At 35.2% G+C, this 72,089-nt stretch overlaps 3 protein-coding genes and 1 non-coding gene across 4 annotated transcripts; 1 reads left to right on the forward strand and 3 right to left on the reverse strand.

Annotated features, from left to right (window-relative positions):
- Positions 1 to 17,795: 17,795 nt before the first annotated feature.
- On the reverse strand, positions 17,796 to 17,902 carry LOC141681378 (small nucleolar RNA R71). Its single transcript, XR_012558817.1, has one exon. It is a non-coding gene; the product is annotated as a small nucleolar RNA R71 (small nucleolar RNA).
- An 11,287-nt stretch (positions 17,903 to 29,189) lies between these two features.
- Positions 29,190 to 38,808, forward strand: LOC141677108 (acylamino-acid-releasing enzyme-like). Its single transcript, XM_074482862.1, has 18 exons — positions 29,190 to 29,357; positions 30,318 to 30,493; positions 30,654 to 30,957; positions 31,383 to 31,604; positions 31,688 to 31,905; positions 32,070 to 32,145; positions 32,565 to 32,700; positions 33,537 to 33,688; positions 33,786 to 33,868; positions 33,981 to 34,102; positions 34,220 to 34,298; positions 34,485 to 34,662; positions 36,001 to 36,061; positions 36,217 to 36,339; positions 36,755 to 36,952; positions 37,643 to 37,711; positions 38,354 to 38,430; positions 38,548 to 38,808. The coding sequence occupies exons 1-18, from the start codon at positions 29,224 to 29,226 to the stop codon at positions 38,609 to 38,611; spliced, it is 2,472 nt and encodes an 823-aa protein (XP_074338963.1). The 5' UTR covers positions 29,190 to 29,223; the 3' UTR covers positions 38,612 to 38,808.
- A 1,176-nt stretch (positions 38,809 to 39,984) lies between these two features.
- Positions 39,985 to 42,115, reverse strand: LOC141680310 (CBL-interacting serine/threonine-protein kinase 7-like). Its single transcript, XM_074486573.1, has 2 exons — positions 41,971 to 42,115; positions 39,985 to 40,424 (listed from the first exon to the last, which is right to left on the reverse strand). The coding sequence occupies exons 1-2, from the start codon at positions 42,113 to 42,115 to the stop codon at positions 39,985 to 39,987; spliced, it is 585 nt and encodes a 194-aa protein (XP_074342674.1).
- An 11,758-nt stretch (positions 42,116 to 53,873) lies between these two features.
- LOC141680311 (CBL-interacting serine/threonine-protein kinase 4-like) lies at positions 53,874 to 54,843 on the reverse strand. The gene has a single exon (XM_074486574.1). It carries the CDS (start codon positions 54,723 to 54,725, stop codon positions 53,874 to 53,876), a length of 852 nt encoding a protein of 283 aa, XP_074342675.1. The 5' UTR covers positions 54,726 to 54,843.
- Positions 54,844 to 72,089: the final 17,246 nt, after the last annotated feature.

Consider the following 72,089-nt stretch of genomic DNA (forward strand, 5'->3'; position numbering starts at 1 on the left):
AAACACATATACCACTTAACAAATACTTCACAGAATATATACGGAACATGCATATTATTTATTTATTTGTAAAATAATTACACGATATATCCCAGATATTACATCCTCCCCCCTAAAAGGATTCTGTCCTCAGAATCTCCTAAGAAAACAAATGAGGGTTTTTTTCTCTCATATCACTTTCTAACTCCCAGGTTGACTCTTCAACCTTTGGGTTTCTCCACAGTACTCTTACTAATTTTACCACTTTATTTCTTAACACTTTCTCTCTTTCTTCTAGAATCTCTATCGGACTCTCTACATATGATAAATCTGTTTGAAGTTCTACTGGCTCATATTCGATTACATGCCTGGAGTCTGGATTATACTTCTTAAGCATCGATACGTGAAAAACATTGTGAATGTACTCCATGTGCGGAGGTAACGCCAATTCGTAAGCTAATTTGCCAACACGCTTTAGAATCTCAAAAGGTCCGACATATCTAGGGCTCGGTTTTCCTTTCTTCCCGAATCTTGTCAATCCTTTCCACAGCGATACTTTCAGTAATACCAGATTTCCTTCTTCGAATTCCATATCTTTCGTTGATTGATCTGCATACTTCCTTTGACGGTCTTGTGCTGCTCTTCTGGATAACTTCAATAACTTTCTTCGTCTATTGCACTAATTCAGGTCCAAGTATTTTATGTTCTCCTACTTCATCCCAATATACAGGAGATCGACATTTGCGTCCATACAGAGCTTCATAGGGTGGCATCCCAATGCTGGCATGATAACAGTTGTTGTAAGCAAATTCTAGCAAGGGTAAATGCTCGTCCTAACTTCCTTTGAAATGATTAGCACAAACACGTAACATGTCTTCGATTGTCTAGATTGTTCTTTCGCTTTGGCCGTCCGTCTGTGGATGGTAAGTCGTACTCATGTTTAATCTCATTCCTAAACATTCTTGAAATCTCTTCCAAAATCTTGAATTAAATCTCGGATCTCGATCGGATACGATAGACACAGGGACTCCATGATGAACTACGATTTCTTTCAGGTAAATATGGACTAACTTGTCTAGTAAAAATCTTTCATTTATAGGCAGAAAATGAGCTGACTTGGTAAGTCTGTCCACTATAACCCAAATGGCATCATGATTGGCTTTTTTCTTGGTAATCCGACTATGAAATCCATGGCAATATGCTCCCACTTCCACTCTAGAATCTTTAATGGCTGCAACAATCCACTTGGTCTCTGATGCTCTGCTCTAACTTTCTGACATATATAACATCTGCTAACCCATTCTGCAATTTCCCTCTTCATATCGGGCCACCAATAATTTTCCTTTAAATCTCTGTACATCTTGGTACTTCCTGGATGGATTGAATACCTTGAATTATGAGCTTCCTGTAAAATTTCATTCTTCAACTCCGTTACTGGTGGAATCCAAATTATAGAAGAAAACCTAAGAATACCTTGATCATCCTTTTGCGTGCACAATTCCTCTCCTACCAAATGATTAATGTCCTGATCCATTATCTCTGCTTGACACTTTCTTATCTTTTCTAACAACTCCGGCTGGAAAGTCATACTATACGCTTTTGCTTCATCAGGCTTGCATACTCTGATTTCCAATTCCAATTTCTGAAATTCCTTGTATATCTCTTCGGGTACTGGTAACACATTCAACTTTTCTTTCCGACTTAACGCATTCGCTACAATATTTGCTTTACCGGGATGATAGTTAATCGTGCAATCATAATCCTTAATCAACTCTAACCATCTTCTTTGTCTCATATTAAGCTCCTTTTGTGTGAATATGTACTTCAAGCTTTTGTGATCCGTATAAATCTTGCATTTCTCTCCATATAGATAATGTCTCCAAATCTTCAAAGCGAATACAATGGCTGCTAGCTCCAAATCATGAGTATGATACTTCTGTTTGTGTTGTTTCAATTTCCTTGACGTATACGCAATAACCTTATCGTGCTGCATCAGAACGCATCTGAGTCCTTTATGAGAAGCATCGCTATAGATTATGAAATTCCCTTGATCATCTGGAAGTGACAAAACAGGTGCCGTGATTAATCTTCGCTTCAATTCCTGAAAACTTTCTTCACATTTATCATTCCATATAAACTTTTCATTCTTTCATGTAAGCTTCGTCAATGGTGTTGCAATCCTTGAGAAATTTTGAACAAATCGATGATAATATCCCTCTAATCCCAAGAAACTTCTTACCTTTGTTGGTGTTCTCGGTCTTTCCCAATTTGTAATTGCTTCAATCTTCGCTGGGTCCACTTTGATCCCTTCATTGCTGACTATGTGTCCTAAGAACTGGAGTTCCTGTAACCAAAACTCACACTTTGAAAATTTAGCGTATAACTTTTTCTTTCTCAAAATCTCCAAAGTTGTCCTCAAATGTTCAGCATGATCCTCTTCTGTCTGAATAAATCAAAATATCATCTATAAACACAATAACAAACTTGCCAAAGTATTCCCTGAAAATTATGTTCATCGGGTCCATGAATGTTGCCGCGGCATTGGTTAATCCAAAAGACATCACTAAAAATTTATAATGTCCATACCTTGTCCTGAAAGCTGTCTTTGGTATATCCTCTGGTTTAATCTTTAGTTGGTGATATCCCGATCTCAAATCGATCTTGGAGAAGTACTTGGCTCCTTTCAACTGGTCAAACAAATCATCAATTCTGGGTAACGGATACTTGTTCTTGATTGTAAGCTTGTTGAGCTCCCGATAATCGATGCATAGTCTCATGCTTCCATCCTTCTTTTTGACAAATAGCACCGGTGCACCCCACGGGGATACACTGGGTCTGATTACTCCTTTCTCTAACAACTCTTGCAATTGCTTTGCTGATGTTCCTTCATCTCAACGGGCGCCATTCTGTACGGGGCCTTGGATACTGGTTCTGTTCCAGGTGTTAAGTCGATCGTAAACTCAATTTCTCTGTCTGAAGGAAGTTCTGGTAACTCATCGGGAAACACGTCTGGAAATTTATTAACTACTGGAATAACTTCAAGTTTTGTTGGTTCTTGACCTCTATCAATCACATATGCAACGAAATGCTCGCATCCCTGTCGTAGTAACCTTTTGGCTTGGATCATCGTTAAAAACTTCTTTGCTTGCTTCTGGCCCTTAAACGTTAATATCCTCCCGTCTAGCATCTTTACCATTACCTTCTTATTTCGACAATCTATCTGGGCATCGTGCTTAGATAACCAATACATTCCTAAGATAACATCAAACTCTCCTAGCTTGAATGGTATCAAATCCACACAAAACTTATTACCAGAAATTTCAATCTCATAATTCCCACAAACTTGATTAACAGATATGCGTTCTTGATATGTTAATTCCACAATCATTATTTCATTTAAATACTCAACTGGACAATTTAACTTACTAACAAAATCTTGAGAAATAAATGATCGAGTTGCTCCCGAATCTATTAACACTTTGACACATAAAGAATTCACATTAAGCGTACCTGCCACGACATCAGTATCCTGGATAGCGTTCTTCACAGAAATATCAAAAACTCTAGCCCTTGGAGCCTCATTCACTGTTGGAGTAGATCCCATTATCCTCAATGCATTACTAACTGGGGCTGGTGTCTTGCAATCCCTGGCTATATGTCCTGGCTTCCCACATTTAAAGCATGTAAATCCAATAGCTAGAACCTTAACCGCTGGATTCCGGGTAGGCTGTTCCTTGTTTACTGGTTCTCTCGCTGGCTGATTGCGGCATTCCCTCGAATAGTGCCCTTTCTGATTACACTTGAAACAAACCACGTTCAACTTATTACAAACTCCTCCGTGTTTCTTCCCACATACCTGACAATCTGGAAAAGTTAACCTCAATTGATTTGGTTGATTTATATTGACTGGAAGGTTGCTTTGACCTTCGTCGCCTGCATTTTGCTTCTTGAAATTAAAATTTCTCCCTGGCTGAAACTTGCCCTTCTTAAAATTTGGAAACTTCCCTGGTTGTGACTGTCCTTCATTTCCTTCAAACTTCCTCTTCTTACTTTCCTTTTCCTTCTGTGACATCTCGCTTTCTGTCTCTGCAATCATGGCCTTCTGTACAACTACTGCATAGGCATCCAATTCAAATATGGCTACCTTCCCTCTGATCCATGGCTTCAGACCTTGCTGGAATCTCTTGGCCTTCTTTCGGTCAGTATTTACATATGAAGGCACATACCTTGACAATTCTTTAAACTTACTTTCATAATCAGCTATCGACATATTTCCTTGTTTTAGCTCTAAAAACTTCAGCTCCATTTGATCCTGAACAAACTGGGGAAAATACTTTTCTAAAAACAATTCTTTGAACCTCTCCCAAGTAATACCATCTTTACCTTCCAATGTCTTCACAGTCTCCCACCAATAGGTGGCCTCATTCTTCAAATAATAACTTGCAAACTCCACCTTTTGTTCTTCCTTCACTTTAACTAAAGCAAACGACTTCCCTATTTCCTTTAACCAAACATTCGTTTCAATTGAATCTAAGGAACCCTTGAATTCTGGTGGGTTTACCGCCTGAAAAGTTTTGAAAGTTACCTGGGGATTGGTTTGTCTTTGTTGTTGTTATGTCAGGTGAACTGTTTGGTGAGCCAAGATTTGAAAAATCTGGGCTATTGCTGGGTCTATGGGTCCTGGGTTTGCATTATAGTTTGTATCATCTTGGTTGTTATTGTTGTTGTTGGTTTCTTCATTCTGGGTGTTTGTGCGGGTATTTCTTCTGGGAGGCATTTTCTGTAAAGAATCAAACAACTTATCTAGCTTTTAAATCAAATCCTTTGCATAAAAGAAAAGTTTTGTAAAGCAGAAATGTCTTTTTTTTAAAACAGTTGTAACAGTTGAACTAAGTAAATTGCATACTTCTTTACAGAATATAAACAGTTAAGGGAATAAGGTATATGGTATCACAGGGGTATAACTGGTGCAATAAATAAAGTAAAGTAAAACATGTGCAGTAATGTAAATGACAATGCTGGAAAGGAAAAGGCACTGATATATATATATATCAAAAGTTTTAGGTAGTACAAGCGTTAAAACGCTTCGGAAGTAAAAGCAAAAGGGTACAACAAACCTACTCACTAGTCAGCAGATCTAGTCTATAAATACAACCCAAAAGTCTACTGATACATACTAGACACTATTGTACATACTAAACAACCACAACAGCACTGATCAGCATCTCCATCTCCGGGTCTCTGCCTCTCTGGCTCAAGGCAAGTCTGGACCTCCAATTTCTTCAAGCTCCTCTAGAACCCACTTAGCCCACTCCATAAGAAAATCAGGGGTGATATCCTCATGAGTAGCCTCAGCAATTCTCACAGTAGCTGCTCTCCGAAATACCTGGAGCCTCTCTCTGAGTCGCCTCTCACCACTCCCGACATCTCTGGTACGCATGATATGTAATAACTCCTGAATCTGACCCTGTAAAAATTGCTGCTCCATAAGGCAAGCCTCGAACTGATGATATGGGACAGGATAGGAAGAGAACTGAAAAGGTACACATGTAACTGAGTAACCAGTGAGACCTGAATCAGCATGTGGGGGTCATCTGATAGGTGGCCTCATGCTTGGGGGTGGAATAGCCTGCAGTGGTACGGGCTACAACACAGGTGGAGGTAAAATAACCAACACTGGTGGAATAACAGGACGTGGATCTGAAGATGGTCCTCCAACTGAGGGCTCTGAGTGATCAGCTGGTACGGAAATGAAAGAGTCGGCCATCACTGCTATCTGAAATCATATCGCAAAAATAAGAATCTCGAACCACAACGCGAATCATACTAATACCTGTTATACCGTCACACTCAACCTCTCAACGTTCTATCTTTCTACTCCCTACTTCTAATCCTAACCCTCTACCCATTCCCGTTAACCTAAGCTTGTGTTAGTGACTTTTAACCTGTAGCTCTGATACCAAACCTGTGGCGCCCTCCAAACCCGGGTCAGAAGTTTGGGGTACACACACACACACATCTTATTTATAACCTGCTTATAATAATATTAAAGATAAAATAATATGTTGTGACCATACTTACCAACTACCACGGACCGCAACACATGAAACTATGCACACAAGCCACACACACAAACTTTATATTACAAACGTCCAAATCCCAACTATTCAAACTCAGAACTGAATATTAAACATTATTACAAACTTTTACAAACTCAAACTATCTCAAAAGTTGTTAGCTAGCTTAACTCGATCAACCTGGACCCCTAGCTCTCGCACTGGATTGGAGATCCTTGCTACCAACTGGTTCCTTCTTAACTGGAAAAGAACATAAACAATATCGCACATATGAGCTAACTAGCTCAGCAAGTAACAATGACAAGAATGAGAATAATGATCATCAAGTGAAAAGAGTTATGGTATCAAGTGAACATTGAATAATGATTTAGAATTGGATATTATATTTTTATTTTAAAAACCAAGGTTAGGTTGTTGATCAGTCACGCACTAACCCCGAGCAAGGCACACAGCTCTGCTCTAATTACTGGATCCAAGGCAAACATTGGCCTAACTTGACCACCAATCTGGTCTGACCACGAATCTTGGTCCACAATTTTATAAAACAATCCAATTTTAACATAATAAAGAATAAATAATGTAAAGAAGTAAACAAATTCATAAGCAATATTGGATGTCCAATAATGAGATGGTTCCAATCTTCACAAATGAAATATGGCTATCAAATGGTGAAAGAAATGGATAACAAAAGAATCAAAGTTTCAAGGTTATAAGGATTTGGTCTTTCAGAGCGTAAGGTACAATGGTTTAAATATGTAAGCAATATAATTCAGTGTTTAGTATTTAGTTTGCATGTATTTGTGGAGTACTGTCGTATATCTGTGGTTCATATTTGGGGATTTAACAATCAATGGTTCAGAAAGAATAAGGTTTATGGCTCAAAGATCAATAGCTGGAATCAAATTTTAGGATTCAGTGCTTCAAAGCACTTGCAATATAAAACAGGACTATCAATCATCTACAATATATCTCGAGAAAGTTCAGAACATTTTCATGGTACTAGCTTGCTATACTTTACCAATTTCCAATCACAATCTCCTATTCCTCGACTATCTGTTTCCCTTTCCTACGCCTTGCCTCTTCTGCTCATATAACATAAGCATCTATCAATACTCAACTCATACGATTCTATTCGGTATACACTTCAATCTACCCTTCGTTTTACCCAAATCCGACTAACGGATTGAAAGTTACGCTAAAAATAAGTAAACACTGAAAATATAGACCGATAGTCAAACAACAAGTCACATATAACACGTAACACGTCAAACAATCAATGACATTCCATTTATAAAGAAGTCTCGGGTCATAAACAGGCTTTCGAGTATTTAATATGATTTTTAAAATATTTTTCGGAATTAAAACGGGTCGTTGGGTAAATTTTAAAGCAATAAACAAGGTTCGGTTGGCCACATCTGGCTTCAAAATAATTTTCTAATAATTATCGAGCCTTGAAAACAATTTAAAATAATATTTTAAAGCTCAAAACTATTTTTCGGAATTTTTAAATCATTAATAAATAATTAAATTTAATTAAATAATTAATTAAAATCAATTAATAATTAATTAAATCAATTAATCAATTAATTTTCGAATCAATTGACCAATTAACTAATTAATTATTAACTAAAATTAATTAACTAATTAATTCAGATTTATTTTTGAATTAAAAAATAATTTTTGGAATTAAAATAATAATTTTTGGAATTTTCAGAAATTGAAAATTAATTTTTATATTTAAAATAAATAAAAAATATGATTTTTAAATAATTTATAAACAGGAATCCTATTTTTGAAAATTCCGAAACTACAGGGACTAAACTGTTTCTTCTTCAAAAGTTCGGGGGCCTGTTTGCAATTTTGCAAACCCCCGCCGTCGACTCGCTGGGGTGTGGCCGGAGAACACGATTCCGGCCACCTCAGGCCACCAAACTATCCAGAATTAAACTACAGGCTACCAGCAACTTGTACATGCACTCAAAACACACAACCCTTCCCAGAATTGGCCGGAGAATGGCCGGGAAACTCACCGGTTTTCGGTGACAGCGTAAATTTCAAAACACAACTCTGTTCAAACCATGAATCGTCTGTTAACGAGCTATACATCAATCGATTGCAAATTTCATGAGGAACAAAACCCACTATATTTCAACATCTAATAACCCCTAGATCAAAAAGCCCTAAATTTCAATTAAGAACATTCATACGGGGTATAAACCCTAATTTTAAAATTCGAAAATTAAACTCAATTTTGAACATGTTATTGAACTCCAAATCAATCATATGTCATATTAAAATCATCAGGAAAACAAGCTCTACAACATGCTATCATCAAATCATCCAAACAATCATTCGAACAAAAATTCATAATTTTAATCATAATAATTCGAAAATAAAGAAAAATATAAAAATTAAACCTTGATTTCTGCAGTAAAATAAGTTCTAGAATCTGAAAGTACACTCCAAATCCTTCGTTTTGGTTACTCCAACTTTCCCAACCGATTTCAATAACACCTTGAAACTATAGTTTGATTCTCATAAGGTTTTATGAAATTAGGGTTTTTCTCTGGAAAATTCTATAATTACTGTTTGCAAATGATTTTCAGTACGAAATAAAATACGGTAAAGGATATTTATAATTACGGAAAATTAGTATCCCGTTGGATCATTCCGGATATAAAATGGTACGTTTATTTATAAAACAAATCCAAACGGTACCAGTTTTCGGGATAATTATCCATATCAGTACAATTGTACTGCGGTCTTGGTCTCAGCGCCTGGTTACACGTATTACGAGGTGATAATTGTAATAGTTTAATAAAAATATCCCATCCCGTTTATCGAAAATACGAGTTTTATTGATTTACCGAAACGAATAATGTATCGAAAATATTGCGCCGGGACCCGCGCAGGACAAACCGTACGCCGGATCGAAAAAGTCGAAACATGAAAAATGCTCGGAATATTACAATCAGGTTAGGAAGGAGTTCTCGGAAGAGTTTCGGGTTATAAAAACGTAAAAATGGGTGACGTCGGCTAGTTCCCGATTATATAAAATAGTTTATAAATACTCGGAAAAGGAATTTATAAAATCCATATATTTCCTATAAAATCATAAAAATAAATTGGAAGATATGACAATTATCTATATTTTATTTTGGACATATAAAAATTAAAATACTCAATTGATATTATTTTTAAACATCCAAACACATATACCACTTAACAAATGCTTTATAGAATAAATACGGAACATGCATAATATTTATTTATTTGTAAAATAATTACACGATATATCCCATATATTACAGGAAAACTATAAAATTAATGACACACCTCTAGATGAGATCTATAGAATACTGAATACTCATGAACTAGAGATGGAGAAAAGAAGCAAGAGGAAAGGATCTAAATTTAGACTAGTAGCATTCAAAGCTGAAGAGAAGCCAAAGGAGAAAGCTAGGAAAAAAAGCTATGATTGCAAGTCAGATACTGAATCATCAAACTCTGATGATGACTCAAATACTGATAACGAATCAGATACTAATAGTAATCATGACAACAATGAAGACATGGATCAAATGGTTGCACTATTGGTTAAAGGCTTCAAGAAGATGGTCTACAAGAACTTTAAGAAAGGGAGAAGATTTTCTAAAAAATGATCTAGTTCCTCAAACTCTGATAAGAGGAACAACAAAATAAATACTGATTGGAAGGAATCAAGATCTGGAAAAATTGACAAGTCAAAGGAGAGATGTTACAACTGTGATGGAATAGGACACTTCGTAGCTGACTGCAGGAAACCCAGAGCTGAGAAGAAATAAGCCTTGATCTCAAAAAAGAAAATTGGGATGATTCATCAGAATCAGATGATGAGGTCAATTATGCTCTAATGGCAAATGCTAATGCTGAGGCTGATAATGCTGATTTAAAGGTACCTTGAACTGTTCTTGCTTTTGATACTGATGATATGTATGAATTAAGATTATTTCTTAAGACTCTGCATGTTAGTTATAAGGATCAAACCTTAGAGAATAATAGAATCAAGAGTGAAAACTCTGAGTTAAAGAAAAGAATGTTCACCTAGAAATTGAGTTGCTTTGCATGTTAGAAATTCAAAAAGAAAGAGATAATGATGTTTATGTTAAAGAAAAATTGTTAGAAAAACATTCTTATCTAGAAAAGGAGTTAGCCAAAGAAAGAGAGGTTATTGAACTTTGGACTAACTCAGGAAAAACAACTCGGGAAATTTTAGAGAATGGCTATTGGGGATCAAGATTCGGATATTCTGCTAGATCTAATTCTGATAAGAAAATTGAAAAAGAAACTGATAAAACTAAACCAGTAAATACTGATAGCAAGGTTAAAATGAACAAGGTTAAGATAAAGACCATTAAGTTTAATCCAAGTGCTAATACTGTCAAGTCAATCTATGAGGAAGGTTCAACCTCAGCATCTAGATCAAACTTAATTATTGATAAGAGTGAACAGGTTCACACAAAATCAGTAAATAATGGTTCAACGACTCGGAAATAGCTTAAGCAAAAGCTGAAAGATTTACACATGAAAGACAAGAAGAAAAGGCCTAGGAAAAATAGGAATGGCAAGGTAGGTGTTAATAAGAATGGTAATTATGTAACTCCTCCCAATGTACCTAGAAAGGCATGTTTGAACTGTGGTAGTACTAATCATCTTGTTAATTATTTCAGGAAGAATAAAGAGATAAATATTGTTCCTTCCAAATCAGAGTTTAGGAATAGAACAGTTAGATATAAACCACAGAGTCCTTGTTTTCATTGTGGTAGTGTATGGCACTCTATTTATACATGTAAAGAGTATCACAGTTTGTATTATGATTATTATAAACTGAAACCCTTTTTAATTAAAGAAAAATCTGTTTCTGTATGTATAAATACTGATAGTAAGGATGTTAACATAAATTTTGATAAAAAGTCTTCTACTGCATATGTTAACAAGCTTAAAAAGGCCAAAGGATCCAAGCAAGTCTGGGTCCTTAAAAACACTAACTGCTTTTAATTACTGATTACAGGTTAACAAGAGGAATACTCTAGTCTTGGACAGTGGATGCTCAGGACACATGACTGGTTATAAATCCCTGCTATCAGAATTCGAGGAGAAAGCTGGCCAAAGTGTTTCTTCTGGAGATGACAACTTAGGAAAAATCTTGTGATATGGCAAAATCAAAGTTGGAAATGTCATCATTGAAAATGTAGCTCTGGTTGCAGGACTCAAGCATAATTTGATCAGTGTGAGTCAGATATGTGACAGAGGTTATCATGTAAACTTCTATGAGGAGCATTATGAAATTATCAGTAAGTCTGATGACAAAATTGCAATGACTGGTGTGAGACATGGTAGTTTATATGAAGCCAGGGTCTCCAAAAATACTGATAAATCAGAAGTTTTTCTACTCAGTAGAGCATATATGGAAGACAGCTGAAACTGGCATAAAAGACTTTTTCATCTCAACTTTAAGAATATCAATAAACTTATGAGGAAAGATCTTATGAGAGGATTTCCCAATGTAGTGTTTACTCCTGATGGCTTATGTGACTCATGCTAGAAAGCCAAGAAAAGGAAAACATCTTTCAAGAGTAAAATTGAATCCTCCATTCTTGAACCATATCATCTACTTCATATTGATCTCTTTGGTCCAGTAAATGTTATGTCAATTTCCAAGAAGAGGTATGCACTCGTAATTGTTGATGAATATACAAGATAGACATGGGTGTATATTCTGCACACCAAGGATGAATCCAGATCCATTCTTCTTGATCATATAAGAGAGCTGGAAAAAGGATCAACATATAAAGTGAAGATCATTTGTAGTGATAATGGAACTGAGTTCAAGAATAGCTCTATGGAAGAGTTCTGCAAACTCAAGGGGATAAAATAAGATTTTTCTTTTCCCGGAACTCCACAACAAAATGAAGTTGTTGAAAGGAAGAATATAACTCTCATAGAAGTTGCAAGAACCAAGCTAGAAGAAGTAAAATTGCCTACCTACTTCTGGGATGAGGCTGTGCAAACTGCTTGCTTTACAAAAAATGCAACATTAATAAACAGGCATGGAAAACACCATTTGAGATGGTGAAGGGAAAGAAGACAAATTTGAAGTATTTTCACATTTTTGGTTGTAAGTGTTTTGTTCTTAAAACTCATCCAGAGCAGCTGGCCAAGTTTGATCTAAAAGGTGATGAAGAAATTTTGTGGGATATCCATTATCTACAAAATCCTTCAGAGTTTATAATCTGAGAACAAGAACAGTCATGGAATCTATACGTGTATCTTTTGATTACAAGAAGATAACATGTCTAGAAGATGCAGATGACCATGAAAAATTGAGATTTGAAGATGAAGTACCTTATGCTAAACTTTTAAATCCTGATCCTGATATAGTAAATCCTGATATCACTCAAAGCTCTGATGATCCAAATGATAGTGGAAATTCTTCTAACACTGAAGCATATGTTGAGGGGGAGCAACATGATTCAAATCCAGAGACTTCTACAAGTGATTCAACTCAAGAGACAGCAGTAGATAGATCATCAGACTCAAATTCCTCAAACTCTGATGATTCAAATGCTGATAACAATGAAAACACTGATTCAAGGGGAGCATCAGGAAATAATAGTGGTTCTAGTTAAAGAAATAAAAGAGAGTTCATGGATCAAGGGGAGGGTCTTCTTCAAGGAGTCAACTTCCATATCCAAGAAAATGGTCTAAGTCACACACATCTGACTTAATCGTTGGAAACCCTGAAAGTGGTGTATGAACTAGAAAAACCACTCAAAATGAATGTCTCTACCATTCTTTTCTATCTCAAACTGAAACCAAGGTGGAAGAAGCTCTTCAAGATGCTGACTGGGTTACAATAATGCAAGAGGAGTTTAATGAATTTAAAAGGAACAAATCTGGACTCTTGTGTGAAGACCAAATAACAGATCTATAGTTGGCAAAAAGTGGGTGTTCAGAAACAAAACTGACAGTGAGGGCATTGTTATAAGAAATAAAGCAAGACTTGTTGCAAAGGGCTATTCACAACAAGAAGGCATTGATTATGATGAAACGTTTGCTCCAGTTGTAAGGCTTGAGGCAATTAGTATCTTTCTAGCCTATGCTACTCACAAGAAGTTTAAGGTGCTCCAAATGGATATAAAGAGTGCATTTCTAAATGGAGAACTCGAAGAGGAAGTTTATGTTGAACAGCCTCCAGGGTTCATTGATCCAAAGTATCCAGATCATGTCTACTTACTGGATAAAGCACTCTATGGACTGAAGTAAGCTCCAAGGGCCTAGTATGAAACACTTGCTCTATTTTTTCTAGAAAGTGGTTTCACAACAGGTACAATTGACAAAACCATATTCTATAAATACCATGGTAAGGACTTATTATTAGTATAGATATACGTTGATGATATCATTTTTGGATCTACTAATTATAAACTCTGTGAGAGATTTGCAAAGCTAATGCAGTCAAGGTATCAAATGATTATGATGGGAGAATTGAGTTATTTTTTGGGGTTACAAGTTAAACAGACTGATGAAGGGATCTTTATAAATCAATCAAAATACACCAGGAATTTGCTCAAAAGATTTGGAATACAAGACTGCTCAACTGCATCAACTCTTATGGCCACTACAACCAAGTTATATTTAAATACTGTTTTTTCAGTAGATATAACTAACTACATAGGTATGATTGGCTCACTCCTATATTTGACTGCTAGTAGACCTGATATCATGTATACTACCTGTCTCTGTGCAAGGTTCCAAGCTGATCCAAGAGAACCCCATCTATTAGATGTGAAAAGAATTTTTAGTTATCTCAAAGGCACCATAAATTTGGCATTATGGTATCCTAGAGATTCAGATTTTAAACTAATTGGATATTCAGATGCTAATTTTGCAGGATGTAAAATAGACAGGAAAAGCACTTCTGGAAGCTTCCAATTTCTTGGTGGCAGATTAGTTTCTTGGTATAGCAAGAAACAAAAGTCAATTTCCACATCAACTGCAAAAGCAAAATATATTATTGTCGGAAGCTGTTGTGCTCAAATTCTATGGATGAAGAATCGGTTATTGGAGTATGGGTTAGATTATTTTACTATTCCTATATATTGTGATAATCAAGTGCTATTGCAATGACAGGAAATCCAGTGCAACATTCAATGACTAAACACATCAGCATCAGGTACTATTTTATAAGGGAACATGTGGAAGCAGGTACAGTGGAATTGGTCATTGTTCCAACAGATCAGCAAGTAGCAGATATATTCATCAAGCCTATCTATGAAGCTACTTTCACAAGATTGGTGAATGAATTGGAATGATATCAGGACATTTCTCAAACTCTGATAATTAAGACATAATTGCTGATAATTGAAGCATGGTATCTTATTATGTGTTAGTACTTGTTAGATATTGATTATTGTGTTAAAATCTGATGCCATGATAACATGCAAATTAACTTTTGTGAATTCTAGCTGATAGCTGCATGTTAGAACTACTGATTATGCGTATATGCTCTGATATTAGTCAAACTTGCTTTGACTAATAGATCCTGACAGTAGTTGTTAAATTATGATATTGGTCAAACTAGTATTGACTGATAAATCCTAATAGACATAATTAAAATACTGATAATGGTCAAATTTTGATTGACTATTATATTTCATTGATTATTTTGAATTTATTTGAATTAAATGGTTATTTAGTATTTTTAAATAACAGTGAGTTAATGGAATATCTTTTAATTGATTATTTGGGTTTACTTTTGTTGTAAGTGTCTTTTAACTCTTGAGTACTTACATCGGGAATAGGAATTTGAAAAGGGAAATCACTTTTTGTTTACCTAGATACGCGTAATAGTGTATGCATGCAATGCTTAATTATTACATGGTTAATCAAAGAGTCTTTTCAGTTTTTTTCTCCTCTGCTATAAATACAAACCCTCCACTTCCAAAACTTCTCACTGCCTTTTCATACACAACTCCTCATCTTCTCAAATCTTTTGTCCAAAAGTTCAAAAACATTCATAAAGAATGGCTCAACCCAAATTCTTCACTCGCACTGAGGGTGAAGTTTACTATCTAGCTTTCAAGTTGAAGGAGGGTCATGTCTACTATGACCCTTGGGGACTTAGAGTCAAGATCAATCACCAAATCTGTAATCCTCATGACATTCCATCATCAGTTTATGAGGATTCGTCTTTTGATCAACAAATTGATGTCCAGTTCTTTCAACTAGCAACCATTCTCGAAGAGGAACACCGGGCCAAAGAGGCTCTTGAGCTACAAGAGAATATTATTTCTCTTGCAGGCTCTATGTCAAGTATTTATCATCACAGGGCGATGAGGGAAGAGCAGGCTGCAAAGAGGCAAAAGAAGTCCGAGTAGTTAGATTGTTTTAGGGTTTTATATTTAAAATTCTATTAATCTTGTACTCGTCTTCTAAAATATTAATGAAATATCTTTTGCCTTCTTTGACTCTTTAAGTGAATGAATGTTTATTGTCTTGTTTGTGCTTGAATGTTTGTAACTGTTAATATTCAAATTAGTACTGCATGCTTTATTTCAGATATTTTTCAATAGTGCATGTGAGAAACTAATCTCTGTTGAGTTCATATGTTCACTACAGTACAGATTGAGCATATTGTTGAGTGGCATTTATGATACTTTATAACGCTCCATAAAGCTTTGAATTGATGTTTTATACTCGAGTTGTTAGTGTTTTTAACGTGTTTTTGTAGTGTTTTTGCATTTCAGGCATTTATGAGGAATACAGGTACATTGGAATTGTTTAGATGCTAAATTGGTGTTAGGATGGTGTCTAGAATAAAAGCTCGTGGAAAGACCAGCTCAAATTAGCAAGAAAAGAAAGAAGTCAGAATTTTCTCTAGAGAGACGGCGCACCCGCACTGTGAAAGTGCGCGGCCGCGCCAGGATGGCAGAATGTTAGCGCGCCCACGCTGGTCAAGCGCGCGCCTCGCCAGGTCGAGAAAATAAAATCCAGTTTCTTATGGAATTTTGATCCATTGGACTTCTACTTTGCATGGGCTGCTATATATACATAACTTATGTTCGTTTTTCATAACAAGACATACCAGAGCTTAAGAGGAAGGTGTAAGAAGACCGTAGAGCACAATTCAACCAAGGCGAAGAAGATCTAGTTTATTCTTGTGATTCTTTGTTTTAAGTTGTAACTTTGGATGATAGTTTTCTTATTCGTGAACCTTTACTTTTGTTTCCTACTTGGTTTTATTCAGTATAAATACTACATTTATTATACCATCCTTTCATCGGAACCCACGTTAATGATAAATCCGATTATGGGCTAGTCGTTATCGTGGGGTCCTAACAAATTTATTTATGGATTTCTTTAGTTAATTCATTTCGGTGCCTTAGTGTGTGGTGATTGTATGATAACCTGGCATTGGTTTTGCTTATTCATCTGACGAGCGTCGCGAACTTATAAGATAGCTTGTTAATCTTTAATGAAGCAAAAGTGAATTTCAAGGTTTAGAACTTGCCATGCTAGCATAGGTTCATGTATTTGATATGCATGATTCGTAGGTAATTTTAACCATCTTACTTTCCCTATGTAATCACGATAGATAACTTGTGCATTATACCGTTATGTTGTCAAATTCTATAGACATATAGGATCTCAATATAATTGGTATCAATTCAACTTCTATCTCTTTTGTGGATGTCTGGTAGTATGGTATTCGTACAACGAAAGCTGGCGTTTATCAGTTTCGTGTTATCTGATTAGTGTCATCACCATTACATACGAAGGTTAAGAACGGAAAGGCTATTTAATGAAGTTAGAATCCCATGTTTGTGTCATATATTATTCAACTCTCTTTAATATCCTAGTTTATGTTCTTAGTAACAACCTCAAATTGTTATTCATCTTAGCATTCGATAATAACCATACTAGTGTTGCATAAATACATTGATTGAAATTAACCTAAATCTATCCCTGTGGAAGCGAACTAGAATTTATTCTATATTACTTGTGATCGCGTATACTTGCGTGAATATTAGCACGTGTTCTAGCCCTAACAAGTTTTTGGCACCGCTGCTGGGGATATCGATGTTAATTTTTAGTTTATGTGTTTGTCATCATTGGTCGTTAAAGTTCAGTGACTCAGCCATTGTTACTTACTTAATTCCTTGTCGTGTTTCAGGTACTCTAGCGAGCGTGTATGCATACGCGTTCTGGGTCTCGTAAGAGAACACTGAATCAAGCTGAGGAAGAAGTTGTAGTCGAGGAGAAAGTTGAAGAAGAGATCTTAGTTGAGAAAGAAGAAGAAGTTCTTGTTGCAATGGGAGAACCAGAAGCGAATCCAAAGGCTTTAATGGACTACTCCCAACCGAAGATCAATGATATTCAGTCTTGCATTGTTCAACCAGCCATCTCGGCTAATACCTTTGAGATCAAGTCGAGCACGATTCAGATGATAACTCATTTCAGTTTGGGGGTTCTTCGACAGAACACCCAAACATGCACATCAAAGATTTTATCGAGATCTGCGACACTTTCAAGTTCAATGGAGTTTCTGAAGATGCTATTATGTTGAGGCTTTTCCCATTCTCTATGTGGGTCAAAGGTAAGTGTTGGTTACATTCTCTACCATCAGGGTCTATCACCAAGTGGGAGGATCTTGCGCAAAATTTCTTAACTAAATTCTTTCCTATGGCGAAGACTGCTGCAATCAGAAATGCACTTACTCAATTTGCTCAGCAATCTGGAGAATCTTTATGCGAGACTTGGGATCGATATAAGGAGATGCTTATGAAGTGTCCTTATCATGGGATGCCTGAATGGATGATCATTAATTGTTTCTATAATGGTTTGGGTGCTACTTCTAGACCCATGCTTGATGCAGCATCAGGAGGAGCCATGTGGGCTAAAAGCTACGATGAAGCTTATGAATTAATTGAACTGATGGTTGCTAATGAATACCAGAATCCTACTCAGAGACTATCTCAGGGTAAGGTAGCAGGAATTTTAAAGTTAGATGCAGCTACTGTTATAGCTGCTCAGCTTAAGGCTTTGACGATGAAGGTGGATTCTCTGTCTAATTATGGAGTTAATCAGATCACTAGTGTCTGTGAACTTTGTGTTGGTGCCCATGAGACTGATCAGTGTGCTATTTCTAGTGGGTCAGCTCAGTTCGTGAGCAACTTTCAGAGGTTACAGCAACCTGTACCAGCCACCTATCATCCTAACAATCGCAATCATCCTAACTTTAGCTGGAGCAACACTTAGAATGTGGTTCAGCAGCCTTATCAGTAGTATTCAACAAAGCAGTACAACCCCCTGGGTTTCAGCAACCGCAATATGCACCAAGGCAACAACTCCAGCTGCAACAGTCTAACGAAAAATCTGAATTGGAGGAGTTGAGTCTCATGTGCAAGAGCCAAGCGGTTTCTATCAAAACCTTGGAAAATCAAATTGGGCAAATTGCCAATGCCTTGTTAAATTGTCAACCTGGTACACTTCCTAGTGACACTGAAGTACCAGGAAAGAGGGAAGCCAAGAAGCAGGTAAAGGCAATTACATTAAGGTCTGGAAGGTTACAAATCCCGAACAATCTCAAGTTTCGGATGAAGAAGCTATAGTTGAGGAAGAAGTACAGAAGGAAGCTGAAGTGGAACCAAGGAAGACTATTGTTGAACACACTCCTCGTGAGGGTAATACAGGGGAGAAACAGATTGTTGGATAAGCAGTTTGAGAAGTTTCTGGAGGTGTTCAAGAAACTTCACATCAACATACCTTTCGGTGAAGCTCTTGAACAGATGCCTAGTTATGCGAAGTTTATGAAAGGTATACTTTTTCGGAAGGTAAAGCTTGATGACTTAGAGACAGTTTCTCTCACGAAGGAATGCAGTGTTGTGCTGCAACAGAAGTTGCCTCCGAAGCTTAAAGATCCTGGAAGCTTTACTATTCCTTGCACCATTGGAAAAGTGTCGTTTGACAAATGCTTATGTGACTTGGGAGCTAGCATCAATCTGATGCCTTTGTCAATATTCAAGAAGTTGGACTTACCTGATCCAAAACCTGCTTATATGACTCTATAGTTGGCTGATCGTTCTATTACATATCTGCGAGGCATTGTTGAGGATGTTTTGGTCAAGGTGGATAAACTCATTTTTTCTGCTGATTTTGTAATTCTTGATTTCGAGGAGGATAAGAAGATTCCCATAATCTTGGGAAGACCGTTCTTGGCTACTGGCCGAACCTTGATAGATGTACAGAAGGGTGGGCTCACCATGCGAGTGCTGGATCAAGATATAACTTTTAATATGTTCAATTCCATGAAATTCCCTACGAAAAATGAGGAGTGCTTAAAGGTGGAGTTGGTCGATTCTGTGGTTACTTCAGAACTTGATCAATTACTAAGGTTTGATGCCTTAGAAAAGGCCTTGTTGGGGAATTCTGCTAGTGAAGATGATGAATGTGATGAGCAATTGCAATATCTGAATGCTTCTCCGCGGAAGAGGAAGATGTATATGCCTTTTGAATATCTTGGAATGGAGGAGCTAAATAAATCTCCAAAGCGCCTCAAACCATCTATTGAGGAAGCTCCTACACTTGAGCTTAAACCATTGCCTGAACACTTAAGGTATGCATTTTTAGGTGATGCTTCTAATTTGCCTGTTATTATTGCATCTGACCTTTCAGGTAATGATGAGGAAAAACTTTTAAGAATTTTGAGAGAATTCAAATTGGCAATTGGATGGACGATAGCAGATATTATGGGAATCATCCCTTCTTATTGTATGCATAAAATTTTGCTAGAGGAAGGTAGCAAGCCTACTGTTGAGCAATAAAGAAGGCTAAATCCGATCATGAAAGAAGTTATGAAGAAGGAAATTCTCAAATGGCTGGATGAAGGGATCATCTATCCCATTTCTGACAGTTCTTGGGTGACTCCAGTTCAGTGGGTGCCAAAGAAAGGAGGTATCACAGTTGTTGCTAATGAGAAGAATGAGCTCATTCCTACTCGAACAGTCATGGGGTGGAGAGTTTGTAAGAATTACAGGAAGCTGAACAAGGCCACGAGAAAGGATCACTTCCCTCTGCCGTTTATTGATCAGATGCTTACAGATTGGCTATGCATGAGTACTACTGTCTTCTGGATGGCTATTCGGGCTATAATCAGATTTGCATTGCTCCGAAAGATCAGGAAAAGATTACTTTCACTTGTTTATTTGGTACTTTCGCTTTTAGAAAAGTTTTTTTTTGGTTTGTGTGGGGCACCTGCCACATTTCAAAGATGCATGATGACTATCTTCTCTGACATGATTGGTCAGAATGTGGAGGTATTTATGGACGACTTCTCTGTGTTTGGCGATTCATTTGATGAGTGCTTGCGGAATCTTGGCAACGTTCTTAAAAGGTGTGTTGAGACCAATATGGTTCTCAACTAGGAAAAATGTCACTTTCTGGTGCATGTGAGAAACTAATCTTTGTTGAGTTCATATGTTCACTACAGTACAGATTGAGCATCTTGTTGAGTGGCATTTATGACACTTTATAACGCTCCGTAAAGCTTTGAATTGATGTTTTGTACTCAAGTTGTTAGTGTTTTTAACGTGTTTCTGTAGTATTTTTGCATTTCAGGCATTTATCAGGAATACAGGTACATTGGCATTGTTTGGATGTGAATTTGGTGTTAGGATGGTGTCTAGAATAAAAGCTCGTTAAAAGACCAGCTCAAATCAGCAAGAAAAGAAAAAGTCAGAATTTTCTCCAGAAAGATGGCGTGCCCGCGCTGTGAAAGCGCGCGGCCGCGCCAGGATGGCAGAATGTTAGCACGCCCGCTCGAGTCAAGCACGCGGCCATGCCAGGGCGAGAAAATAAAATCCTGTTTCTCATGGAATTTTGATCCGTTGGACTTCTACTCTGCATGGGCTGCTATATATACATAACTTATGTTCATTTTTCATAACAAGACGTACCAGAGCTTAAGGAAAAGGCGTAAGAAGACCGTGAAGCACAATTCAACCAATACGAAGAAGATCTAGTTTATTCTTGTGATTATTTATTTTAAGTTGTAACTTTGGATGCTAGTTTTCTTATTCGTGAACCTTTACTTCTGTTTCGTACTTGGTTTTATTCAGTATAAAGACTACATTTATTATACCATGCTTTCATCGGAACCCACGTTGATGATGAGCCCGATTATGGGCTAATCATTATCGTGGGGTTCTAACGGATTTATTTATGGATTTCTTTAGTTAATTCATTTCGGTGCCTTAGTGTGTGGTGATTGTATGATAACCTAGCATTGGTTGTGCTTATTCGTCTTATGAGCGTCGCGAACTTATAAGATAGCATGTTAATCTATAATGAAGCGAAAGTGAATTTAAAGGTTTAGAACTTGCCATGCTAGCATAGGTTCATGTATTTGATATGCATGATTCGTAGGTAATTTTAACCATCTTACTTGCCCTATGTAATCACGATAGATAACTTGTGCATTAAACCGTTATGTTGTCAAATTCTATAGACATATAGGGTCTCAATATAATTGGTGTCTATTCAGCTTCCATCTCTTTTGTGGATGTTTGGTAGTATGGTATTCGTACAACGAAAGTTGGCGTTTATCAGTTTCGTGTTATCTGAATAGTGTCATCACCATTACATGCGAAGGTTAAGAACGGAAAGGCTATTGAATGAAGTATTTAATGAAGTTAGAATCCCATATTTGTGTCATATATTATTCAACTCTCTTTAATCTCCTAGTTTATGTTCTCAGTATAATCTCCTAGTTAATCTTAGTAACAACCTCAAATTATTATTCGTCTTAGCATTGGATAATAACCATACTAGTGTTGCATAAATTCATTGATTGAAATTAACCTAAACCTATCCCTGTGGGAGCGAACTAGAATTTATTCTATATTACTTGCGATCGCGTATACTTGCGTGAATATTAGCGCGTGTTCTAGCCCTAACATATATTACAGGAAGTAAATGATGTAACAGAAGAAATTTATGAAAGATTTAATTCTGAACTCATGAGAATTATAATCTTTGAGGGTTATGTTCTATCAAAATTCTTTGAAACTTTCTTTTTTTCACCAAGAAAGTTGTCCACACTCAATCTCAAAATCATAAATCTTATATCTTAAATTTATTCTTACAACTGAAACACTTGAATCCATTTCTCAAATGTTGCCAAAAATCAAGTGAGATAGTTCTTGAAATTATGCTCACCACTCAGAAACAACATTAAGTTGGTTAGAGACTACATGTTGAGGTAGATCTTAATGATACTGACGGAGACACAGGGGTTTCATCAGTTTTTACTAAAGACCCTGTGAAAACTTTCAATAAACACATTCAAGTGTTAGTTCTTTGCAAGAAGAACAAGGTTTGAGATCATGGTACATGATAGTAACCTAATCAAATCCTCTCCAAATTTTGTCAAAAAAAATAAAAATCCTCTCCAGTTCAAATGGAGGTTCCATAATTGGTGAACAACAACTGTCATAACCACAGTGTTAACTGTGAGTTTAATTGTGACTTCAGATTCATAAAGTATAAATACTGTAATTACTTTATTAGCATTTATTCTAAATACTGATTTGGTATTTTCAGTATTTATTATTTATGTTTTAAAAATCTTGTTGGTATGATTATTTCTAGACCTTATTTAAGGACTACCTCTAGTTGTATGACCACATATCACCCTTCTTTAGCCACCTCTTATTTCTGTAGGACAATCTTTTTGAGCTTTTCTATGAGTTGTGTGAAAATATTTAGAGAAAAACAAAATTAAAGAGAGGCAAGATCCTTCCTGGCAAAAGGAGAAGTATATGAGAGATAGGATTTAGTAATCCTTGTGAGGAAGCTCTGACTATTAAAATTCATAAGATATGTGGTGTGAGGAGTAGTGAGACTATTTTAAAAGAAAAAAAGATTAAGTTTTACTTGTTATATGTTTGCAGGTGCACAGAGTACTAAAGAAATATATGCTGAACAACAGTCTATTGAACTTCAAATAAACTCTGATGTACCAAGTGTTGTTAATCTCCCTGCAAATCTAAGTACTGATACTTTCTTGCAATCCATACAATCTACTATTCCACCGCATGAAACAATCCATGTTTTTACTGAAATATAATCCATTCACTCTACTATTCCACCACCTAAAGTAATCCCCGTTGTTGCTAAAGATGAAGTAGCACAACAGTCCATTCATAAAGTTTCATCCATTTTAGGGTCACCATAGCACTCTACAGGAACTGAGGTTCTGGAAGTAAATTAGAAGCTCCAGTTCATTTATCTACAATTCTTGAAGATGTGGAGTTAGCTGCTGATGGTATGGAAGCTTCTAAAGCTGCTGGATCACATACTGCACCAATTTCTAATTCTATCTTACATGATAAAGCTGGTGATGAAGTTCAGCAGATAGTGCAAAATCCAGTTGTAAATAAAGAATCTAATGATGGTGAAGAAGCTAATATTTCTAATGTTCTTATAGATCCTTAAGATGATCTTTTCTTCCCTTATAGATCCTTAAGATGATCTTTTCTTCCCTTAAGATATGTCTACACATGAAAAGATGATACATGTCCTATTTACAGAACGAATGCGTTAAGCATCTGGAAACAGCTGAATGGAAAATTCAAAATCCTGATATGCCGACTCATATGAAAGCATCTACTCTGATTGTCAAATCCTTACATACAGCTCAAGAAGTAACTACTTCTCAAATTAATCAGATAAATGAATCATTGATTGCTTCAAAGTTGTCTACTAATCAGGTTATTCAGAAACAAATTGCACCAATAGTTTCCAGACAAACTGCGATTGAAGCCAATCAAGCTAGATTGGAAGTTAAACAAGTTCAAATGTCTGATCAACTTACCGAGGTACATAATTCAATGGAGCTAATTCTTTCTCTACTTCTTGGTGATGATGCCAAAAAGGGGGAGAAAATTGTTAAATCTAAATGCAGACAGATGACATTGACAAATACTGATGATGAAAATCCTGATGGAGGTAATAAGGGAGAACAGAAAGATAGTGAATGGAGAAAAGGTAAAGAGTTGGTTGGAGTTAGTGGTTCATCAAAAGCAATCACTAGATCTCAATCTAGACAAGGTGGAGAAAGTAAGAGAAATGAAAGAAGAGTTAGAGAATTGACTGTGACAACAACAATGCAACAATCTTTACAAGTCACAACTGCTGATGAAGATCAAGGTATTCTGGAGATAGAAGTTGGTGCTGAAGCAAGTCAATATCTTCAAACTCTAAGAGTAAAAAGAAAAAAGATAACTCTATTTTACAAGGATCCAAAGATTCAAGCATTTGACTCTCATGTGAGTAAAAGAATCTTTGAAAGAGAAAATCCTGGAGTTGATCTAGAATAGCTAAGACAAATGGAGGAAGACTTCAAGAATTCAATGAAGACAACAAATGTTGATATTGCTGTTATCTCTTAAAAACTTTATGAAGATGATCCTTCTAATAGACCAATCAAAGGTGTAGTTATAAAGGAGGTAAGTCATGCAGAGGATGAAAGATCTTTCAGATCTCAAGCTATTTTAACTGCTGACAGGAAGCATAAAGGAAAAGAGAAGATAATATATAAGTCAAAGATTTCAAAGCCTAAAGCCAAGGCTGTTGAAAAGAAGAAATCAGTATCTAAAATAACTAAATTATAAATACTGATAGATCCAATATAAATCTTTTGATACTGATGAAATTACTGAAGAAGAAGAAATCAGCCAAGCTCACCAAAGAAAGAAGATTTATGGAGCTGATTGGGCTGATAAATTGAAATTAACCTCTGACAATGCTCAAGTTAAAGAAGAGGTTGTTATTCAACCAATCATAACCTCTGATTCTACTCATGTTGTTGATTTCTCAAATCAAATTCAAGCAAATTTATTAAGTCCTGATTTTGAAGATATAGTCTCTGATAAGCCAGAACTTACTTTTGAAGAAAAGAAGAAGCTATTATGGGGAAGCAAGAAACCAGCACCTAGAAGAGATTCTTCTGAAATATTAAAGAAGATTTATAGCGAAATTCTCTATCTAGAAAACCTGGAATCATAAGTGGTCTTGGAAGATTAAATGCTGATGATCCATTTATAGGAGATGCTTTGACTTTAAGAAAGAATTCTAACTTGACGGAAATTGGAGACAATGTGATGCTTGAAGACTTACAGAAGATCACATCAGTGCAAATTGTTATTGATCATGTTGAAGAGAAGATAATCTATTTTCTGGAGTCTGAGAGAAACTTAAGGTTGAATCAAGAATAGTTAAGAGATAAACCATGGCAGGAATTGGAACTTATTGCTACAATTCTCAAGGTAACTAATTCTGTAACTGCCAGATGGTCTGCATTCATAAAGAACCTGATACAGTTAAAGCAGAAAAGAATGCCTTACAAATCAAACTACATTCCAAAGTACATTGATCAAACTGAATATTTTATTGATATGCCTATTGGAGGAGCCAATATAGAAATGAGTCTAGGGATTAAAGTTTTAACCTTTAATCCTGATGGAAAGAAAATTGGGTGTCTGGAGCTAAATGATCTATCTCTTGGAAATTCGAAGTTACATAATCTCAGAGCTGCCATCTATCAGAATGATGAATCAACATATGAACTAAAGGAACATAAACAGAGGATGCAATGATATTTGGATGTAATGGAAGAAAATATGCTGAGGAAGTTTCTTGAAGATTTTTCAGATTGTGTTAGAGTTCAGAATGAAGAGTAAAGTCTGATATTCACTAAAGCAAGAAAGAATATGCTTACTTGATTTCTGCATTTAGATAGTTTTGACATCATCAAATTGGAACTTTTATATATTGTCATAATGCACAAGTTGGGGGGAGATTATTAGATATAATTGATAATATCAGCATAAACTATCCGAACTTCATATCAGGACTTATATCAGCATTTACTGAAGAGTGACGTCATCAATACTTATATCAGTACTTGATGATCAGCAGATGATGTCATCAGGATTTGTCACTTCAGTAGATATTCAATATGGAAAAGGAAAGCAGGAATTCAAGGAGGTGATATCTCAGAACCAATCATACATGGATAGGTTTCCTTATTGTAATAGAATATGATTTCTTATTTCATTGTGTAGATGTGCTCTATATAAAGCACATATTAGGTTCATCCTATATGCATTGCGAACATTGTTATATCATTCGCATAACCTAGAAGCTCTCAAGGATAATTGTTCATCCTTTCGAGATAGTACGTTTGTAATCAGTTTTTATCTGTTAATATAAAAACTGTTGATTATGTTGAAGCTTTGTCGAATTAATTGCATAAACTGTATTCACCCCCCTCTACAGTTGATTACGGGCCTAACACATAATATAATCTCTTTAGTTGGTTGTGTGGTCCTACCCCTCTATTCTAATACATTTTGAAGGATTACTCAACTAAAGGGGAGAGATAATACAGAAAAATAGTGTTTCTTATATTCAGGAGGAGAGTTTTCACCTTTGTTGTACCAAGGGGAGGTTCTTCATCTTAGAGGGAGAGATTATTGGTTTTAAGTTCCAAAATATTTTCTATGTGCCTTATTGAAAGATCTGAAGATTGAAGATAAAATTTGAAAGAGACGTATCTATCTGCAACCTTACGTAAGGGAGAGAAGAAGTAGTTCTCTGATGAAGCTAAAGGTTTATATAAGATGCAGAAGGTATAAGATAGAACTATATACAAGTCCAAAGCTGAATGTTGAAAGCTTAGTGAAGATCTATTTTTGGAGTTAGTTAAGTTATCCTCCAAATTGTTGCTTCTCCATTATTATTTAACTGCCAGGTGTAACAATCAAATAGGGGGGAGATTGTTGAGCAAAATTGAAGCTGAATGTTTAATTCAACAGTACTGGTTTGAATAACTCAACATAGAACAAAGGACTTGAAAATAATTTATATTCCATATGAAGTTCATTAAAATATTCTTGGTAGCTGCAGTGATTTTGGTAGCTGCAGTGAAGAAGACGTCAACAAAATTCCGTATGAAGTTCATTAAAATGTCCAGGCAATAGATTATTAAGGTTAAAGTCATTTGAAGCAGTTAATAAGGTTAGTGTGAAGACCTGAAGGATTTTAAGTGAAGGTGAATGGATAGTATATAGGACTTAATAGTGGATTATATAAGTTCACAATACGAAGGCTTGAGAGTGGAACTAGTTGTCTGTTAACCAGACCAATTGCGTTAGGCGTCAATGATCCGTGAAAAGAAACTAAGTATTATTCTTAGAAAGAACTGTTAAGTGATATTCATAATCACGTTTAATGTCAAATGATTTAATTATGAAGACCCGGAGATTGGAAGATTAGAAGGCAGAAGATTGAACACTTGAAGATATAGAGGATTACATCTCAAGGCACACAAAAATGTCTTAAAGGCTTGAAAATAATTAAGTACAAGTGGCTAGACTTGCATTGTCGATTTGTAGGTTTAAAGACAAGTACATGGGTTAATTTCGAGCCAATTTGAAGTATGCTGTCGATTACTAGAATTGTATACCCAAAGAAATGCCAAGAAATATTACCATCAAGTCACTTGGTCGAATTCTAGGAGTTGCAAGTGATATATTGTCGATTCTATCCCTTCTTGGTCGAGTAGTAGTCTCATTCTGTCATACATGGTCGATTTCTAGATTTGAAGGAATGAAAAGGTCAATTAGTAGCACAAGGTGGCCCCATTTGGTCGATTTGTAGGAGTCCATGTCACTTGTTCTATTTCTAGGTAATCCAAGCATTGTGTTGTCGATTTGTAGCTTGTACAAGATTACTCTGTCGACTTCTAGCATCATATGGTAGATTTTCAGCTTGATAAAGGATAATCTACCACCTACTAATCCTAATTATATGGACTACAATGTACCCCGTGTCCCTATCTGTTAGATATAATTGATGATATGAGTATTTAGAACTATCAGAGTTTGCCATCAGAGTTTGCTAACTGAAAGTTATCAGACTTTATGAAGGCTATCAGTATTTGACAAATCAGAGTTCATCATTAACATCTGTCAAGACTGATTTCTAGGAAGTAATTGATTCATACAAGAAGCCTTCGATTTGCAGAGATATGTCGGTGTAGGACTTATGCCGGTGTAGGACTTTACTTATTTGTAGCAATCAATAGTTGAATATGTCTTAGGAATTATTATTCATGTATATCATATCAACTAACTGATTATGCAACTGTGCAGTATGTAAGCACATATTAGGTTAATACTTGATGTGTCGTGCATTGTTTTATCTTACACATAATCTAACAGCTCTCAAGAATAAAAACATATTTACCTCGAGTTGTGTGTGTTTGTTTGTTTGATTTATATTTCCGCTGCTTTAAACGATTAAAAACGATAAACATACATATTTAAGTTTTAACTATTTTAAAATTTTAAGAATTTTATTATTTAAAACTTATTATTATGCATCTAACTCTTTTATAAATATTTTTTAATTAAAACATATATTGGATTAACAATTTTACGAACTTTTATACCATCAAAATTAATGTATATATATTATGGATTTTGACTAAAATGGGTTGAAATAAAATTAATGTGTATTATAAATCTTGGCTAAACAAAATTAAAGACAAAATAAATAATCCATTAGATCGGTATAAAAATGGACCTTGCAGGTTAAAATAAAATTCTTAAATCATACTTTAACTAATCACAAATAACTATTTAATTTAATTATGTGGCTACTCATTTTAAAATCAATTTTCATGTGTGTTTTAATTATAAAATTTATTTGTAATTAAAAATAAAAATATATAAAAATGTTTTTTTTTGAAAATATCGCAACAATTAAAATATAAAAATGCTGAAAAAAATTAAAAAAACTCGTACACGTGAGATATAGGCTAGTATAATTATAAACTGTAAATGTATAATAATGTATAAGTTGCATGTTCACAAATTTTAAATTAATATTTGGAGTTAAAGTAGGAATAAAAAGGTGTTAAAAATTAAAATTTGAATGATGAAGGGATTACTGTTAAAAAATAAATATGATTTTTGATTGGGGCGGATCGGGTGAAGGCAACGTGATTGGCACAGGGAAACGAATAATTTATCATTTATGTCATAGAAGAATTATATTCGGAATGAAACTTTTAGCCTGGTCAGGCTCCACTCTACCAGCATCAGCATCTCCACACTATCATTTCTTGCATTCACTTCCATTTGTTCCTTCTCTTTCCTCTCTTTCTCCCAACAAACCTCCTCTATCTCTCTCCAGGTACTCTCTCCTTCAATCTCTCTCTCTCTCTCTCCCTATATATTTTGTGTATGTTTATTGTTTGGTGAAGTGCTCTACCTGTGACATTGGGTTGATTTATCACTCACATATACTCAAATTTATGATTTTTATTATTATGGAATCTTTTTTATTTCTTGAAATTGTTAAAAAATAGATTTTTTTTAATGAAATCTTGTTATTGGTCATAAATTCTTTGTACCCTTTAGATAGATTATGGTTTGCTGTACAAATAACATGTTTACCTTTGACATTGGGTTGACTTGATCACTCACTGATGCTCTTTTTCTTTAGAAAGTACTGTAATCTTTTTATTTTAAAATGGTCTTTTTTTATATATTTGATAAATGATGTAGCATTGTTATTTGTTCAAATTGTGTTGTTATTGTAGAAGTAGAGTCTCTAATTCAATGTTTATTACAATGGTCATAGTTTTTCTACGTTTTCTCTAAATTTTGGTGGATGTAAGTATGTAATAGACTAATAGTGTAGTCTTATTCAAAATTCAAATTGTGCAAACTAAGTAACTTTGTTAGACTATGAAACAATGTTTTTGTAAAAGGTATGAAAATAAATTTGAATATCTGTATATTTTTAGTGTAAGTATAGTTAATTAGTACAATGCTAATGAGTAATAAATTTTAAGCAAAATGCTTAGATGCTGCAGCCATGCTTCACAAACATGAAGGACCAATAATAATGTTGCAATTTCAAGATATTATTTTGCGGCTTTTCGGCAATTGGATAAGTATAATGGTCAAGGACTAATGCTTTCTGCGTTTGTTTTTTTGATGCATTTCTGTAATAGATTGTACTTGCAACTTGTTTTTGGTTAGTAAGGACTATCGTTTACTGGTATGCTATAACTTATAAGTAGAAGTGTTTAAAAATATTTTGACAGAGTGATTATTTACTATTTAGAATTTGACTTCAAATTTGTAGTCAAAGAGTGACATCACTTGCACAAATGGATAGTGTTCAATGTAGCTCGAAAAAGGAACTTCCATTGGGTCTCGATGCTGTCATGGAAGAAGAGTATGCTTCTCAATCCGTATTACTGAAAGAATTTACAAATATATCCACAATTGACAAGGCTTGGACATTTAGGTCTGATGGCGGTAAGTTTGCGTACTATTATGATTGAGGCTTTTATTGTTCTCTGATTCATGCAGAGGCTTATGTTAGTCTTTTATTCATTTCTTCAAGTCTTTATATTTTGTTCTCTTCACCCTGTTAACTCTAACACGTGGCAGCTTCTGATGCAATATTTTGGTTTAGGCTCCCAGGCGATGTTTTCAGTAAGCCATCCAAATCTATTAGCCAACAAGAGGAGGAAAAATATTATGTCCAGTCAGATATCAAAAGGAACTGATGGTTCTGTAAGCTTCCAGTGGGCCCCATTTCCTATAGAGATAACTGGAGCATCAACAATGGTACCCTCCCCCTCAGGTTCCAAGCTTCTTGTAGTACGGAATTCTGAAAATGAATCTCCGACTCAGTTTGAAATATGGGGTGCATCTCAGTTAGAGAAGGAGATCCATGTTCCTCAATCAGTACATGGCTCCGTATATTGCGATGGATGGTAAAGCTTTTATCAATCTAGAATTTGTATTTATTAACAGATTGTCAAGGAAGACCTCTATTGTGTTAGGGATTTGCAACTCCGCCATGTTGGTTGGTATTCCGATCTTCATAAAGAACGGAACGAATTTGGATTTAAATTCACTTTTTCCATCCAATTCGTTCTACAAATTAGCTATGATTTATTTTATCCTTCCTAGGTTTATTGATTATCCGATTCTATTCCTTCTATTAATCCTCTTCAGAAACTACATAATCCTCTAAATAAACTCCATCATCACTTCACATGATCGTCTTTTTCACTTTTTTTTATTGTTCCCTTAACCTCTTGTTTTATTCAAATGGATAGGAACCAAAATTTACTCTTTATATAACCTTTTATTCTAATTGTATCTGCATATGCTTATGAGGTTTTTGTTGACACAGGTTTGAGGGTATCTCTTGGAACTCTGATGAGAGCCTTATTGCTTATGTGGCTGAAGAACCTGCTCCCTCAAAGCCTACATTTGGTGACTTGGGTTACAAAAAAGGAGGTTCTACTGATAAGGATAGTAGTAGCTGGAAAGGCGAAGGAGACTGGGAGGAGGACTGGGGAGAAACCTATGCCGGAAAAAGGCAGCCTGCATTATTTCTCGTTAATGTTAACAGGTCCCTCTTAGATCCGGTTTATATCTGTAGTCATAATGGTAGATGCTTCATATAAGTAAAAATTTAGAATTAACCTTATGCAGTGGTGAAGTACATGCTGTTGGTGGAATTGGGAGATCATTAAGTGTTGGACAGGTTGTATGGGTGCCAGTAAATGAGAGTATGCATCAATATTTGGTTTTTGTTGGATGGCCATCAGACTCTAGGAAACTCGGTATCAAATACTGCTATAATAGGGCTTGTGCTTTGTACGCTGTCAGGGCTCCAACTTATAAGTCAGAAGCCAAATTGCTTCAGTCAGGGAAAGTGCACATGCTCTCTTTTTATGTACTAATAATATTAATTCAGATTTGATCACTTCATACTGATTACTGCATTACCAGATTACTGCATTAGCAGGTCTCAGATTCACATTTTATATTAATTTAAGCTTGCTGCTCTCATCTAGACCTTTTTGTTTGTTCAGAGGTGATGCAACTGATGATGTAACTGCATTTAATCTAACTCGAGGCATAAGCAGTGCGTTTTTCCCTCGATTCAGGTCTGTTTACTCTAGGCGCTTTGTTATAGACCTATGCAGCATTAAGGGTCAAGACTCAAGTACTTTATAGTTTATTGAAAGCTGGTTATAAATATTTTTAATGGGTTTTAAGTTTAATTCTCATAGATGAATTTGATGTAGAAAGGGAACTATAAGCTTTTTACCTTCCAGTTAAGAAAGATTAAGTCCTGAAAGTTGCCATAGGCCCATCGCCTATTTCTCCTTGTAAAGACAGGTTCAGTGAGTTGCCTGGTTTGATGTGTTGTATAAATCTGTACAGCTCTCTAATTTTTTTTTAGAAACTGAATTATTCTCCTTATCTTAGCTTTCAACAGAATCAACTTAATGAGCTTGTTTGTGTGTATTATACTTATCAAGTAATTTTCAAACTGCTGACCGTTGGAAGGTTCTTTTTGCAGTCCTGATGGCAAATTCCTTGTCTTTCTATCTGCAAAAAGTTCCGTAGATTCTTGGGCACATTCTGCAACTAATTCCCTTCACAGATTTGAATGGCCAACTGATGACGAATTCTCTTCTGTGAAGCTTGTTGATGTGGTGAGCTTCTGAATCTATTTAAATCACACAATAACCAAATAATTTTTGTTGTTCAATGCTTCTCAGTCCTCTCCATTTCCCTTATATCAGTCTTAGACACCCTCAAATTCGTTCAGACCTCTTATATCAGTCTTAGACACCCCCATATTTGACTTCAATAATTTTATGTGACGTTTTTTAGAAGCAGTAAATTAACATTGCAAAATGTAAAGATGTAAAATATGATAAGGAGCAGCAGGAGGGGGAAGGGGAGGGGGAGGGGGTGGATTGGGGGGGGGGGGAGAAGGATGAGAAGAAGCAGAAGTAATGACATGGAATCGATTGACCTTAATAGTACTTCACTACTTCTCTAGAACATAAAACAGTCATAGCCAATATTGACGTGAGCAGCATATTAATGACAGGGGTCAGGGAACATCTTTTATTAGGCTGCTATTGCTTGTAATCGATTTGCTATTCTTTCATAGCCTCGTTAAGAAAGATTTATAGCGCATAAAGCAAATTAGGCATCAGGCATATTGTATTTAACAAGTACGGTTGGCCGTAAATACTGAAAGGTACTGTGAAACTATATTTTACTATGTTAGAAATACTTTCTGAAAGAGCAGAAGATCAGAATGGACAGAAGTTCTCTCAGTATGTACATTCTATTCCCATCAGAGGTAAAATGTCTTGTGCAAGCTTAAATTATATAGAGACCACAACTTTGAACATGTTATATAGACCTTCAAAGGTATTATATGATCATTTAACGTTAAGTCAAAAGAAATATTACTTAAGAATCTGATACTTGTTGTGTTTTACTTGGGAATTTAACAATTTAACATTTGTTCTAGGTCCCTGTGGTCATGTGTCCCAAAGATGGCTGCTTTCCCGGACTTTACAGTTTAAGCATGCTTAGCAATCCATGGCTTTCTGACGGATATACCTTGATTTTATCTTCCATCTGGTGCAGCATGCAAGTGATACTTTCCATAGATGTGTTGAGGTAAGTGGACTGTACTTACATATTACAGTAATATATTAGTTTTTATGTAGAGAGACTGCTTATCATAGTGCCTTTTACATTATCCTTATGTTTGCAGCGGAAACGTATCACGTATAACTCCTCACAACTCAAACTATTCTTGGAATCTTCTTACCTTGGACGGGAACAATGTAATTGCTGGTATTAGAGCTTACAGTTGCTTAACTTGACCTGGCCGTGTATATTGTAATATATTTATATATTCTAGTTACTTTTTATCTACTAAGTCCTCTCTTTGTGTGTGTTTTTAAAGTATCTAGCAGTCCTGTAAATGTTCCTGAACTCAAGTATGGTAGCTGTGCTGGTGAGGCATCTTCTGGTGCGACATGGAGTTGGCTAGATGTCTCAAGCCCCATGTATAAATGCCCCGATAAGGTTTCTTTTTATCTGATTTTACACTATTGGAACAATATGAAAGCAAGCATTTGTGACGGCTTGTGTATCATATCACCTAAAACTCTCTTACAGTATTTCATCCTGTTCTTCCTATAGGTTACATCATTGTTGTCAGCACTACAGTTCAGTATTATGAAAATTCCACTAAAAAGTGTTCCTGAAAATCTTCCCGAAGGTACTTACTGAGTAGCATGTAACAAGAAATCTATAAATTTAATGTATAGGCATGTGTACTAAGTATTGAATACCTAGGAAAAAGAGATGTTTTTGCTTTTCCTAAATTTTCTATGTTAAGCTTGCTCATATCTTCAAGCATTTTAAACGTTATATAAGTGATTCATGCATTATTACTTATATTCAGGTGCTAAGAAGCCAATCGAAGCTATATTCGTATCCTCGAACTCGAAAAGTCGTGATGTATGTCAGCCCCTTATTGTAATGCTTCATGGTGGCCCTCACTCAGTTTCTCCTTCGAGCTATTCCAGGTCCATGGCATTCCTTGCTTCAACTGGATACAGCTTGCTCATTGTAAATTACAGGTAATTCAAGAGTTTTTTTTACAATTTATATATAAAGGTGTCATAAAGATGATTTGAAGTAGAGCATATCATATGTTCATCAATGTCCAATAACATGAGTACTTTATATCCTTGCATTTACATTAATTATTAAGTCATTTTTTTGTTATTTCATCAATCTAAATATCAAACGAAGTGCAAAGCATATAAGAAATATGAAGCATTGTTCCATTCTTTTTGCATTGTTTTTAGGCGAGTTCTCTTTGGGAGTCTAGAGTAGTTATATTGTCAGGAAGCTTTTGGCTTAATTAGGAATTACAATGCCTTTTTCAATTTACATTTTAGTGGCTATCCATAGGTTATATCATTACACCCACCCACACATATTTACCCCTCGTTTGTTTTGATATAACCAGTGACGTACTTACAGATTCCTAGGACGTGAAATGAGTTACTTATTTTGGTTGCTTAGATTTTAGATTTGAAATAAGTATTTTATAGTTTTTAAAGGTACTTCCATTTAATGATTAAAGAACCCACTTACCTAGCTTACCCATGTTAAATAAAGTTAAATAGTCAATTTAATTATAAAATAACAGAACATACTATGGTTACATAAATTAAATGAAACCCAGATATTTAATTTACGTAGGAATAACAGAGTGTAACTTGATTTCGAAGAAGTTCGAGTTCCTCTGTAACAAGTTGGAGAAAGAAGAGGCCATAAATGAAACTCATCGCTAAACATCCTTGTATTATGATAATCGGGGTCAGACTCATTCAATAACTTTGGGTTTCCCAAGATTCATTCCCTTTGGTTCCCCTTTCATGATCATCATAGACATAACGCTTTATCTAGATAGTCTAGGATTGTTTAAGAATTTATTTGTGCGAACATAAAGTCCAGAGCTAAGAAACAAGGATACTGATGCGTAGTGCGGAGATAAACAATTATTAAAACATTCATAATTAAATATATGACGAAATATATTTTAAAAAGAATGGAATTTAAAAATAATCAAACACATAAGTTCATCATCCTTAATATTTAAAAGTAATAAAATTAAAACAGATTTTAACCTCTTTTCTTAGGTTATTTCGGAAAATGAAAATGATAATAGATTTTAACCTCTTTTCTTAGGTTATATCCTTTGTTGTATATTGTTCTCATTAATCTATCAAAGACGAGTTTTTAATCCAAAATATTAAATTTATTGTATTGACATTGTTATTATTTGCAATGATTTTTTTTTACTAATTTAATATCTGCATTTGTTTAATAGCAAACATCTAAATTTATGAATATATATTGTGTTATTGATTCAATCATCTATTGATAAATGACATGAATCTTACCAGAGGTTCCCTGGGATTTGGCGAGGAAGCCTTGCAGTCTCTCCTTGGGAAAATTGGCTCTCAGGTGTCTCTATCATTTCTGTACAAAAAATTTTCCCTTCGAAGTTTATTTAGTGCAATATTGTTTGTCGGACTATTAGTAATTTAGTTTTCTGGAATATTAAATTTAGCTGGTACTTTTGCATTAGAAGTTTGGTAATCTCATTGTTATGCATGCAGGACGTCAGTGATGTGCTCACCGCAATAGATTATGTTATAGACATGGGACTTGTGGATCGTGCTAAAATATCTGTTCTTGGTGGTTCCCATGGCGGCTTTCTAACAACGCACTTAATTGGCCAGGTGCAGTAATCATGCAAACATTACTATCTATATTGCTTCTTTCGTCCCTATTACCCTACATGGGGGTCTGCAATACAATGACATATGAACACTATGCAAGTTAATAAAGGAGAAAAAGATTCCCATGGTAAGAGGAGTGAAGGGCCAAGAAGGGAAAGCAATCATATATGTGTGTGTGTGTGTGGCAATATTTTGAATATCCAACTAAGTGGCTGCTGAACTCAGAACCATGATCTTACTTTGGTAGCTTAGACTTAATCATCACTAGCATGTACTATGTCTGAATAACGTTTTGAGACCCTTGAACATATGTAGCAATAGTCTCCATGAAGGTGATGTGAATTATATTATCCAAGCAATCTCTCTGGTTGGAATGTACATTTCATGATTTTCTTGGAAATCTGAACTACTGCAGGCACCAGATTTGTTTGCTGCAGCTGCTGTAAGGAATCCTGTATGTAACCTGGCTCTGATGGTGGGTACTTCTGACATTCCGGACTGGTGCTTTGTCGAGACATACGGTACTGAAGGAATAACTAGGTTTACTGAAGCTCCTTCATCTGAAAACCTGTCTGTCTTTTACAGCAAATCTCCTATTTCACATCTTTCAAAGGTATCTTTTTTGTTCTAGGTATATATATATGTGTGTGTTTGCGTGTATGTATCCTTTTTGTTCTAGGTATATATATGTATGGACAATCTGTTTCCTGTGGTAAAGCACTGGGAAAAATTTAGGATGGGAGGAAAACATTTTGGTATAGTGATTGATTAATTAACAGAGACTATCCCTATAGACAGACCATTCACCATTATCATGCTAGGAACCCATTCCACAAAGACCAAAAGATTTATATATTTTTTTTGTTGCAAATGAACTAAGGTCGTGGATCAAATTCGAATAACTTTTTTAAAATACATTTCATCCAAATCTCTTAAACCACAGGTTTGTTTACGTTGTACCTTGAACGTTGGTTTACACTTTAACTAAAAAGATTATCTTCAACATCTTAAATTACAAATTACTAGAAGATTTCCAGAATGTAGTGGGAGCAGTTACCCTTAGATATCTACCTATTTTATTTACAAAATAATGGGAAGCTGGTCTGTTGTTTCTCTCAACTATTTGAAGGTACACAGTTGATTCTTGATAGTTGGCCAAGAGTCTAACTTATAGGTTGGAGTGGAGAGTTTAATCTATTTCAGTGACATTCCCTTAATACAATAATTCATTTATGAACCATTACTAAATAAGTATCATAAAACTTTTAGTATACTTTTTGTTCATTTTTCTTACCGTGTGCAGGTCAAAACTCCTACAATTTTCCTTCTAGGAGCAAAAGATCTACGTGTTCCAGTTTCTAATGGTTTGCAAGTAAGGATTTTAGATTTCCGTTTTAAAAACAATATGAGTGATATGTTTGCGTCGTGCTTTACAATTCAAGACGTGATCAACACAAATCATATCTTTGCTAAATTATATAGAAGTGCACAAGTACAACTTCCAAATTTCTACTTAATAGTAGTACACAGATGCTTTACGTAATTGTGAAATGCAGATTATCTAATGTGTAATAAAATTGCTCATGATTAACTACAATCTTGAAGAATGGATGACCTAAAAAACCTCGTCCTTTATGTATGATTATATATGGAAATTGAGCAGTCTAAAGAAAGATTTAACCAAGTCAGGAAGCAACAATTAGAACATTATTGAACTCTTCCACCGCGAGTTTTTTTTTTTTTTTTTTAATAATTAGGAAGTGGTCCAGGGAATCCTATCTCCGGATCCTGGACTATAATACTTTTTTGTTTGGTAGAATTACATCAAATCCTTTTTCATCTCCCGTTATGATAACATGCTTCTGGTGTAGTTGTATTTATCTGCAAAGGGAATATTTCTTTGTTGATGTTTCATAGTGAAGGCACCCCTCTGGTTGAATATCTGAATGTGTATTATCAATAAAAATATGTATCGTAGTATACAGTAATGACATGTTATGCTTTGAAAATGCAGTATGCACGGGCACTAAAAGAGAAAGGTGTTGAGGTCAAAGTAATTGTATTTCCTAACGATACTCATGGAATTGAGAAGTAAGCTTCTTTTTTTTCCATCTATTTTGCGGGACTAATGGTATCCGAATATATATTATACAGAATTAACATTAAAATCGCCGTTATATTTAAACTTTTGCATGTCATTGTTTGCAGGCCACAGTCAGACTTTGAGAGCTTCCTTAACATTGGAGTGTGGTTCAAAAAGTATTGTAAATGAGCTTCAAAATTAATAACCCCATTTAAAATCCTGATGTAAAGAGGTACAAAGGATATTATCTTGTACACTTGACCTTCTCTTGGACATTTACAGCACAATGTTCCATTCCTATTATTAGGAAATGTATTTGTTTATGATTTGATACACACAACAATAAATCATATCGAGTTGATGAGAAATATAATCATGTTATTCTATTTTCAAATATTAAAAACATGTAATTTTGTTAGATGGTACTAATAGATGATTTCACTTGTATAGGCGTCTTGGTTGAATGTCTCTGTTTTTGGCTAATTGAAAGTATGAAAATATACAGTAGAGGTGTGTAGTAGTAAACTCGTCGGTTCACTTATTCTGTGTGCTATTCTACATATGATTTACTTTTCCTTTTCATTTCTTGTCATATGTAAGGAAATATGCCCGCTCGTCGTACCAATAAGCATATTAAGATATCATCTTTAAGCTGAGAAGTGAACTAAGCAAGGTAAAAAACATATAAATTTCATCTTCTGGAAAATTGTGGAGTAGGGTTTGAATTCTCATTACATTCATATTTAACAGCTTGCTGAGTTTTATATATTATGTCACCAGGATAGTTCAAGTGATATTATATTTTTCTCAACAAGGAGCGTCACCCATGTTTTTGCAAGTGGTGTTGGTAGTGTATTGTTGGATGAATAAAGTGTATCACATTATTGGAGTGGGATGATGTACATTGTCTTAAAGTAATATGTCTGGATTACTTTGTACGAGCTTTGGTGTTCATGTTAGGTTGAATAAGAAGCATGATAGGAGTCGATGACTTGTGTAAACTTATCAGTAAAAGTAACAGGAACTGAACTGTTGTTTTTATGTGCTGATGTTACTTCATTATATTGAAAACTCAACCTTTTTATCCTGGCACCTCATGGAAACCTATTCTCTTATTAAATGGATAATTCCTTGCCCGTTCTATGGGCCGGGACTTTAGGGGATTACTATACTAAGTCCAAGATAGATTTGATTCGAGGTGTATACACGGATATAAGTAAGAGGTGATGAGCGGTGTGATACTTTGCTAGCCCTCTCTACAATAGTCGATGTGCGTAAACTGATTTGTATAACGGGTGATAATGAATAAAAATTACTGGAGTATCTAAAAGGTGAAACAGGGTGATATACAAACATTGGGGAAATGAGAATATCAAAATTTTAGGCTACGGACTCCTTGTTAAATAACCATTTTATAATAAGGTAATCACGACGGAATTAACCGCTGAAGAACACTAATGTGCATCGAACTTTCTAAATCATCAACTGATACATCAAAACAAGTACATTGAAAAAAAAGAGTTCAGTTCCCTAAGAAAACAAGAAAGAAAACATCTCCAAATCTATAAACATCCATGACATGAAACAATAATATCACCAAGTCCCAACTTCAATTCCTCCCACTCAAAATCAACCCCTTCATTACCACTAACAACTCTAATCTCTACCATCATCAACTCCATTTTTTTCACCACCTCAACCATTTTAACCAACAAAACTACCTTCCCTTTAACCAACCCAACCATATCTTTCCCCTTCCCTTTCTCAACCTTGTAACCCAACTCCTCTCCCACTTTCACAACTCTCTCCTCAACTTCTCTCGTTGTCCCTCTTGATACAAACCTCCTCTCTTTCCCTTTGGTACCCAAATCGAAAAAACCGGACAAATCCAACCCGGACGACATTGCTATAATATCAAACGCATTCATTCCAAAATCATTACCACTTTTCTCATCATCACTCAACAAAGACCCTAACTCATTCTCCGCCTCGGATCCACTTCCTATGCAGGGTTGTAACGATTTTTTAAACCAACTGTTAGGTCCCAATTTGTTTGTAGAAGGGGGGTTGAATGCAAACAATACCGTTTCTTCGAATAAAATGCGGAATAAAATTGTGAAACAAACTTCAAGTTAAATAAAACTTTTATTAAACTTGAAAGGTGTTACAACTACGATATCGATTACAAGGGTTTAATCTCAAATCAATTATTACAAATTTAGAATAAATTCGACATGAACTTTTTCTATTTTTGTAATTAAAAGATCAAATGCTAAAAGCGATTTGAGATTAAGTTCTAGGGATTTTAATCCGCTAGATTGATATACAAGAACAAGATAAGTAATTCTAGTGGTTTGGATTTAACATTAACAAGCTAGAATATTTGATCTTGAATAAGCAGATGGAAGATGAAATATTTTTCTTTTGTTCTCTGCTTTTTCTTGTTCTGTGTCTTGCTGCTCTGTATTTGATCAATGTTAATATGAGATAGTGTCTTCTGCTTCTTTTAAACAATCACAGCCGAAGTTGTTGAGAACTGGTGTGACAATCCATTTGAGCTTGAATGACTTTCGGTGAGACAATCTAATAGAGCTAGGAAGACAATTAAAATGAACTAGCAAGACTTTCGGTATGACTATTGATTGTCATACCGATTGTCATATTAGTTCAAATGAAAATTGTTTTTCTGAATACATAATTGAATTTAATCTAAGTAAAAATTCTATCAAAACAATTAACTGAATTAGTAAGACATTCGGTATGACTATCAATTGTCATACCGATTGTCATACTAGTACAATCAGTTGTCTTTTTAGAATTATCACAGATTTTAATCAATTAATATTCTGAAAATCCTCATTATTAATTCTAAATTAATTAATCAATTTAATTCAATTAATCAATAAATTAATCCTTGCAGAGTTAATTTATTTTCTTAATTAAATTATATGACTTAATTAATTAATAGAGAATTAATACTAACCCTGAGCAGCATCCATTCTTCAGACAATCTTCGAGACTTATGAATCAATTCCGTCACTTCAATGCTGACACTCGATGTACTGTCTGGTTCATGAGTGACTAACTTTCGTGACGTTTCTTCATGTCTTGACTTTGTTGTTCTGATTGAATCCTTGTAATAAATGATACCTTGACGAGATCTCTGTCACTTGATTAATTCCACGATCTTGATTTATATCACTGAGGCATGATCAACTTCTTGAACTTCTTCCAGTGAATCTTCAAGACTGCAGATGAACAATGTTTCTTTATTCTTTGACAGATGTTACTTTGTGAGATCTCTCTGATGCTTGATCCACTATTTACTTATTACATTCTTATTTGAGTTGAGTTAAATACTCGAATAAACGAGTAGGCTATGACATATGCCTTTCACCAACTTAACCCCATTAAATCCTCAACCCCGAATCTCGTTCTCGGGTTCGGGTCAAGTAACCGATAAATAATATTTCGGGCAGGTGTCGAAATCCAAAGCGGAAAGTTAATTTCCCTCCTAATAATCTTCTTATACAAATTAGGAATATTACTATCTTGAAAAGGGAGATACCCTACCAACATAACAAAAAAAATGACCCCGCATGACCATGCATCCGCTTTCGCACCATCATAACCATTTCTCCTAACAACTTCCGGAGCTGTATACACCGGAGTTCCACACGCCGTGTGCAACATTCCGTCTCCTCTAATCTGCTCCGGCAACGCCGACAACCCGAAATCCGAAACCTTCAAATTTCCATAACACCAAACCTTCTGACTTCACCTTCTTCTAAATCTTGAAGCAATTCCTTGTCAAAAACACGATCCTTTTCTGAAGTGAAGCTTGCAGGTCTGACTGGTTGAACTCCAACTGTCTTCAACTTATTCTTGAGTTGATTGTACCTTTTAACATTCTTCTCACAATAAGCTTGAATCAAGTCAGCAGCTTGAGTCTTCAACATGGATGAATATCCAGCTGTTCTCAAATGATGTTCCATCCAGACCAGATGCTTAGCTGAGTAGTCTTTAAGAGATTGTACATCTAGCTGACAGATTTGAAGACAATTAGACTTAAAGAATCTCACTTGATGAGGATTGTTGACCACTTGAGGACTAGCCCTGCTGGCAAACTCTTTAAGTCTTTCCCGAAGAACTTCATTCAACTCTGAGCTTCTTTTCACTTTGTTTAAAAGAACCCAAATCTCTGACAACGAACGATTCTCGAATAGATGAAGTGACACCTTGAATGATCCTTCACTCTGACAATATACAAAAATGCTCATCTCATTTAGGGATCTATCAAAAGCAGCTGTGATCCTTGAGACTTCAGTCTTGATAGCATTCATGTACATGTCATTGTTAGGATTTGAGATTTCCAGCTTGTCCAGAAGATGTAAGAACTGCCTATCATTGTTAGTGCATAGCTGAGGCATATCGAGTACTCTCCTAGCTTCATCCCACTTTCCACCAATCTTCAGTCTGACATCTCTTCTCCTTTCTTGAGCTTTAATGTCATGAAGACGTTGCTTTTGAAGAGTTTCTGTTCTTTGTATGTCTTTTCTCCTGTCAATGATCTGTGAGACCTTCTTAAGTTCAGCTTCTTTTCTTTGCATCTCTGACTTTTCTTTCTGAAATTCTTTCTCAAACCTAGGATCCACTGTATCTTCTTCTTCCCAATCTTCAAAATCACTTTCTTCTTCAGCTTCAAATAACCCATCTTTATCTTCCTGAGCTGGTTCAGTGGGAATGTCAAAAATATCGAAGTCATCCTGTTCTCCACTGTAGTAGGCATCATCAGCCTTTCCTTTATCTCCAGCAGAAGTATCTTTTTCTTTCCCTTTGGAACTACTCCCTCCTTTCTTCTCCCCCTTAGTTGAGGGATCCTCTTCTGATCTTCCTTTGGAACCTCCATCACCTCCAGAGCCTGATCCTCCACCAGACGGTCCTTCAAAATAAGTTCTTTGTTCTTCATTAGGGCAATGAGAATTCTTGATCATGTAATATAAGTGCTTCATGCCTTCATTCAGATGTTCCATGCCCGTCTCTATCTTTAGAAATCTTGAGTTGTCTAGTGAATGATTCATCTCAACGAGGTCTTCAAGAGAAGTCATTCTTGTATGTAGGGAGCAGAAGTTGGATATGTCATCAGCTGATAAATTTGGAGTGTCCTGAATAGAATTGAGCTTTGGTATTACAGTAGTCTTTAAATCTGAGATGTCATTCCTTATGATTGCAAGCTGATTGTCGACAGAGGTGGAAGAAGAAGACCGTTCAACCACTTGTGCTTTGAATGCTTGAGCTTCAGCTTGACTTTTGGCAAGTTCTTCTTTCAGGGCAGCAATCTGAGCTAACAGGTTGACAGTATCAGTGTCTGTGTGTGCTCTCACCTGAAGTTCACTCGTATTTGGTTCACTCATCTCACGTGCATGTGTTTCTCTCAATATGATTGCTCGTGAGGAGTCTTCCAATTGCTGTTCTTGTGTACCTGCATAAAAAATCACCCTAGCCTCTTCAAGAGAGGTCAGTGGTGGTGCAATGGGAATTCGCGAGTCCCGATCCTCAGTCAATACTATCAAATCTTTTGGAATAGATGTCTGAATTGCTTCAGGGATAGATTGACCGAGTTGCCCTCCACTTTCTCCAGATAAATCTGCGAGTGGAGAATCCCATAAGGGAGCCAGAGGTGTTGGATCTGGGAGGGGAGAAAATGACTCTATTAAAGATGGCGGAGAGTCAGATTTTCCCTCTGAAGCATGTGACTGCTCTTCTGCCGTAACTATGGCAGGCACTGTAACCGACTCTACGTGCACTCCTCGCTGTGTGTCCTGAGTATGATCTGGGGAAGTGTATGGTTCCATTGTGAGTAATGGAATTGTGCTTGACTCAGTACAAGATGCCATGGCCCTATGGCGAATTTCAATAGATGCATCCTGTTGAGAGAATGCCTCTAGTAACTGTTTATTGGCCATTTCAAAGTCCATGTCCTGTTGGGAGGACAAGGATGGGCTTTCAGATGCCTCAGAATATGTTCTTCTTTTCTTAGGAGGAGGCAGAGCTGAGGGTTCACTCATATTTGACATTTTACTACTTCCTAATAATCTTCTGGGTAACATTTTTGACAGTGGGGGAGAGGGTGAGATAGAATGAGACTCTGTGTTTGGCTCTATGACCTGGGATTGAAGCTGTGGTTCTACAACTTCATGGTCAGCCCTATCAACCACTGAGGGTCTGTTAACAGAAGTAGGAAGAGAGTGAGAGAGAGGAATTACTACCTGTAATGGAAGAGTCTGGGTGGCTTGTACCACTGGAGGTTGAGGTTGCTGTTCATGGCCGGGTAGATTAAAAATAGGTAATGGAATATAATTGGCCATGAAAGCAGATACAAGTACTGGTACTTGCATAAATTTGAAGGTTGTGTCTTGGCGAGTGTAAATCTTTTTGCTAACTGGTGGGGGTTCAGTTACAGCAGAGTTAGCAAAAAGTGATTTGTGTTCAGGGGTGAGTAGATGATCTGCTATGAGCATAAGAAAACGAGCATAGTAACATGATACCCTACGATTTGTCGAATGATCACGTAAAGCAGAAGTTAGACGTCTCAGGAGAATGGGAAAAAGTAGTTTGCCAAAATTGATCCTTTGATTGAAAACAACCGCAAGACCAATATACTGCAGGGTGGAAGTAATGTTATGAAAATTAGATTTTGTGCAGTTGGCAAACACTTTGGAAAGTGTATCGAAGAATATATCCCATTCAGACACCAAATTTGATTTAGAAAGTTTGGTTAAATTGATCACCCCCTGATAGTGAATGGCATTGAAAAAATTTGTGATATCATTTTCAGAGGGTAAATTACAGAAATTGTCTAGTGGAAAATTTAAAGCACGATTGACGACTGTTTCATCAACTACATACTGTGTGTTTGCGATGGTGAATGAAAAAGATTTTGAATCATCGGCCACAGTAGAAGTTGTGCAAATCAGTCTAAGAAGATCGACGTTTAAAATCACATTTGATTTAATAGCAGAGCTAACAATCGAATGATCATTTAAAAATCTAATCCACGGCTTAAATTTTTCAACATCACATTTTTCCGGATTAAAATAACCAACTTGATTATGTGCGACAATTTGGAAATTGAGAGCCATTTTTTTAAAGAAAAATAATAAGACACAAGCTTTTCAGAATTTTAAGAATAATATTAAGAAAATTCGAATTAATTAAATTAATTTAATAATTCGAATTAAATTAATTATAATCGAAAAATTTAGACCGAAATGTATCTCGTTAAAATTCTTAACTCACAAGCACAATTTTGATACACCAAAAGACACAAGTAAGAAATTAAAATTAAAATGGAATTTGAAGGGGCAACTTGATTTTAATTTGATTTTTGCGTTTTTTTTTTTTTTTTTTTTTTTTTTATAATAATTTTTATTATATTTTTTTTTTTTAAGAAAATTTCAGCAGCACTTCTTTATGTATATACTTGTATGTATATATCACAAAGTGATGATTAAGTGTGCTGAGTAAAAACTCGAGCAAAGAAATGAATCAGATTTTTGGTTTGGTTTTGATCTTGTTCGAGGAGAGAGAAGAGAGTAAAAGAGGAGAGAAAACTGTTAGAAATTCTTTGAAATGAACTGCTATGTTGAAAATGATTCAAAACAAAACACAGCACATGCCTTTATATAACAGCTGGTATGACAATCCGGGATTGTCATACCGATTGTCATACCAGGCAAAAAGAAGGAAATGAAACAAATAAAATAAGTATTAAAAATATAACTGGTATGACAATCTGATAGTCATACCGATTGTCATACCAGTACAAAATAATTCTGATATTAATTTTATTACTGGCATGACAATCAATAGTCCTACCGATTGTCTTGCCAGTTATAAAATTAATCTGATATTTAAAATAAGCAATCATTATATACTAAAATGATTTTCAGCAAGACAATTTCAATTGTCTTGCCGATAGTCTTCCTAGAATAAGATAAAATAGACATAACGGATTTATATTTTCATTTATACTGAAATGATTTTCAGCAAGACAATTTTAATTGTCTTGCCGATAGTCTTTGCAGTATTAAAATAAAATGAATATGTACAGACATCTAATTAAGTACTGAACCTTCATTTCAAAACAGTAAAACTGAAATAAAAACTTATAATTTTTACAGAAACAAAGATAATATATCAGAATTAATTATTTTTATTCCAAAAATAGATTTCTGTTGAATTTTAGCAAATAAAATTCATAGAAAAATATTTTTAGAGGAAATAAAATATTCTGAGATATTTTAAATTAACAAGTAGAGTAAATAACATAGATAAGATAATATATATTACATAGAAATAAGCAAGAAATATGATAAACTGATAAAATAAATTTGCAAATGAATTTTTCATTTATGAAAAATTTATTTGTAAATTCATTCAAGAACAGATTCCAGATATTAATTAAATTAATCACTAAAACTATTTAACATGCCCAATTTACCAACTAATCTGGTAAATGTGGATTCGTCAAGTGGTTTAGTGAAAATATCTGCTATTTGTTCTTCTGTTGGAACAAAAAATAGTTCAACAGTACCATTCATGACGTGCTCTCTAATAAAATGATACCTGATGTCAATGTGCTTTGTCCTCGAGTGCTGCACAGGGTTGTTGGTGATGGCTATTGCACTTGTATTGTCACATAAAATAGGAATCTTGTTCAATACAGAGCCATAGTCTCGTAGTTGATTCCTAATCCACAAGATCTGAGCACAGCAGCTTCCAGCAGCAATATATTCAGCCTCGGCCGTTGAGTTGGAAACTGTTTGCTGTTTCTTGCTGTACCATGAGACTAGCCTGCTTCCTAGGAATTGACAACTTCCTGAGGTGCTTTTCCTATCAACAACACTTCCTGCGTAATCTGAATCTGTATATCCAACAAGGTTAAAACCAGATTCTTTAGGGTACCAAATACCTAGATTTGGTGTTCCCTTAAGATATCTTAAGATTCGTTTAACAGCAACGAGATGAATATCTCTAGGATCCGCTTGGAACCTTGCACATAAACATGTAGCATACATAATATCTGGTCTACTTGCAGTAAGATAGAGTAACGAGCCAATCATACCTCTGTAGCTTGTGACATCTACCTTAATGGAGTTTTCACATGGTCCAAGCTTGACAGCTGTAGTTGATGGAGTTCTTGCTGATGCAGAATCCTCTAGATTGTACTTTTTGAGGAGTTCCTTGAGATACTTGGATTGACAAATAAATGTTCCATCTAACCTTTGATTTACTTGTAATCCAAGAAAGAACTTCAGCTCTCCCATCATGCTCATTTCAAACTTGCTGTGCATTAACTTAGCAAATCTCTTACAGAGATTATCATTAGTAGACCCAAATATTATATCATCCACATAGACTTGGACTAATATAGTATCATTCTTATGTTTCTTAGAAAAGAGAGTTTTGTCTATGACACCTCTAATAAAGCTATTTTCAATAAGAAATTCAGAGAGTGTCATACCATTTTCTTGGTGACTGTTTTAGCCCATAGATAGCCTTGAAAAGAAAGAAGACAAAATCCATATGATCTGGATCTTCAAAACCAGGAGGTTGCTCTACATATACCTCTTCATCCAACTTTCCATTCAGAAAGGCGCTCTTGACATCCATTTGATAAACTTTAAAGTTTGAAAATGCTGCGAATGCCAGAAATATCCTGATGGCCTCAAGTCTAGCCACTGGAGCATAGGTTTCATCATAATCAATACCTTCAGCTTGAGAATACCCTTTAGCTACCAGTCTTGCCTTGTTTCTTGTAACCACACCATCTTCATCTAGTTTATTCCTGAATACCCACCTTGTACCAACAGCTTTCTTGTGTACAGGCCTAGGTACCAGTTTCCAGACTTGTTGACTTTCAAACTGATTGAGTTCATCTTGCATAGCAATCACCCAATCTGGATCAGTTAGTGCTTCTTCAATTTTCTTAGGTTCCATCTCAGAAAGAAATCCTGAGTACAGACACTCATTTTGAGTAGCACGTCTAGTTCTGACTCCAACATCTGGATCACCAATAATCAACTCAAAAGGGTGAGCTTTATTCCAGACTGTCTGTCTTGGAAGATTTGATCTTGATGATTCGCCTTGAAACTCATTGTGATGTTGTGTCCTTCTAGATGATCCTTCAGCATCTCCCCCTGAGTTGTTGCCATGTTGACTTGAAGATTCTCCGTCAGTAGCAGTGGTATCTCCATTGTTTCCAGAGTTTCCATCACTATTACCTTGAGTAATATCAGGATTAACAGGTTCTTCAACAGCAACAACCTCAGGTTCTTGACCATGTTCTGACTCTGAATCTGACATATCATCAAACTTCAGTTTCTCAGAAGGATCTTCAGTTTGGATACTAGGGAGTTTAGTGTCATCAAAAGTAACATTGACACTTTCAGTTACTTTGTGTTGATCAATGATATACACTCTATATGATCTTCTTCCATATCCAACAAAAATACCCTCATATGCCTTTGCCTCGAACTTACCACGACGATCATCTCCATCCTTGAGCACGAAGCATCTGGCACCAAATACATGAAAGTATTTGATAGAAGGTTTCTGTTCATTCAAAATCTCATAAGGAGTTTTCATGAAGTCTTTGTTGATTAGAGTTCGATTCTGAGTATAACATGCAGTATTGACAGCTTCAGCCCAAAAGTACATTGGAAGACCTGATTCATTTAACATCGTTCTTGCAGCTTCAATCAATGTACGATTCTTCCTTTCTACCACTCCATTTTGCTGAGGGGTTCTAGGAGCTGAAAATTGTCTGGTAATCCCTTTGTCTGTACAGAATCCATTTAGAAGTGCATTCTTGAATTCTGTTCCATTATCTGACCTTATTGCTCTAACAGGGACGTTAGAATCTAACTCAATCATCTTGATATGATCAATCACAACTTGTGGTGTTTCATCCTTAGAGTGAAGAAATAAAACCCACGTATACTTGGAATAGTCATCAACTATCACAAGACAGTAACACTTCTTTGACATAGAAAGGATATTAACTGGTCCAAATAAATCCATGTGCAATAATTGCAGAACACCAGTTATGGAAGATGTGTCAGTGCCTTTGTGACTTGCTTTCTTTGACTTTCCTTTCTGGCAAGCCTCACATAGTCCTTCTGGAGAGAATTCCAGCTGAGGCAGACCTCTTACCAGTTCTCTTTTGACAAGAGAATTCATTGTCTTGAAATTGAGATGGGAAAGTCTCTTGTGCCATAGCCAACTCTCATTTGACGATGCTTTTGCATAGAAACAATTGACTTCAAGATTGCTTCCAGAGTTCATGTCAGCTACGAACAGATTTCCTTTCCGTATTCCCATTAAAGAGGGTTTTTCACTTTTCTTGTGCAGAATCTGACACTTCAGCTTGTCGAATAAAACATTGTAGCCGTTGTCACAGAACTGACTAATGCTAAGCAGATTGTGTTCAAGTCCTTGCACAAGATATACATTTTCAATGATAACATTTCCAGCTTGCAAACAGCCATATCCCTCCGTTAAACCTTTGCTGTTATCTCCAAAGGTAACCACTGGGCCAGCTTTCTCAACCACATTTGATAGCAGGGCTCTATCTCCGGTCATATGTCTTGACGATCCACTGTCAAGAATCCACACTACCGGTTGTACCTGTTTAATGCCCTGCAATACAAATGGATTAGAACTTCTTCGGAACCCAAGCTTGGCTGGGTCCGGCATACTTGTAAAATTGGCCTTTATCAGGCAAAACAACATTCTTAATTTCACTATTCTCAACATTCTCAATGACTGAACATTTGACCTTTAAAACAGCCTTATCAGATTTATGTTTAGGCTTAGGCACAAATGTCTCCTTTCTAACTTTAGGAGGACTAGCAGTCTTAGACCTATCATGCTTTCTATTATTCACATGCTGACGAGGAGTAGTCTTATCATTAGAAGCATGCTTACCATTAAAATAAGCAAACAACAGATTAAACGCACAAGACATACAATCAGGAACACCACATGCTTTATGAGAAGGATTAACAATAGGCAACTTATGCATGGTAGACATGGCATTTGTGCTATCCAACTCATGTGTGTCTGAGTTAGTCTCAGTTGCTTTCACAACCTTGACTGGAACTTTTGACACACTTGACTTGGAGACAGTTTTCCCATTAGCATTATCTTCAGCACGAATTTCTTCTTGAATAATAAAAGAGGTCTCATCAAATGGTTCAGCAATTGATTCCTTATAGAGGGGTTCATCAACACCCTTAAGCACATGTGGTACTTCCCTGCCTTTAGCACATACATGAGGAGGGGAGTTTATGCCTAATTTTCCAATAGCAGCATTGTAATCATAACCTATTCCATGTGTTTGATTAACAGCTTGCTTATTGTAAAACTCTTTGGACTTCGAACAAGAATTAAAGTAAGCTTTAACCTTAGCCTCAAGACCAGTGATCTTGTCTTTCAGAATAGTTTCGAGTTGTCTATAACAGTCAACTCTATTCTCTAGAAAAGATACTTGGTCTTTAAGTTTATCTTGATTAATGTGCACAAGTCTTAATTCATTGACCTCTTTCTCAAGGTCTTTGATTTGTTGATTTAACAATTCATTATCACGACGAGCACAATCTAAGTTACCTCTTAGATGATAAACCATTTCAGCATCAGAAAGTTTTACCTCTTTTCTTGACGATGAGGTGCTTGCATCACTAGCCATGAGAGCAAGATTCCCAACTTCTTCATCTTCACTGTCAGTATCATCCCAACTTCTTCCCTTTGCCAGGTACGCCCTTTCAGATTTACTCTTCTGATTAGAATCATAAGAGTTCTTCCTTGCCTGTTTTGGCTTTCTGCATTCTGTGGCAAAGTGTCCCAACTCATTACAGTTGAAGCATCGGATGGTGCTTCGATCAACCATCCCTGTTTTATACCCACCACTGCTGGTGTTAGAGGATGAAGATCCACCTTTCTGGAATCTGTTGTAGTTGGACTTGTACTTGAACTTGGGATTCCTTTTGAATCTGACATTTGAGAATCTCTTGACAATCAGGGCCATTGACTCATCCTCCAATTGCTCCAGTTCTTCCAAGGAATAATAATCATCTCCTGATTGATTGGTAGTAGGAGAATCAAATTCTGCTACTATAACATTGTCTTCAACCTTGGAAGACTGTACCATTCTGTCTGACTGTTGAGATTGTTGTTGATATAGTGGTTGTTGTTGTTGTTGTTCATCAGCTACCAGAGCAGTAGACGTGCTGACCACCCTTCCTTTCCCGTAAACCTCCTTCTGCTGAATCTGCTCCAACTCATAAGTCTTTAACACACCATAGAGCCTTTCCAAAGAAATCTCACTCAGATCTCTTGCTTCTCTTATGGCAGTGATTCTATGTTCGAGATGAGTTGGCAGTGTCAAAAGGAACTTTTTGTTGACCTCCCTGATGGAATAGTATTTACCATTAATATTCAGGTTATTGATCAATGCATTGTACCTCTCAAACACTTCAGTGATTCCTTCTCCTGGATTGGATTTAAAGTATTCATACTCAGAGGTTAGGATTTCTAGTTTGTTCTCCCTAACTTCCTCTGTGCCTTCATTAATAATCTCAATAGTTTCCCAGATATGTTTGGAATCTTTACAATTCATCACATGTCTATTCATTAGGGGATTAAGGGAATCTACTAAGATTAATTGAAGGCTAGCATCCAGGGAAGATTCTTCTATTTCAGCAGGAGAGAAGTCCTCAGGATCCTTCACATAAGTTCTCGCTTTGGTGATCACCACATCATTCTCTATTACCTCTGGTTCAATAACCATAGGTATTTTTGGACCCTTCTTCAACACTTGCAAATATTTGGGATTAGCAACCTGTAAAAACAGTAGCATCTTCTTCTTCCACATCACATAATTTTCTTTATCGAAAAGTGGAATTTTAACGGTTCCAACTTTTTGTGTAGTCATTATGAATTTTTGAGTGAATAAAAATTCAAGAAGTGAAAGAAACACAAAAGTCTAGGATCTAGATTTGTACGTTAATCAGAAGGCTCTGATACCAATTGTTAGGTCCCAATTTGTTTGTAGAAGGGGGGGTTGAATGCAAACAATACCGTTTCTTCGAATAAAATGCGGAATAAAATTGTGAAACAAACTTCAAGTTAAATAAAACTTTTATTAAACTTGAAAGGTGTTACAACTACGATATCGATTACAAGGGTTTAATCTCAAATCAATTATTACAAATTTAGAATAAATTCGACATGAACTTTTTCTATTTTTGTAATTAAAAGATCAAATGCTAAAAGCGATTTGAGATTAAGTTCTAGGGATTTTAATCCGCTAGATTGATATACAAGAACAAGATAAGTAATTCTAGTGGTTTGGATTTAACATTAACAAGCTAGAATATTTGATCTTGAATAAGCAGATGGAAGATGAAATATTTTTCTTTTGTTCTCTGCTTTTTCTTGTTCTGTGTCTTGCTGCTCTGTATTTGATCAATGTTAATATGAGATAGTGTCTTCTGCTTCTTTTAAACAATCACAGCCGAAGTTGTTGAGAACTGGTGTGACAATCCATTTGAGCTTGAATGACTTTCGGTGAGACAATCTAATAGAGCTAGGAAGACAATTAAAATGAACTAGCAAGACTTTCGGTATGACTATTGATTGTCATACCGATTGTCATATTAGTTCAAATGAAAATTGTTTTTCTGAATACATAATTGAATTTAATCTAAGTAAAAATTCTATCAAAACAATTAACTGAATTAGTAAGACATTCGGTATGACTATCAATTGTCATACCGATTGTCATACTAGTACAATCAGTTGTCTTTTTAGAATTATCACAGATTTTAATCAATTAATATTCTGAAAATCCTCATTATTAATTCTAAATTAATTAATCAATTTAATTCAATTAATCAATAAATTAATCCTTGCAGAGTTAATTTATTTTCTTAATTAAATTATATGACTTAATTAATTAATAGAGAATTAATACTAACCCTGAGCAGCATCCATTCTTCAGACAATCTTCGAGACTTATGAATCAATTCCGTCACTTCAATGCTGACACTCGATGTACTGTCTGGTTCATGAGTGACTAATTTTCGTGACGTTTCTTCATGTCTTGACTTTGTTGTTCTGATTGAATCCTTGTAATAAATGATACCTTGACGAGATCTCTGTCACTTGATTAATTCCACGATCTTGATTTATATCACTGAGGCATGATCAACTTCTTGAACTTCTTCCAGTGAATCTTCAAGACTGCAGATGAACAATGTTTCTTTATTCTTTGACAGATGTTACTTTGTGAGATCTCTCTGATGCTTGATCCACTATTTACTTATTACATTTTTATTTGAGTTGAGTTAAATACTCGAATAAACGAGTAGGCTATGACATATGCCTTTCACCAACTTAACCCCATTAAATCCTCAACCCCGAATCTCGTTCTCGGGTTCGGGTCAAGTAACCGATAAATAATATTTCGGGCAGGTGTCGAAATCCAAAGCGGAAAGTTAATTTCCCTCCTAATAATCTTCTTATACAAATTAGGAATATTACTATCTTGAAAAGGGAGATACCCTACCAACATAACAAAAAAAATGACCCCGCATGACCATGCATCCGCTTTCGCACCATCATAACCATTTCTCCTAACAACTTCCGGAGCTGTATACACCGGAGTTCCACACGCCGTGTGCAACATTCCGTCTCCTCTAATCTGCTCCGGCAACGCCGACAACCCGAAATCCGAAACCTTCAAATTTCCATAACCATCCAACAACAAATTCTGCGGCTTCAAATCTCGATGCACAACGCCATTTTGATGACAAAAATGAACCGTGAACACAAGTTGTTGAAAGTACTTACGACAAGTTGATTCGGACAAACGCCCTCGTGCTAAAAGCTTCGTAAAGAGCTCACCACCCTTAGCAAGTTCTATGACAAGATATATTTTAATTTTAGTAGCCATAACTTCGTGAAGTTTAAGGATGTTAGGGTGATTATTTAGGCGACGCATAGCGGATACCTCTCGGATTAAACGTGGTTCCATATCAGGATCAGAATTCGAAGGCTTTTCGATAACTTTTATCGCTACGGAGGAGTTGTCTTCTAATGATCTTCCGTAATATACTTTGGCGAAGCTTCCGCGACCTAAAATGTGACCGAGTTGGTACTTTTCGAATATGATTCCGTCACTTTTACCCCCACTGATGGTTCTTTTGACTAAATTTTTGGGTGTTTTGGTCGAATTCATAGTGTAAAAAATGCTTAATAACAGAAGAAATGCATGGTGTGTGTAAAAAGCTCCAACGTTGTATTCCCCGCTCCCTCTACGAGATTTCGAAATTCGAAACTTTAGAAGGCGTGTGACATATATTGTTGATGGTTTTGTGGGAGAGTAAGTATGCAAAGTAGTAAGATATACATACAAGAAACATTCACATAAAATAGAATCATGGATAAAGACAGATAGTTGGCCGCGGGTGCGGCCGCGGGTGCATGATACGAGAATACAGGAATTCGTCAAAATTCAAATAATGGAATTCGGGTATGAGAGAATACGGCAAAAATTATAATATTAAATTATATTATAAAATTAATTTTAATTTGTATTTGATCAATCTCTTATATATAACACATATGGTATGCAAATCGATCGTTGAGAGATGTAGAAAAATACAATGAAATCGTATTTTAAAAAAAATTTACGGTTTGACGGGAAATATCAAATTAAAAACGGAGGAGAAAAGCTGAAATTGGGTGTGTGAGGGTGCAGGGTAGTTGGGTGGTGTGATTTAGGGGGACCATTAGATTAGGTAGATCTAATGCCTTAGATTAGTTCTACGTTTCTATTTTAATTTTAGTTTGTATTTGATCATTCCCCAGTATATATATATATATATGTAGTTTGTAGTTTGTATTTTAATTTAGTTTGTATTGGAGTAAGACTCTCTCTCTCTATATAGAGTCTTACTCCAATACAAACTAAATTAAAATACAAACTACATCTCCCACACACAACTACATACACATAATTCCCTCCATTTTTAATTGAATTTTTCCGGTCAATTAGTGAACTCTTTTTAAAATCTAGCTTCACATTTTTCTACATCATCCAACAATCAGTATGAATACCATATTTGATATGTTTCGACGATAAATCACTAATTATATCTACGAGAATCACTAAAAGTATTCGTTCTGGAATTAGTACTGATTTCAGTTTACTGATTCAGGTAAGTTTAAATACTGTTTTGTCGTCAAAATATGGCAAATATGCTATGCAAATCGATGAGTGGGAGATGAATAAAAATACGGTGAAATTATTTTTTTAAAAAGTTAACCAACTAACAGGAAAAGTAAAATTAAAAACGAAGGGGAAAGTGATTAAACATGTGGGTCTCATTGGTTTGTAGTTTGTATTCTAATATTAGTTTGTATTTGAGCACTTGCCTATATATAGAGAGAGAGTCTTACTCCAATACAAACTAAATTAAAATACAAACTACAAACTACACCTCCCACACACAACTACACATAATTCCCTCCATTTTTAATTGAATTTTTCCCGTCAATTAGTGAACTCTTTTTAAAATCTAACTTCACTATATTTTTCTACATCATCCAACAATCAGTATGAATACCATATTTGATATGTTTCGACGATAAATCACTAATTATGTCTACGAGAATCACTAAAAGTACTGGTTCTGGAATTAGTACTGATTTCAGTTTACTGATTCGGGTAAATTTAAATACTGATTTGTCATCAAAATATAGCAAATATGCTATGCAAATCGATGAGTGGGAGATGAATAAAAATACGGTGAAATTATTTTTTTTAAAAAGTTAACCAACTAACGGGAAAAGTAAAATTAAAAACGAAGGGGAAAGTGATTATGAAAGTGTTTGTCCTAAATCCAATCATGTATGATGAGTTAGGAAGAACTTTCTTGTAATCCTATTTGATTTCATTGAAATTAATAAAAGACTTGTTTTAGTTTTATTATGGGCTTTATCTATTTAAAGTGTATTAAATAAGATGCTCCTTAGTTTAGAGTAAAACTTCTATAATTATAATGAGATTATAATAGTGAGATCTAGAAGATGATAACTCTAGACTTAAACAGTTCCTGATCATAGGATAACTAATCGGATGTTAGTGGATCCACAAAGATTGGTACATACTATGCTTGCTCCCTTCATGAGGATGTCTGTTCTCATAGGCATTTGTGTGGTGACACTATAACTAGTATGTAGGTGCTTATTAGGGAATAAGTTCACTGAACATGACTCGATAAGTTGAACAACTAATGGAGATTACTCACGTGTCAATAGTTATTCACTGAATGATAGTTGTACAAGTGTCCTTAGACTTGAGAGCGTTAAAGTTATCTTATATATAATGAACTGTGCTTTGGTTTAGTCCTTAGTCTCAAGGATATCCATTAGGTCTATTCTGGGCATAGGGATTTGTGTATAGAGATAGTTAACGTCAATAGAGGATCTACCCCTTCCAGTATAGGAAGAGAATATCCTATTTTATTCTTAGTATGCGAGTTCTGGAATCTCTGGCCAGAGTGTATGAAATTAGAAAGGAGTTTCTAATTTACATTAATGTGAACTTTGCATTATGAATAAGAAATCATATGACTAAATTTGATGCCTGACACGAGATCCATGCCTTGTATTTAATCGGGATATTGTAAGGGTAGAAGGAATTCATTGTACGGTAACTAGTCACTGACAGGTTCTTGGTATTCTAAGCAGTGAATTCATATTATCCGGATAGTCGCGATATGTTGAGAAGCATCACTCACGATGTAGAATAAATATAATTAATTAGTTAGTTATATTTAATGAATTTTAGTATTCATGTAAATAATTAATAAAAGCTTATTATTATTTATTTCTACTACCGGCATAATATTGAACCTACAGGGTCACACCATAAAGAAATATTTTCTTTGATTAAATAATGAGAGAGAGAATTATTTTCTAAATAGTTTAGAAAAAGAAATAATGATTAGGATAGTTTTAATTATCATTAAAGAATTTTATAAAGATAAAATGTGGGGCTAATATATATATATATATATAATGATATATTATAAAACCCTAGGAGAGCCTTATAAATAGAATGAGATGGCTCATTCTAAACACACACTTGGTTTTGTGAAAACCCTAAGAAGAGCTAGCCTCCATCTTCTTCCTCTCTCTCTCTCTCTCCCAAAACTCCATTTTTATAAAAGCTTAGTTTTATAAAAAGCTTCATTGAAGAGGATCATTCTTGGTGGATACCGGTAGAGTGCTTCACACACTGAGGAGCAACTGCTAGCAACCTTAGTTTTATAAAGCTTCGATTTTCAAGTTATGGTTACGATTCCTCCATTTTTTCTGATTTATACATTTTTCTATATGTGCGATACATGGTTTTTACGGAATAATTGTTATATCACGCTTCCGCTCATCCGTAAATTCCTACAATGGCATCAGAGCTAGGTTCTGCATATAGAGATTTATATAAAAAATCAGATTTTTTATGCATGTATGGATTTATTATGATTTTTGTAAGTTTATTTAGATTTAAATATGAATTAATTCGAAATAATTTTTGCATAAGATCTTGACTACTGATCTGGGTTCTACAAGTGTTGTAGATCATCTAGGTATTTTTTTCATATTTTTGTGATGTGTAGATTATTTGTTATGAATTTTTTAAAAATTATTTTAATTAAAATTCATGAAATAATTATGCATGTTAATAAATATGATTAAAATTTGCACAAGGACCCCCGACTGATTTGACAATTTTCTGCTACTGCCTGATTTAAGAAATTATATTATTTTAATTTTTTATTAATTTATTAATTAAATGTTAATTAATTTATTAATAGTAAAATTAAAATAATAACATTTTAATAAAAGTTATTAAGTGAGGGAGTAAAGGAAAGGGGGTTACCATTTTTGTTGTAACGGCAGAAAACTGACACAAGCAGACAAACGACTGGATCGCAGAGATAGAAACAAAAAAAAAAAAAATTCTGCAACGGTGGTCGCGCATTCCGTGAATGCGTTACACACTTTTGCGCATTTACGGAATGCATTACACACTTAAAAGACTCAATAGTGTTGTAACACATTACCGGAATGCGTTACAGCCCTTGTAACGCGTTCCTGTAATGCTTTACAGCCCGTCTGTCCACATTAAATTTGATTTTTTGGGAGTTTCGTAACTCCGTTTTGGGCGTGCAATATATCGTTGGATTCGTTTTTCCAAGACAGATCTAATGGAGTGGTCAAATATTTGTTATATAAAAGTTTTGAACTGTTTATATTCCCGAAAGTGTTTTAAAGCATGTTTTAATTATTTTAATTGCTTTTAGATGCTATAATAAATTCATACATCATTATATCAATGTGTGACATGATATTACTTGCATTCTTACTTGTTTATTTATTTTTATATATGAGATATATGCCTATGTTTACCATGCGATGATAGATTTAGGTGAACTTAAATCAAAATAAGGCGTGCTATAAAAAATCTAGAATAGGAATCGTTTCTTGCCTTAACAAAAATATTATGAATACAATCATGCGATTCTTGTGTTTATGAAACACGTAATTAAATATGAATTTTCAATATTGAGAGAAAGGATGATTCTGTCAAAAGCAGATTTCGATCTGTAAGAAAGGGGTATTAAGTGACGCCTCTTGACAATGCTCCCCCCGATCTGGGAATTATCTGATTATCGATTATTGATTTGAAATATTTAATTTAAAAGGAAGAATCTCTTTATAATATGATTATGATTGTAACATAATATAATCCCTCTAAAATTAAATAATATCAAGTAGTAATTGGCCAATGACACAACAAGCTTGAGATTGCTTGAATAATCTAAAATTAAATTAAAATAGAAAGTAGTTCTTATTTCAAATCATTTTCGTTTCGTGCTACAGCCGAGGGCTTTGATTTCGAAATAAGAAATACTTGTCTATTACATAGAGATGTGTACATTGAATTAGAATCTAAAGGTCGTTACGTGCTGCAGCCGTGGGCCATTGGAGACTGATTCAATTGTACGAAATGTTGGGTTAGACTTGACTTAGAATATTGAGTCTGTCATGCTACAGTTGTGACTCAATTATTCAAGAGGATAAAGTTTTATTAGGGAATAACATAAGATGTAATTGACAAGAGTTGTCTGCCTATTGAACATCACATGACGTTTCGTACTACAGCCGAGGTTGTGTGATGGAATGTAGGATCCCTATTCCCACTAGCATTATGTATGCTTAATTTTTCACTTAGGGGGTTGTATAAATTAGATAAACTAGTGGGAGCCACTTATGAATAAAGACTTGATTCATGTAGTGTTTTGAAATGAAATTGAATATTTGCTAAGTGTTGTTATATGTTCATCATTTACAGATTTACTATATACGTTATGTCTTCTGTACTATCACTCCGGAGTATACTAGATGCTCACAAGTTGACTGGTCCTAATTTTGCTAACTGGCTTCGAAACTTGAGAATTGTTCTCAGGGTTGAGAAGCTGGAATATGTGCTTGACTCACCTAAGCCTGCTGAACCTGCTGACGATGCACATAATGATGAACATGTTATGTATCGTAAGTGGATAGATGATGCAAATATTGCTCAATGTATCATGCTAGCTTCCATGAACATTGAGCTACAGAAGCAGCATGAGCATATGAATGCTCACACTATCCTTATGCATCTACAAGAGTTGTATGATGTGGCAGGGAGGACAGCTCGATATGAGATATCGAAGGAGCTTTTCGGTTGTAGGATGTCTGAGGGATCATCTGTGAATGACCATGTACTTAAGATGATCAATTTGATTGAACGTCTTGGATAAATTGGTTTTAACATGGATGGGGAACTGACTCAAGACTTCGTTTTCGCAGTTTGTTGTGAACTTTCACATGAATAAGCTGGATGTCAGCCTAGCTGAACTCCACAACATGTTGAAGACTGCGGAATCAAATTTTCCCTCCAAGAAGAGCTCTGTTCTTCTAATTGGTGAAGGTTCTAATCCTAAGAAAAAGAAGAAGAACCCTTCCAAGAAGAAGAAAGTAGGTGAGAAAAAGCTGGTTCCACCAAAAGCTGAAGACCCCAAGAGCTAAGCTGTTTGCTTCCACTGTAATAAGGTGGGGCACTGGAAAAGGAACTGCAAGGTTTACCTTGCAAAATTGAAGAAGAAGAAGGGTAGTGAGACTACCGTTTCTGTTTCAGGTATGTTCATGATTGAAGTGAATATGTCATTAAATCAAATTTCTACTTGGGTATTAGATACCGCCTGTGGTTCTCACATTTGCAATTCGTTGCAGGGACTAAGGAGAAGTAGGACTCTCGAGGAAGAGGAGGTGATTCTACGGATGGGATATGGAGCACGAGTTGCTGTTGAAGCTGTAGGATCATTTCATTTACATATGCCTACGGGCAAGACTATTATTTAAAATAATTGTTATTTTGTTCCCTCGATTGTGAGGAATATTATTTCTATTTGCATGTTAGACTTGGCTGGATTTTCATTTGTTATTCAAAATAATAAATGTTCAATTCTTAGAGATAACGTTCTCTATGAAAGTGGTATTTTAAATAATGGTCTGTATGTATGTGACGTAGAGCATAATTTACTACAAATTGAACATACTAATAAAAGAAAAAGGGATGAGAAAAATCTCACCTTTTTGTGGCACTGCAGACTTGGTCATATTAGTGAAAATAGACTGCGGACATTGCATAAGGAAGGGTTACTTGACCCCTTTGATTTTGAATCATATCCTACATGCGAGTCTTGTCTATTGGGCAAAATGACCAAATCTCCATTTAGTGGACATGGAGAGAGGGCTGCAGATTTGCTAGGATTGGTACACACAGATGTATGTGGACCAATGTCTACGCAAGCCATGGGTGAATTTTCATACTTCATTACTTTCATAGATGATCGATCTAGATTCGGATATGTGTATTTGATGAAACACAAGTCTGAAGCCTTTGAAAAGTTCAAAGAATATAAGAATGAAGTGGAGAAACAAACCAAACATAGTATTATAACTCTTCGATCAGATCGAGGTGGTGAATACTTGAATGAGAGTTTCTAGATTATCTCAAAGAAAATGGTATAGTCTCCCAGTGGACTCCTCCATATACTCCACAATTGAATGGGGTATCTGAAAGGAGAAATTGAACTTTGTTAGACATGGTTCGGTCCATGATGAGCTATGTGGATCTTCCAGTATTCCTGTGGGGTTATGCATTGGAAACCTCAGCATATTTACTGAATAAGGTGCCTTCCAAATCTGTTCCTCAAACTTCATATGAGATATGGAAAGAAAGGAAACCAAGTCTTAAACACGTTAAGATTTGGGGATGTCCAGCTTATGTCAAGAAAGTTGACCCTGATAAGCTGGAATCTCGATCCGTAAAATGTAGTTATATGGGATATCCTGAAGAGACTTTAGGGTATTACTTTTACACCGATCATATGGTATTTGTCTCCAGACATGCTACCTTCTTGAAAAAGCAGTTTATCCTTGAAGGAAACAGTGGGAGCAAAATTGAACTTGATAACGTTCAAGAAGCACAAACTACTACGGTTCAAGTGGAAACACCTGTTCAGACTGAACAACCTTCTGTGGAACAGCCCATTCGTAGGTCAGGGAGAGTGTCTCGCCAACCTGAGAGGTATTATGGCCTTGTCATTGAGAATGACAATGAGTTATCAATCATTGATGATGACGACCCTATGACCTATAATGAGGCTATGAGTAGTGTTGACTCAGAGAAATGACAAAGTGCCATGAAATTCGAAATGGAATCTATGTATACCAAAGGCAAGGGATTGACTTTGATGAAACTTTTTCGCCTGTAGCCCTGTTAAAATCAATTCGGATTTTGCTTGCAATTGTGCTTACTACGACTATGAGATCTGGAAAATGGACGTGAAAACGGCCTTCCTCAATGGATTACTTGAAGAGGAAGTGTATATGACACAGCCAGAGGGTTTTCTTTCCAAGGGAAATGAACACCTAGTGTGTAAGCTGCTACGAACCATATATGGTTTAAAGCAAGCTTCTCGTAGATGGAACATCCGTTTTGATGAGACAATCAAAGAGTTTGGTTTTATCAAAAACATAGATGAACCATGTGTCTACAAGAAGGTTAGTGGGAGCGCAGTAACAATTCTTGTATTGTATGTGGATGTCATACTTCTTATAGGAAATGATATACCGATACTGCAATCAGTCAAAGTGTGGCTATCAAAGAACTTCACTATGAAGGACTTGGGAGAAACATCCTACATTCTCAGTATGAAGATCTATAGAGATAGATCTAGAAGAATGATAGGTTTTACCCAGGGTACATACATCCGGAAGGTGCTTAAAAGATTTAGCATGGAAAACTCCAAAAGAGGTCTCATACCGATGAGCCATGGAGTGTCCCTTTCCTAAAAGATGTCTCCTAAGACACCTGAGGAAAGAGGGCGTATGAGTAAGATTCCTTATGCTTCAGCAATAGGATCTATCATATACGCGATGTTATGTACTGGGCCTGATATTGCTTATTTAATTAGTGTGACGAGCAGATATCAGTCCAATCCAGGTGAAGACCACTGGAAAGCAGTGAAGAACATCCTTAAGTACTTGCGAAGGACTAAGGATATTTTTCTTGTTTTTGGTGGTGGATCTGAGTTGAAAATAGAGGGTTATACTGACTCTAGTTTTCAATCAGAAAGTGATAATAGCAAATCCATGTCAGGGTACGTGTTTACTCTGAATGGTGGTGCGATTAGTTGGAAGAGTTCCAAACAGTCTACAACGGCTGACTCCACAACGGAAGTAGAATATATAGCTGCAAGTGAGGCTGCAAAAGAAGCCGTTTGGATGAGGAAATTTGTTTCTGAGTTGGGAGTTGTTCCTAGCATTGAGGAGCCTATTGTGTTGTATTGTGATAACAACGCAGTAATAGCACAAGCCAAGGAACCTAGGTCTCTTGAAAATTCCAAACATATTTTATGACGCTTTCATTTGATTAGGGAAATCATTGAAAGAGGAGATGTCAAGATTGAGAGAGTTGACACACATAATAACGTAGCAGACCCACTCATAAAGTCATTGTCTCAGATTCACTTTGATCATCATAAAGAGAAGATGGGTATTAGATACCAGGGTGATTGACTTTAGTTCAAGTGGGAGATTGAAAGCGTTTGTCCAAAATCCAATCATGTATGATGAGTTAGGAAGAACTTTCTTGTATTCCTATTTGATTTCATTGAAATTAATAAAAGACTTGTTTTGATTTTATTATGGGCTTTATGTGTTTAAAGTGTATTAAATAAGATGCTCCTTAGTTTAGAGTAAAGCTTCTAGAATTATAATGAGATTATAATAGCGAGATCTAGAAGATGATAACTCTAGACTTAAACAGTTCCTGATCATAGGATAACTAATCGGATGTTAATGGATCGGCAAAGATTGGTACATACTATGTTTGCTCCCTTCAGGAGGATGTCTGTTCTCATAGGCATTTGTGTGGTGTACTATAGCTAGTATGTAGGTGCTTATTAGGGAATAAGTTCACTGAACATGACTCGATAAGTTGAACAACTAATGGAGATTACTCACGTGTCAATAGTTATTCACTGAGTGATAGTTGTACAAGTGTCCTTAGACCTGAGATCGTTAAAGTTATCTTATATATAATGAACTGTGCTTTGGTTTAGTCCTTAGTCTCAAGGACATACATTAGGTCTATTCTGGGCATAGGGATTTGTGTATAGAGATAGTTAATGTCAATAGAGGATCTACCCCTTCCAGTATAGGAAGAGAATAACCTATGTTATTCTTAGTATGCGAGTTCTGGAATCTCTGGCTAGAGTGTATGAAATTAGAAAGGAGTTTCTAATTTGCATTATTGTGAACTTTGCATTATTAATAAGAAATCATATGATTAAATTTGATAGGCCTGACACGAGATCCATGCCTTGTATTTAATCAGGATATTGTAAGGGTAGAAGGAATTCATTGTACGGTAACTAGTCACTGACAGGTTCTTGGTATTCTAAGCAGTGAATTCATATTATCCGGATAGTCGCGATATGTTGAGAAGCATCACTCACGATGTAGAATAAATATAATTTATCAGTTAATTATATTTAGTGAATTTTAGTATTCATGTAAATAATTAATAAAAGTTTATTATTATTTATTTCTACTACCGGCATAATATTGAACCTACAGGGTCACACCATAAAAGAATATTTTCTTTGATGAAATAATGAGAGAGAGAATTATTTTCTAAATAGTTTAGAAAAAGAAATAATGATTAGAATAGTTTTAATTATTATTAAAGAATTTTATAAAGATAAAATGTGGGGCTAATATATATATATAATGATATATTATAAAACCCTAGGAGAGCCCTATAAATAGAATGAGATGGCTCATTTTAATCACACACTTGGTTTTGTGAAAACCCTAAGAAGAGCTAGCCTCCATCTTCTTCCTCTCTCTCTCCCAAAACTCCATTTTTATAAAAGCTTAGTTTTATAAAAAGCTTCATCGAAGAGTATCATTCTTGCTGGATACCGGTAGAATACTTCACACACTGAGGAGCAACTGCTAGCAGCCTTAGTTTTATAAAGCTTCGATTTTCAAGGTATGGTTATAATTCCTCCGTTTTTTCTGATTTATACGTTTTTCTATATGTGTGATACAAGGTTTTTACGGAATAATTGTTATATCACGCTTTCGCTCATCCGTAAATTCCTACAGATTAAACATATGGGTCTCATTGGTTTGTAGTTTATATTCTAATATTGGTTTGTATTTGAGCACTTGCCTATATATATATAATATATATATATATATATATATAACGTGCTCAAATACTGTAACACCCTCCAGACCCGGGGTATAAGTCTGGGGGTCACTAGTTAATCACCAAACCTGTATAATCTAATTAACAAATAATAAATAAATAATTCTAAATCCCTTTAACACTAACCAGGATTTTTTTTAGGTTGAAGTATGAAAACAAGAACCACTAACTATTTTTATTACAAACTAAATTTAAAATCTTACAAACTATTCTTTACAAACCATTGTCTAACCAGATTTAAACAAAGTTCATCTTTTATTCAAACATCCACACTAACTATCTACACACCATCTGTTCGGGCAACTCAAAGCTTTCTTCCTGGATTGGGATCAACACCTTGGGTATGAGAGGATCCCGAGACTTGACGCGCTTCTTTACCACTCGAGTCCTGATGGGTTTCATATTCCTTCTTAACTGAAAATAATAAGGTGAATAATAACAAAAAGGGTGAGCCAAAAATTGCTCAACAAGTCCGTAAAATATAAATAGTGTTAAAGCAATTTAAATGAATTGATAACCCGGGTATATATGCAAAGATATAACCCCACGAGAATATAAAGAAGGCCATTACTGGCGAATACAAATGAACTAAACTGGACACGAGTTCGCATCTATACCCTGCTGATCAGCCAGGATACAGTGCAGATCTATATCTCACTATATAGATCCAATCGGGCACCCAGGCACTACGGCCCATCTCAAGGATCCGGTTATGTCTCGGTCCTTAGGATTAAGTAAACTTAATCCCCAAAGTATTATTATCCAGTCCCTGGAATAGCAACCGGAACAATCAGTATGCTTTGATATATTCTAATCACCAGAACATATCAATAATTGTGAGTAACAATTGGCATATGAACAATGAATTCAAATGAAAAAGATAAATCAAGAATCGAAATGAAATATGAACAAGAGAATCAAAAGAGTACAAGCGTGATAAGAATCTGAATAAATATCACTATTCTGAAAATAGAATAGGGGAAAAACTTGCCTTCTGCGTGACTCACTGCAATTAAATCATCTTTGTCTATCACTTACTCAACCTTCCTTGCTGGCTTAGCTTCTGTTAGAAAAATAGACTGGTTAAGTCATTTCGTACTTCAATTGCATCTTGAATCGACTTCACATCGTTCCTATTACCTACCCATGCGCTTATGATTGACTCGTATATTACATATTAGCAAGTAAAACTCGATTAACCACATAATACACATAAGCACATAAGCACATAATCATTTTTATACTTAAAATAATTTTTAGAATCAAAATCGACTCGCTGATCGCTCAACTGATCATTATCTGACTCGTTTTCTATTTTTTGGAATCTTTCGGATTCGTTTCGGCACGTAACTCGATTGATAATCAAACAAGTAATAAATTTAACTAATTTATAGAAGAAATTAGGTCTTAATATTATTTTTAATGAAAAAAATTCATTTTTCTGAGTCAAAGGGCTTTCGTTTCACCCAAATCGGACTAACGATCTAATTAATATCAATTAAACACTGATAATTCAATTTATTATTCAATATAAATAATTATTACTAATTTTTAAACCCTAAAATAATTTTTAAATAATTATTTAAGAAAATCAGAGTCAAAAATGATTTTTCTATAATTTTTGGAATTAAAATGAGTTTGTTATGATTTATTGAAAATTATTTGATTAATTATCGAAATAATTAATCATTTTTAAATAATTAATAAATAATAAATAACTAATAAATAATTAATAAGTAATTATTTAATAATTATTGCATTTAGAATAATTAATCCTAATTATTAGAATTAATTACAATTTATTAAATATTTACAATTTATTATTACTTATTCGATTAGATCGATTATTTACAAATAAATAATCGATACAACTAGCTGTTACGTTATTTATCGAATAAATAAGTTATTATTCGAATCATATTCCAACTCAATGATCAATTACTCGTATAAATACGAGTTACTCGCATTCCTCGTATAATTATTGAATTATTACAGTTATTGTTACGACTTGTACGATTTAATCAATTATCTCTATTTAATTATTCGTTACGAATAATTATTCTGATATTCTTCGTATAACTAACTCTCGCTTGAATAATAATAATTTAACTCATCGTTCAATTTCTCATATAGATACGAGTTACTCGTTTTATTTAACTAATTATCGAATCTTTAAATCATAATATTCGATTAATTTTAATCCGTAATTATTAATTAATTACTTAATTACTAAATAATAAGTAAATAGATAAATTATTAGATAAAAAATTAAATAATTAATTAAATAACTAAATTCGAATTTCTAAGTTAATAAATAGTTTAGGAATTATTAATAATAATTTTCAGAATTTAAATCTAATTTTTATTAGATTTTTAGAATTTATTTAACTGATTTTAATTTTAATACAATACATAATTAATTAGTAATTCAGAAACATCAATCAGGAAAACAAATTGGGGCTTTCAGGATCAATCCCGGGTCGTACACCGTGTCGAAACCGCGTCGACCACGGGTCACTAAGAACAGCCCAGAATCCTGCGCCGATGGCCGGTTCCGGTGAAGAAATCCGGCAAGCCAAAAACGTGACGAAAACACACGATTTAGATCGATTCTGTAGGGCTTTCTCTGGGTTTTCGTTCCACAACTCCACATAATACACTCCTCCTCCTCCTTCGTCGATATGCAACCGAAAACATGATGAACACGGCGGCGGCGACGTAAAAATCCGGCGAGCTTGCAAACGGAAGCCAAACACAACGATTCTGGTACCAATCGATTGTAAAAACGCCGATCTACTCATTCGTGGCAACAGAAACATCAAACAATCCTTCGAACTAAAAACCCGAATTCAAAACGGGTCGAACACTCAGAAACACAAATCACAAATCCGGGAATAGAAAAATCAATTAAAAATACGTATAATCATCTACACAACCTGGGCAATCTATTCATATAGCTCTCATCAACCAAAATATAATTATTTGTAAATACCCAAATCAGTTCAAGAACCCTAAAAATCGAATTGAAATTCGAAGATATAAAACATGAAATTGATTACACGAATATATAGTAGAGATCAAGACCTTTGCAACGACTATTGCAACGACTACTTACATGTTTGATTTGGAGGTAGGAATCACGATCAAATCTCCGGTTGAAATCAAGAACACCAAACCTTAGTTCTGGGAAATTGGGGATTTTTCTGAATTTTTACTGAATTTTTATAATTAATTAGTAATTAATTAATAGAAATTAGGCTATTTATACTAGGAAAAATAATACACCTAAATAAAATTAAGGGGCTAATTACACTCCTAATAAAATTTTTTGGCCCTAATTTTTATAATTTTTGAGTATTAAAATTTAATTTATAAATATTTTATATATACAATATATATGCCAAAATTTCCCAAAAAATGTGAATAATGCAAAAATACAAAGAAATGGTATAAATAAAAGTCCTATAATTTTATAAAAATAAAAATATGATTTTTGTGGGGTTTTTAACACCCAATGGGGCCCGAAAAAGTCATTTTTCGCAAAACGAGAAAATTTATAAAATGCCTAGATGTTCAGAATAATGCGATGGTAAAAGTCGTTTGATGAAAAATTAGGCCCATTATTTTATTTGAAATACTTGCTTTAAAATCATGGTTTGGGTCGTAAAACATTTGAAATGAAAGCGATAAATGAAAAACAAAGTAACTGAAAAATATCTTAAAAATACCGGAATGACACAGAATGCACATAACACGTAGCAATTAGGGTTTGACAGATAATTACACATAATGACACATTAATATACATAATTTATTATAAATATGATATAATACAGACGTAAATTTCTCAGACGTTACAAATACAAACCAATATTAGAATAAAAACGACAAACCAATGAGACCCACATGTTTAATCACTTTCCCCTTCGTTTTTAATTTTACTTTTCCCGTTAGTTGGTTAACTTTTTAAAAAAAATAATTTCACTGTATTTTTATTCATCTCCCACTCATCGATTTGCATAGCATATTTACTATATTTTGACGACAAATCAGTATTTAAACTTACCCGAATCAGTAAACTGAAATCAGTACTAATTGCAGAACCAGTATTTTTAGTGATTCTCGTAGACATAATTAGTGATTTATCGTCGAAACATATCAAATGTGGTATTCATACTGATTGTTGGATAATGTAGAAAAATATAGTGAAATTAGATTTTAAAAAAAGTTCACTAATTGACGGGAAAAATTCAATTAAAAATGGAGGGAATTATGTGTAATTGTGTGTGGGAGGTGTAGTTTTTAGTTTGTATTTTAATTTAATTTGTATTGGAGTAAGACTCTGTATATATATATAATCTAATAATCGTATTTTAATCAAACAAAGTGCTAGTTTAACATCCTAGAAAGCACATGCATAAGTCATTATCCTTAATAACTTAAGTATGCCCGGAAAGAAGGAAAGAGTAGATGACCGGAGAGCAGCAAAGCAACCTGCGTAGAGTCGCCTTCTCTAAATTCTCCGATCTCATATGTATTCAGGCGTATCACCGCGCACTACGCACTGCATATGCACGGGATATCTAATTCTTCACATGGGTGAAGTATCCCTGCTTCACTGGCTGATTGATTCCACATTGGAGAGATAAGATATTTATGATTTTGGATTGGACCTATGCACCGTAATTGCATTCTAAATCTTAAACTTCACCAAAATAAAAACTATATAAGTCATATTTATTTTGTTTTATTTTCCTCATTTGGGAATCTAGTATATATAAAAGAGTAAATAGGGGTTGGATGAGACATTTTATTCCATTTAAAATTACTACCCTCATTAATAAGTACATATAATTGTCAAATTTAATATTATATATTAATTACAACTAAGACATTATTACTCCTTATTAATAAATATAAATAATTGTCATATTTATTAACATATGTTAATTATACGTAACTCATTAATATGAATAATTTTATATATATTATTATTTATTATTGAATGTTAATAACCTAAAATTAGATATCTAAAATTTAATAATATTTGGCAATATATATACTAAATTCTTATTTTTTTAAAGACTCTATATAAATACATTTATTTACCAAATAAAATTTAATATATTAGCTAATCCAAGAAATATAAGAGATATTCTGTTTGTATACTAATAAAAAAATGGGTTATGAGGGGGTTTCATAATAAAATTGAGATTCTTATTGCTTAGCCAAATCAAATACAAACTAATATTGGTTTAAAATTTTTGAATACATATAATAAAATATTAAAATATCAAATTCATTACGGTTATAACAATGCTTTATAGTGGTTGATATGGATAGGAAATACATCCTAAAGACACATTAAATGTATTCTAAAGACATATTAAATGTCGCATTAATTACACTTGGGCTTTTTGTCAGAAAAGTCCAGTACAGACCTGTCTGGTCCAAGTTTCATAGCAGACTTGTCTGGTCCAAAGTTTCGTAACAGGCCCATGACGGCCCAAACAACCAAGGCCCACCAGCAGAGGTCGTCCAAGTCCACGAACCTGAGTTGTTCACGGACTAGGCCCAATACGGCTGGAAGAGCAGAGATATGTGTGTTCTAAACGGACTCAAAGTCCTACGTTGAAGGTTCTGGATCTCCTTCCTCGAGGGGACTCCTAATCACCATCTAAGTTGGAGACTTGTCCACCAAGTCTCCCAACAGAAGTCTAACCCTAGACTCAACTCTATATAAAGGGCTCTACCCCTCAACCTAGAACTACGTTTTCAGCTTGATTCTCTACAACACAGAGATACGTAGGCATCTTGTAAGGATCGATAGTCCCAAACGCAATAGCAGCCATTAAAGCTCGAAGCTCACCAACCCTAGCTATAAATACTTAAGTACTCAGATTTTTATTCCACAATATTTGGCGTCGTCTGTGGGAAACTTACAACAACCATGGTGAACACACGGAGCAGAAATACTAGTGGGACAGACACTCCTGTCCCATCGCGAACAATCGCATCAGTAGTGGAAGTAACACCACACTCAACTTATGCCTCTAGCCAAGGAGGAACCCTAGTAGGGGCAACTGAGGCTCAACCATAAGGGACGGATCCCCCGACTCCTCAAGGGACGAATCCCCAATTTCAGCAGTTGCATGTACCTTTTAACTCTCAACCCCTTGGGTATGAGTACTCGATAATTGTGACTACTAACCCCCCTTACAGGATGCCTATATACCCTGAAGTTGGAGGGAATGGTCACTCTGGTAGGAGTGAAGCACAAAGGCGAACACCCCAATATATACGTGGCTTGGCTCCTATTCCGGAGGATTAAGAATTCTCTGGGCCTTATATTGAAAGAGACTCCGAGTCATCGGATGATGAGGTTGCTCTAAGGAGGAGGCGTGCTGGCAAGGAGTCGATGGCTGACACTGAATAATGCTCCGGGAGCACTTAAGGGATGAATGCCCAAGATGTTCAAGAGAGGATCAGGGCTCATGAAGCAGAGATCCAAAGGCTGAAGCGAGACCTGGAGACACATCTGGCCCCAAGATCCCCACTTGTTCCAAGGCAGAGAAATCCTCCTCCAATCATAGACCTAGATGGTCCAATACCAAGAAGGGCAGCTGCCCCAAGGGCTGATCCAAGTGACCTTATGCCCCTAGGTGATCCCGATGATCCAAACCCACCATTCACTGATGAGAT

Source organism: Apium graveolens, chromosome 8 (assembly GCF_009905375.1).
Source record: "Apium graveolens cultivar Ventura chromosome 8, ASM990537v1, whole genome shotgun sequence".
Classification (NCBI taxonomy): Eukaryota; Viridiplantae; Streptophyta; class Magnoliopsida; order Apiales; family Apiaceae; genus Apium; species Apium graveolens.

Excerpts from the sequence above, each read along its gene's own strand:
- LOC141680311 (XM_074486574.1), bottom strand. The coding sequence starts at position 54,725 with ATGAATTCGACCAAAACACCCAAAAATTTAGTCAAAAGAACCATCAGT.
- LOC141680310 (XM_074486573.1), bottom strand. The coding sequence starts at position 42,115 with ATGTTGCACACGGCGTGTGGAACTCCGGTGTATACAGCTCCGGAAGTT. Across the intron at positions 40,425-41,970 it reads GTATCTCCCTTTTCAAGATA|GAAGTGGATCCGAGGCGGAG; the intron begins GTAATATTCCTA and ends AACCCTGCATAG.
- LOC141677108 (XM_074482862.1), top strand. The coding sequence starts at position 29,224 with ATGAAACTTTTAGCCTGGTCAGGCTCCACTCTACCAGCATCAGCATCT. Across the intron at positions 30,958-31,382 it reads TCCGTATATTGCGATGGATG|GTTTGAGGGTATCTCTTGGA; the intron begins GTAAAGCTTTTA and ends TTGTTGACACAG. Across the intron at positions 33,869-33,980 it reads CGGGAACAATGTAATTGCTG|TATCTAGCAGTCCTGTAAAT; the intron begins GTATTAGAGCTT and ends GTGTTTTTAAAG.